This window comes from Lynx rufus, unplaced genomic scaffold (genome assembly GCF_022079265.1).
Source record: "Lynx rufus isolate CCGP_SWC_20201006 ecotype Redwood Valley unplaced genomic scaffold, mLynRuf1.p SCAF_23, whole genome shotgun sequence".
Lineage (NCBI taxonomy): Eukaryota > Metazoa > Chordata > Mammalia > Carnivora > Felidae > Lynx > Lynx rufus.
The window spans coordinates 8,644,370-8,716,458 of NW_025814838.1; the positions used below are offsets into that span (position 1 = coordinate 8,644,370).

At 40.1% G+C, this 72,089-nt stretch overlaps 1 protein-coding gene and 1 long non-coding RNA gene across 3 annotated transcripts; both read left to right on the forward strand.

Moving 5' to 3' along the window:
• The first annotated feature begins 10,124 nt into the window (after positions 1 to 10,124).
• LOC124518003 (uncharacterized) lies at positions 10,125 to 47,471 on the forward strand. The gene is made up of 8 exons (XR_006963608.1): positions 10,125 to 10,160; positions 12,915 to 13,029; positions 41,016 to 41,147; positions 44,753 to 44,774; positions 45,716 to 45,804; positions 46,041 to 46,118; positions 47,111 to 47,183; positions 47,348 to 47,471. It is a non-coding gene; the product is annotated as an uncharacterized LOC124518003 (long non-coding RNA).
• Positions 47,472 to 49,208: 1,737 nt separating this feature from the next.
• Positions 49,209 to 56,991, forward strand: LOC124518083 (transport and Golgi organization protein 1 homolog). 2 transcript variants are annotated; one of them, XM_047087896.1, is made up of 10 exons: positions 49,209 to 49,304; positions 49,973 to 50,033; positions 50,141 to 50,176; positions 50,260 to 50,327; positions 50,451 to 50,545; positions 51,548 to 51,630; positions 53,079 to 53,229; positions 54,895 to 54,979; positions 55,154 to 55,292; positions 56,837 to 56,991. In XM_047087896.1, exons 1-10 carry the CDS (start codon positions 49,216 to 49,218, stop codon positions 56,870 to 56,872), a joined length of 843 nt encoding a protein of 280 aa, XP_046943852.1. In that variant the 5' UTR covers positions 49,209 to 49,215; the 3' UTR covers positions 56,873 to 56,991. The 2 variants fall into 2 exon arrangements, with proteins under 2 accessions (XP_046943852.1, XP_046943851.1); XM_047087895.1 differs by lacking the exons at positions 53,079 to 53,229; positions 54,895 to 54,979; positions 55,154 to 55,292; positions 56,837 to 56,991 and having other exon boundaries at positions 51,548 to 52,757.
• Positions 56,992 to 72,089: the final 15,098 nt, after the last annotated feature.

A 72,089-nucleotide genomic window follows, 5' to 3' on the forward strand; every position in this document is an offset into this window, starting at 1 on the left:
AACATAAATAGTAGAACAAAGGGTGTAGGGTGTACCATCCCTTCATTGTTGCCAAGCCTTCTTTGCTGTTCAGAGAGACGTCTGGAGAAGTGAAAGCCCATTTGGTGCAAATGCAGTTTACTGTATCCCAGGAAGAGCTAATTATGGCAATACCATTGGCATTAAACTCTCCATTATGTCAAGGAAGACAGACGAGGGATCACCTAGGCAAGTGTGGTGGAGGTAACAAGAGTAGAGAAGGGCAGGGAGAGGGAGAGTATTGGGGGCCATGTTTATGATTTAGCATTTTACTGAAAGTGAGACCCCACTTCTCCCCTACACACACACACCACACATGCTTGCATCCACGCTTGTCTGTCTGCATGCCCTTTGCAAATTGCTTAGCATTTCCAAGTTTCATCACATTTGTGCAATGAGAGTAATGGAAGTACCTTCTTCACTGGCTGGCTGTGGGGTTAAAATGAGCACTCTAGCACAGTGCCTGGTGGGTGGCTTGGACTCAGTAAATGCTTCACATTAAGAATCAAACTTCAAAATTATTTATGGCAGAAGGCTTTAGCTGTTTGATATCCAAAAAAACAAACAAACAAAAAGACAAAAAACAAAAAACAAAACCCAAACTAGAAAAGCTGTTGGATTGGAGCTATCAATATTTTGGTGGCTTATTTTGCCTCTTTTATGCCGTGTCACTGTGCTCCAGGCTCTTGGGGCTGAACTGAGCCCCCATCAGTCTGAAGCATCCTAGCCTTCATTTCCATCATTTTGACCTTTCTTGGTCCTAGTTTAATGATGAATTGGAAAGATTCTCAAGACATGAGATACTTGGAACATTCTTGCTTCCTAAGAAGAATAGTGCAGATAATAGAGCAGATAGTTTTAATGCAAATCTCCTTCATCTTCTCCTCCAAATTGAAAAATGATTTTTCATGAATTGTTCTGATTTCCCATACCTCTGTAACCTATCTAGATGGTGTGGGTAGAGGCTATACATTGCAACAACAAATCAAAACTAAATCAAAAACTAACAATAAATCAAAAACTAAATATCATAAAACAGATTTGATCTGAATATACACTTTAGCATTACCCATGTTATGTGCCTAATCAGTGAAATAGGTCTTGCATATGCAAACATAATCATTACTAATAAAATACAAATCAAGATATCACAGAGTAGGATTTTTCAGTTAAACCGTAAAATTGTTTTGCCAGTAACATTTCTTCTTTCTATCTCTTTGGTCTGCTTTTGATTTTCTGAGATTTGTATGGATAGGCCTTTAAGGAGACCACGAATCTCCGAGGAGCCGCCATTTTGCATTGAACATAGCCATTTCCTGGCTTTGGATCCTGTGGGAAGTCCATATGATTCCAGGGTCAAATATGAGAATCACTGAGTTTTTTAGGTCAAGACATTATCTATGTAGAAATTAGTACATACACATGTTTAACAAAATATTTCCAGATGATATCTGTAAAAGTGAGAGATTCGAAATAGGTGATTTTTAAAGTCTTAGTGATTTCCAATGTGTTAAGGGAAACTTTAACAGTGGAAAGATGTTTAGGCAATTGGTGTGCACTCAGCACTGTGAAGTATTTTTATGCACTATCTTGTTTAATTCTCTTAACACCTCTTGGACGCAGGCATTTTGTTTTACATATAAAGTGACCAAGGCACTGAGAGGTAAGTGATTTACCAAAAGCTATTCATCTAGCGAGCAGCATCAGTTCTAGCCTGCATTTCTTGTCTCCAAAGGCAATGCAAGGAAATGCTATCATACATATTTGTTATATTTCTATCAATCTTTGTAAAGTAGAAGAGTCAATTTTCCCATCAAAGAGACTTTTATTCAGTGTTGGATCGGCACTTATCCAATTACAGCAAGGCAGTGTGACCTCTCTTACTGCTGTTCTATACATTAAACACACTTGCACAAGTTCTCATTATTAGAGTCACTTCCATGTTACCACATGCATTATTTCTCTTACCCAAAGATGGTATTATTGTTCCAGAAAGGCCTTCGACTCCTTCATAAGACTCAGCTCTGCATCAGCCAGGAAATTGGTTCCTTCCTTCTTTTCTTTTGGTGGCATCTGTTCCATTGTAGTCCTGAGACTCTGGTGCACAATTGGGAGGATCATAATCCCTTGGGAGGGGAGTTGACGTTTCTCTGGACGACCTGTGGTTAAAGGGACAGCAGCTTATAAGAGACACCTAGGAGGGGAGAGAGGAAATGCAGGAACAACTTCCCTTTATGATTCAGTGCTAAGCCCCAGCACATTAGTGGATTATTCTTGTCCATGGAGTTGATAATATCAAGATCCATTGTGCTTAGATGACCTATAATCAGAGCCTCATGGCATGATTTCCAAACAGTCTAGAACATTGGCATGCTTGGCTATTGTGATATTGCTGGATGTAGCTTGGCAAACCTGGAAAAGGACAGCTAAAGGAATCATATTGGAAGTCTCACCTCACTACTAGGTGACTGTCCTGACATTATCTCACTTGGAAATAATTTTGAGAGAATGTTACTGACTGGTTTGAATATAAACTTTGCCTGCTTGTACCTTTGTGGATGTCAGTTGCTGGCAACAAGGATTGGGTTTCATGAGGTCTGTGGCTAAAAGTTGCTTGTTGATGACAATGATCAAACAGTGACATTTTTCACCTTCAGAGTTCATTGTTACCCCACATGATATCCAGAAGAGAGTATCTCTCATGGGCTCAGACATCAACAGGGCTCCTTGGTCCTTTAATGAATGAAGGCCAAGGCCGAGCCCAGGGTGGTAGACTGAATAAAGGCACTCCATAGATATCCATGTCCTAATCCCCAGAAACTGTATGTTACCTAATACAGCAAAAGAGAATTTGCAGGTGTTAAGGATCTTGAGATGGGGTGATTATCCTAGCTTATCTGGGTGGGCCTGATGTAATATAAAAGGCTGATAGCACCTGGCACAGCACCTGGAAAATAGCACTGGTTCAACCAATAACAGTGCTCATTAGGAGGTGGCAATCTCCTCCCTTGCACATTCCATCCCCCTGGGTAGGGGTGTGTGTGTAGAGAGGTTTCCTAGAGGAGATGAAACTTGAGTTGGGTTTTGGAAGATGGCAAGACTATGAGTAGGTGGAAAAGAGAGCAGGCAGGCATCTCAGAAAGGGACCACAACATGGAGAAGGCCCAGCTATACCTGGATCTTCCATGGTTTGGCTGATCCATACATTCTTGATTCACCAAGCCAGAAAATTCTTTTCTCCCCTCAAGCAATATAGTTTGGGATTCAGTTACTTACAATCAAAAAAGTTATTGACTAGTATAGTTTTGGTTCCTTCCAGTTTGTGGGCTAGAAACGGAATTAGAAGCCAACCAATCTTCCTATTTCACTTCGGTGGCACCCCCAACTCCTGTGTGCCCCAGAATCTTCACTTCCTATAGATCCACTACAACATCACCAGGTAGCCATCCTAAATACCTCTTCTTTAAAAAACATTTCCTATCTCACACATCACCTTCCTTACCACCACTAGGGTATAATCAACTACTTCCTCTTTAAACTTGTCACATGACATGCAACAGTTTGGTGGCTAACTTCTTTAAATACCTCTTCCCCAGAATGTAATAGCCTCCAGGACAGGTGCCATGTCTTATTCATCCATGACACCTTTATTTTTACTGCATAGCCTGAAATATTGTAGTGTCCACTAATTATTTGCCCCCCCGCTTTGGCTTGTCTCTGTGTAGAGTTGATATGGTTCTTATCAGTCTCCTTGAATTTCTGAAGAGGATGTCAGTCCAACTCCCACCTCAATGGACTATCTTGACTTAGTGGCTAGTGGCTGTGTTATAGTTATGTGTCTGCTTCTAAACCTTCATATAATTTGCTATTATCAAACTGTGTATTGCTGAAATGCTATATTGCCTTGGGCACAGAAATGAACCAAAGAGAAATTCATTGCTGAATTTAATGTAGGAATGACAAATATGATGTTCACAGGAAGATGCAGGAGAAAACTTTCTCTCTGACCTGAATGAATATCAGGAAAAAGTGGGATTTTTTTCTAGGCACCTGGTCTGTATTTGTCATATGGACACTACATGTGCCCAATCATGCCTCTTTCCCTCTTTCATCTGGATGGAGGAAAGCTCTAGCCAAATTTCTGGCACACTTCTGGAAAATGGATAGGTCTTTGTTGCATACATTTTATAGACTCATCTCACTCTGGTTTTTGATCTGGCTTTTCTACCCTATTTTGTATTCATTATGTATTCATTTCCTACCCTATTTTGTATGCATTTCCTCAGTTCCTTTTTCTTTTTTTTTTAAGTTTTTTAAAAAAGTTTTATTTATTTTGAGAGAGATAGAGGCAGTGTAAGCAGGGTAGGGGCAGAGAGATGGAGAGAGAGAATCCCAAGCAGGCTCCACACTGTCAGTTCAGAGCCTGATGTGGGGCTTGAACTCATGAACGTTGAGACCATGACCTGAGCCGAAACCAAGAGCAAGACGCTTAACTGACTGAGCCACCCAGGTGCCCCAGTTCCTTTTTCTAAAGAAAAATATTTTATTCCATACCTCTATAACCACAATTATTTCCTGATTAGGCACTGCACAGCTTTTCAACTTTGGTATCATATTAGTGATAGCCACCATCATCCCCTTCCACAATGATTTTCACACAGTTCTTATAAAAAAAAAGAGATTGAATCCATTCTTTGTTCTATTTCCCTGAATATAATTTTAATAAGAATTTTTATTTTAGAATAGTTTCAGTTTACAGAAAATTTGCAAAGACAGTACAGAGAGTTCCAGGGAATGTTTTTTCCTTGGCTAGACTGGGGTCACTGCTGTTGGGGAAGAAGATCACAGCAGTGCCATATCAACGGTGCCTGCTATTAACTTGACCTGTCGCTGATGATGTTAACCTTGGTCACCTGGCTGAGGTAGTGATTTTTAGGTTTCTCCACATGGATGCTGTCATGATAGTCATATAGTTGAGGAGATAGGCTATATTAAGAAGTTGTTTGTTATGCAGACGATCCTAGATATCTGCCTCACTTATTACATGTTTTTTTACACACAAGTCTCAGGGCCAGGAGCTGGGGATGTGAGACAGTACTCAGTATTCTCTCTCAAGGATGTCATGAAAAACAATCACTAATTCCTGGACGACTCGCTCTTGAATTCCACTTCTCAGATATTTTCTCTCCTTACTGCTTTCATTCAAAATTTGGGGCACAGTCATCCAACCATGTTCACTTGGGATCCGTTTGTCTCTTTGAGCATCTCTGAGGTCTTTGCTTCATTTGGATTGTAAGAGCTGAATTCTCCTTCCTACAAGGGGCAATATGTACTCTATGCTTTTTTACTTGGTTACACAAGTGTCCTACGGGAGCTTTTTACCTAAGCAAGGAAGGCAAGGTAACAAGCCACCACTGTTAAATTGCCACCAGCCCTCTAATGGTTCCTTTGGAAGGGCCAAGATTTCATCCAGTGATGACAATCACCAGGGACCTTGTTATGCTGGAGACCTCAGGGAGTATATGGACATGCAACTTGCACCATTAGCTAAGCCTTTTGGGAACATACTTCATCGCTGGCAAGTGAGAGGTAGTACTTATAATCCAGCATAGGTTTTGAGGGGGAGATTGCAAATTATATCAGAATCGACAATCTACACTTAACCCCTTAGGTAAACTTATTGGATCAGAGGCTGAGAATGTTGAATCACTCCTCAGGGTTGGATAAGAATAAGAATCCAGAAGATAGGCATCTAAAACCCCCCAGAGATCTGTTTTGCTTGGAAACTGTCCACATAGTAATAACAACTATCCTTTACATGAATATAGTACTTTACAATTTCTTGAGATCTCATATGCTATTATTTCAGGTAATCCTCACAAAAAGCCTATGAAGTAGGCACTACTAGTACTATTTTATAAATGAGGAAACTGGAACTCTGAGAGGCTAAGTAGTTGCCTCAGCCTACGTATTATTTTAATGCTTGATTCTTTCTCTTTGTTATTGTCATCAATTTCCAGCATCATGAGTTGGGGCTCTTGCAACCTGTAATGATGACTAATGAATTTTTTTGACTAATAAATTTTTGAAATAAGATTGTAAACTGAAATATATAATTATATATATTAATGTATACACACACAACACACACACACACACACACACACACACACACACACACACACAGTGTTTCAGTCTAATGAAGTAATTTTTTTTTTATAGCTTGAATAGTCCCAGAGTGATTCATAGGAGCCCGTTCAGTCTGGCTTCTGTTGTTTTTTTTTGTTGTTGTTTGTTTGTTTTTTTTGATATGACCTGTTGACTGACCCCATCAGTCTTTGAAAGCTTGCTTGTTTTCTGGCACAATGAGATGTCCCAGGCTTCTTTTGTACATTTCTTGTCAAGGTTCTAAAATCAGCCATTTTTCTAAGGAGTCCTGGTTTCCTTCAATGAAAAATGATATTTTACAACCAGTTAATCAACATCCACTTGCTGTTGTGCTTTATTAATATAAGAATGACTGACTAATCAGATTTGGCCTTATAGTGTAGGGTTAGAACAGTGACTGGGCATTTTGGCCAATAGTGCACTATATCAGAAAGGATATAGCTCATAGCTATTAAAATAAAATAAATGAGGTGGTACTGTTACTGTCTTTGTCACCCTTGGATGAGATGGCACATACATTAAATGATAGTTGACCATGAGTTGCAGTATTTTCTATGCAAACATACCAGTTAGAGTAACAAATGTTGTTACCATTGACTCTATTGTTTTTTAAAAAGTGTATTTATTTTGAGAAGGAGAGACTGCATGCACGAGCAGGTGAGGGGCAGAGAGAGAGAGGGAGAGAGAGAATCCTAAGCGGTCTCTGTGCTGTCAGCACAGAGTCCGACATGGGGCTCAATCCCATGAACCCTGAGATCATGACCTGAGCCAAAACCAAGAGTCAAATGCTTAACCGATTAACTCACCCAGGCACCCCTACCATTGACTTTAAACTCTAGCTCTGGAGCTTTCTGGCCTGAGTGGATAATTGCCATAGGCAGAGTAATATCTTCAGGAGTTCCCAAGGGGATGAAAGGAAACTTAGATGCCAGATGTGATGATTAAAACATCGACTCCACTTCTTTCTCTAGGCCAGTGGGCAGGACACCAGGTGCAGCCAGAAAAAGAAAGAGCTATTGTTTCCTATGAAGGGAAATGAAAACGAGTATTTAAGAGTTTAAGCCAAATTAGTGACCTGCAATTCAGGGCCTCAGACAGTGTAGGTTAGATTAACATGCATATTGTTTCACACTTTACACTAAATGTTGAGGCATGAGGGAGGTTTTTGGTTTGCCGCATTTCTCATTGATTCAGATGGATGTTCAGATCATGAAAAATAAGAAGAGAATGTACCAGCACAAGTAAATACTTTTGGAGTTATGTCATTTTCCTCCCTTACTCCTTTGGAATATAACCCTTTGGAGGGGTTTCTGTCTGTTCTGTTCACTATTCTATCTCTAGCACTTTGGGTAATGCCTGGCACATGGTAGCTTTCCCAGTATTTGTTGAATGAATTAATGTAGATCTTCCATGGAAACATTAAAATGGTTAGGCTCTTTTTTGAGAGGCGTTCTTTTTGCCCTTGCTTGGCTCACATATGCATTTTCCTTCCAAGGAGGTGTTTGTGGTCTGAATGCAGTATTATTTGGTTTTCCATTATCAGCTGCCTTGTGAGATTGAACGGTCATACTGACAAAATACCTAGAGGAGTGTGTTCCACTAATGGACTTGGAGTTTTTAATTTTGAATGGACTTATTAGTAACATACACATATACACATATACACATACATATACACACATACAAATGTTTTCTGTGGGCATGTGTCTTACATAAATAGAACTAGTGATTTGTCATTCCTAGTAAAACTATTAATTTGTCATCCCTAGTAAAACTCAGAGAGGGTCCAATTTGTATCAGGATAAACTATGCTATGCTGTATATCAAATAATCACTCAGATCTTGGTGGTGCATGGCATAACAAAGGTTTGCTTTGTTTTTTTGTTTTTGTTTGTTTGGTTTTTGTTTTTATTTTTATTTTTTTGCTCTTGCTACTTGTCCATGATGGGTCTTCAGTGACCTGGCTGATGGAACAACAATTATTTGAAGGGTTGCCAGTAGATGTGGAAGAGTAAACAATTATATGTTCTAGCCTAGAAATGATGGACATCATTCCTACTCATTGGTCAGAACTTGCCTCTTGGCCAGAGTGCATATTCTCACATTACTTGGGGGATGAATAGCTGGGTAATGACTACCATAGTTGTCCTTTTTCAAGAATATGTTAGATTCATTCTATTTTTGGAAGTCTTTCATAACATAACCCAGTAGAACTTTTCCAGAGGAGCAATACTTAAAAAAGTAAAGAGTTACCATTTTGTAAACCTAGCAAACTAGATCTTACATACAGTAGAGTGGTGACAACCATAGACTTTTTGGAATCAGAGAGAATGAAGTTCCAATTTCAGCTCTGCTGCGTAGTGGCTGTGGGGTATTATGTAAAAACATTTAGTGTCTCTACGATTAGTATTCTAATTTCTAAAATGCTTAACAGGATGAAATTGTTGTGAATAAAAAATGAAATTATGTACAAAGGTGTCCAACACCTTTGGACCAATTCAATACCTGTTAGCTAGCTTGAAAGATGGAAAAGTCTTGATATTTTATGAATTGGTGCCTCTTGGGCTAAGTGTTCTTGGCAGGCAATGCTTTTATGTTCTCTGGAGGGCTGGCAATTAAGATTGCTCACATTTCTCTGTGGGAGAATGTTCTTGAAAGAGCAGTTCTTTTGAAATGATTCTTCAGCTCACTCCATTTAGAATTCATTAATTTTCTGCATCCACCCACAATCTTTCCACACATATTCTCCTTACTTCAGACTGTCTAGAAGTCTTAGTATTAGAGAGTCTGAACCTTAAATATCTATCAGAATCTCCAGGAAGATTTTCAAAGCACCTGTGTCTGAGTCCCACTTCAGACCAATTAAATCAGGCTCTCTGAGAGAGGGGACACAGTCATCTGTATTTTTAGAAAGTATTTCTTTTTTGTTTTAATTTTTTAATGGTTATTCATTTTTTGATAGAGACAGAGCGTGAGTGGGGGAGGGGCAGAGACAGAATCCAAAGCAAGCTCCAGGCTCTGACCTGTCAGCACAGAGCCCGACCTTGGGCTCAAACTCATGGACAGTGAGATCATACCCTGAGCCGAAGTCGGATGCTCAACCGACTGAGCCACCCAGGCGCCCCATTTAGAAAGTACTTCTTAGTGACTCTAATGAGCAGAGAGGACTGAGAACCACTGCTCTACATATCCTTGCTCTTGCCTACCTCTCTAGCCTTATCTATTCCCACTTTTTGCTCCCTTGCCCACCATGCTCCAGCCATCTTTTTTGTTCATTGAACATGCCAAAATTGTTCCTACTTCAGGGCCTTTGCATTCACTGTTCCCTTAGCCTGGAATACATCAACTCAGATTTTCAACTCAAATTTTCATATAACTGATTCTTGTTCACCAGGTATCAACTCAAATGTCACATTTTCAGAATGTCACATTATCACCCCTCATCCTGTATTATTTCCTTTTTTACAAATTTTTTTTAACATTTATTCATTTTTTGATAGAGAGAGACAGAACATGAGTGGGGGAGGGGCAGAGAGAGAGGGAGACACAGAATCTGAAAGAGCCTCCAGGTTCTGAACTGACAGCACAGAGCCCGACACAGGGCTCGAACTCACGGACCGTGAAATCATAACCTGAGAGGAAGTCGGATGCTTAACTGACTGAGCCACCCAGGCGCCCCTATTATTTCCTTTCTAACACTTGATGGTATTTGAGCTATTGCTGATTAATTTGCTTGTTTACTGCCTATATCCTAATTATTCTTTTTTAATTTTTTAACATTTTTTATTTTTGAGACAGAGAGAGACAGAGCACGAGCAGGAGAGAGAGAGAGAGAGAGAGAGAGAGAATGAGAATCTGAAGCAGGCTCCAAGCTTCGAGCAGTCAGCACAGAGCCCAACACGAGCCTCAAACCCACCAACTGCAAGATCATGACCTGAGCCAAAGTCAGATGCAAAACCAACTGAGCCACCCAGGTACCACTATCCTAATGAGTTTTTTAAAAAATATATATTTATTTATTTTGAGAGAGACAGAGAGTGTGAGTAGGGGAGGGGCAGAGAACCCGACACAGGGCTTGATCCCACCAACCGTGAGATCATGATCTGAGCTGATGTCGAGAGTCTTATGCTTAACTGACTGAGCCACCCAGGTGCCCTTGACTATCTCTTCATTATTATATGAGATCTACAAAGGTAGAGACTTTATCTGATTTATTCACTATAGTATGCCCAAGGCATAGAACAGTATGTGACACATAAGAGATACTTAAATAAACATTTGTTCAATAAATTATTTTTGTCTGTTCACTGATATCATTATATAACATCATTTTAACAATAAATTCTTATGATGTATTTACAAAACAATTATTTCCTTATAAGCAAGTCTTGCAGCTTCTATATGTCCCATGCTCCTTTACACAATTTATATTAACTATTTGTTACAGGGAGAAAAAAGAAACAATCTGGATACATATCCATTGTTATTACTATCTTATACTATGACCTTTGCCCTATTTAGTTTTCCATTGTACCTCCTTTTTTTCTCTTGCTGGTTACCATCATTCCAAAGATTTCTTGGGTTGGAAAGCATTGAAGTTGCTTTTCCCTAAACTCCTCTCTCTAGTGATCATGAAGAAGAAGAAAATGCATGGAACTTGAAGTCAAAGGTTTGAGTTCGAATTTTGACCCAGAAACTTATCAGGGGAAACCACGTAACCTCTCTGAGCCTGTTAATGAAGTCAGGACACTAATAGCTCCTATCACACACACACATACACACACACACACACACACACACACACACACAAAATTGTATAAAATAAAATGAGAAACTATAGGTAAAATTACCTTGTATTTTGTGAAGATTCAGTAAATACATTAAAAAGATGTACCATTCAAAATACCACTTAGAATTTTGCCATTTCTTTCTGTCCCTCCTGCTATTGTATAAGAATCAGGGAAGGGATCTCCTTCTCAGTCTCCCTACCTCCATCCTTCTCTCTTCTGGATCATAAATATACTCTAGCCAAGCCTCTTATTGAGGCAATCATGTTCATTGTATTTCTGCCCTCCTTGGGAACCTGGTGGCTCTTTTACTTGTCATCCCCAGACTCCTCTGTCTGTTTCTCAAATTCCCTTAAAGTGTCCTTCTTGCTTCCTCATGGTTCATGGTGTATGATCGCTGCAGTGACTTAGAAATGACTGAGGCTTTTGGTGACAGATCACCTGAATAAATGAATAGTTGGGATTTTGATGAAATAATGTCACTGCTTTTATACAGGTATTTCTATGAGAATCCCCCCTTAGTCAAGTATAAATACTCTGTGCCTTCTGCTTCGTCTCACTTAGACTCCATTTTCTCATTTCTAAAACGGGACTAATCACAGTGCATACAGGTGTTTGCAGAATGAGTGAGAAAACATGTGGGATGCCTTTTGTGAAAACATCCTTGCAGTCTCAGAGCTTGAAAGTTACCTCCTTCTATCCCTTTGTACATGCCACATTACCTAGGTGGTCATAATTACCTGTGTACAGAAGAGAACACCCAGCTGCCTTAGATGTTGCCTTCTGCTTCTAAGGGAGGAAATTGTGTTTCAAGTGAGAAGTAAGGGTGTCAACTCGTAGTCTGGTCATTTAGAAGTTATCTATCTAATCTTAGAAGTTGAGGTATAAGTTGTCCAAGGCCACACTACTGGTAAAAATTAGGATCATACTGGTAACGTCTTCATCAGTCTTCTGGTGCTAAATTCTGACCTCTTCCACTGTACCAGCCTACTCTTCTAAATAATTATATAAAAATGTGTGCATTTTATTTTCATGTTTTAGGAAGTTGTTCATGCTCTCATATTGTACAATTTTCTCTTGGACCAGTCAGTATTGAAGGATGGAGCTTTAGAAGTTTAGAAGTAGAAGGCACCATAGAGCTCCAGACACTTTACCCAACAAGAGAAAAGGAAATAATATCTACTTGCCTTGAGAGGTTGTGAAATCAAAGGAAAAAGTCACCTGCTCCCACACTGCAATTTCAGTTGAGAGTTACTGACTCTTGAAACAGACATTTCTGAGGCAGATCAGACATTGTCTGTATTGATATACATGATGAGGAAAGCATTGTATTATAAGATTAAGAAAAAAGCAGAATATAAGATTATAAAAGCCAGAGAAGAAAACCAGTGGGAACAAGTCCATTCATGAAAGTGTATTAAGAAATCCCAGCTATTACCATGATTGAATTGAGGCACTAAGAGAGACATGCATGGAGATATGGATTATACTTTGGCTTCTGGGAGCTTCCACCAGCCACCATCAGAAATACTAACTTGGGGAATCCAGTTTGAACATTGCCTAGCTTAATAGTTTTCAAAGTATGTTTTGGGGATCTTTAGAATCAGAGTCATTTTGGGGTACTTTAACTTGTTACCCTATTTGCGTTATTTCTCTCATTATTTACATATACAGACATACATACACACATATGAATATACCCATATATATGTATATACACATTTTTTTCTAAATCATTTGAAAGTTAGTTGCAGACATTACTCTCTTCACATTTAAATTCTTCAGCATTCATCCTTGAAACATAAGGACATTCTCCTGTGTAACAATAGTACTGTTTCACACCTAAAATAATTAACCATAATTCCGTAATACAATTTATACCCATTCCAAACTAAAATCTCCTCAATTGTCTCAAAATGTCTTTTTTTTTTTTTTTTAAAGATCTAGGATTCAAACAAGATCCATGTGATGCATTTTGTTGTTATGTTTTGTTGGTCTTTTCTAACCTGGACGAATCCTTCTGCTTTTGTTCCCATGCCATTGCCTTTGAATCCAGGTGAGTAATCTTGTTGAATATCTCACATACTGCATGTGTGTGATTGTTTCCTCATTGCTGTGGTCTGAATATTTGCATTCCCCATCCCAAATTTGTTTTGAAATCCTATCCCCCAAGGTGATGATATTAGGAGGTGGGGACTTTGGGAGGTTATTAGGGATCACCTAATAGTATTTATTTATTTATTTATTTATTTATTTATTTATTTATTTATTTATTTATTTTTGAGAGAGATAGAGAGACAGAGTGCAAGCAGGGGAGGGGCAGAGAGAGAGGGAGACACAGAATCCAAAGCAGGCTCCAGGCTCTGAGCTGTCAGCACAAAGTCTGAACGCACAAACTGTGGTCTCAAACCCACAAACTGTGAGATCATGATCTGAGCCGAACGTTGGACAGTTAACTGACTGAGCCACCCAGGCAGCCCAAAACTACAATGTTTTTTAACCAATTGCAATGATTATTCTTTTTGATGCCTAAATTTTATCAAGTTAGGTCAATGACAGCCCTTTGACATGCCCCCATCATTATTTGATTACTTCTTTACTTTCTGATATAACAAGAGGTCCCAGGCTTACCTGGTATTTTCTCTGCTCTACACTTGGAAACATCAATTTCTCACAGGATCTCCTTGAAAAGGGAATGGTATTTAGAAGTCATGATCTAGGCTCTATGTTGATTCGTTACTACTAGACACCATTGTTTTGAGGACCTTTTAAGCATACAGAACTGAGAAAAACAATTTCCAAATCAAAATTAACATTACAGTTTTTTTTTTTTAATGTTTAAGGAACATTTGTTTATCTTTTCCTGTAAACTGTCTATTCATGTATTTTGCCTAATTTCCTATCAAGTTTGATATTTTTCTTCTTTAAGAATTCTGGATATATCAGGGATATAAACTCTATATTTTTTATATAACTTGCCAATATTTTTACTCAGTACTTCATTTGTAATACCTGACCCCCATTAACCATCTTGGAGCTAACTTCTGAAGAAGGGCTCCTATTCACACAAGCAAAATATGGGCAGAAGAAAATGGAACTCATGTTTTTCAGCTGTCAGGCACTGTTCTGGTTGAACATTTTCTCATTTGCAGCTCATAAAATGTCTTTGAATATTATTTCTTACCTGAAATCTATATGGCTAACATGTTTTAAAATTCAGTATTTTTCAGTTTTTATTAAGGTGATAATGATATCTAGAGCCATGCTACTCCCCTTGCAGGATTGGAAGCTGCATCTTGAGATCATACTCATAAATATTTCTGCATTGGTGAATATTCCTATTAATTAGAACGAATAAAGACTATACATGGTTTCACTTCCTGATAGGTTGGGTTTTGTTGCCAAATGAGATATGAAAAGCGCTTTTGTTTTACAGAGCTTCTCAGATTTCGGAATGGTAGATAAGAGATGTTGGACCTCTATCACCCTTTCTTTATAGGGAGGGGATGGAGTTTTGGTGTTTGTTTGTTTGTTAACAAAACACATCCTCTGACTTTTATCCTTTTCTTCTTTTTCTCTTTGTTTTGTAAGGCAGGGAGGAGGGAGCAAACTTCAGAGCGTGAGGATTCAAGTGAATCCCATGAAAACTGTGGTGTCTCTCCACTTCTCTTCCCTCCCCCCGCCTGCAGCCGGGGTGAGACTGAGATGTGTAGCCCCTCTGATAGCCCAGTATTCTTTATAACCAACATTTAACCAATATTCGTTATACACTTGTTCAACATCTGTTTGGGGGAAAGGCTGTTTGCTGTATGGGGAGGTGAAAAAGAAGGGCATAGGTGACAGCATGCAGCCTCATCCCCAGAGTTCCAAGCAAATCAGCTGTGCCGCCAGACTTGCATGCCCCTCTTAGCCAGAATGGAAGCTCTGCAGTTGGTCTGAACTACTTTCCGTAGTTGGGTGTGTTGCAACTACTTGCTTTTTCTCATGTGTCTTTTATAGGATTCTTTTTTTTCCCTTTTTTTTAATGTTTGTTTATTTATTTATTTATTTTTGTTTATTTTTTTCAATATATGAAATTTATTGTCAAATTAGTTTCCAAACACACCCAGTGCTCAACCCAAAAGGTGCCCTCCTCAATACCCATCACCCATCCTCTCCTCCCTCCCACCCCCCATCAACCCTCAATTTGTTCTCAGTTTTTAAGAGTCTCTTATGCTTTGGCTCTCTCCCACTCTAACCTCTTTTTTTTTTTTTCCTTCCCCTCCCCCATGAGTTTCTGTTAAGTTTCTCAGGATAAGTTTCACATAAGAGTGAAAACATTAGGATTCTTACAAAGTATCCCAAATTACTTCCAGCCACACACTCTCAGTCTCTCAGAGAGGAATTATAATACTACATATTTCTTTGTCTTATTACATTTCTGGTTCCCTTTATAGATTAAGCCCCAGACAAATATGTTGTAGGCCCTAGTCTGTAATGAAATATTTCCCCATTTGGGGGTTGTCTCACTTCATTGTCTCTCCCTTATCTGGCTACATAAGGCCTCCTTCTGTCCTTGGGAGTGTTATGGTTTTTATATTCTGGATTTTCATGTCCTGTCTCCTTTTCCATCAAAACCAACCTATCCTGTCTCCTTGTGCCTCAGGGCACTACTGAAAATCTGCTAAGTGATTTCATCATGTAAAGAAATGACTGGATTAATGATCCATTTCTCCCCCAGTTTTGATCTTTGAGATAATAATACCTGTACTCAAAGTTCTCTAATGGCGAACAGGTATTTTAGGTCATAGCATGTAAGTGGAAGGACTGTATATTGAGGACTTTTAATTTCATAGTCAGCACATCACCCTATGTTATTACCTCTTGTACACATAGCTTTCATATGAATTACACTATGTGGAGTTTTAAAAAGTAGCTTCTGTTTGTAGCACATTTGATAGCTAATGGGATACTATCTTTACTTTGTAGCAAGCTCTTATAAATCAATCAGAAAAAGACAAACATTCATATATTAAAATGAGAGAGAGAGACCAATAAACATAAGAAAAATTTCAATCTTACTAATAATCAAAGAACAAATAAGACTAGCATGCAATATTTTTCACTTCTCACATTGGCAAAAACTTAAAATCTGATAATATCCTGTGTAACTTGCTCTTCTACTGTCTGAAAGAGTTTTTGTATATTTGGTGTTATTTCTCCCATAAATTTTTGATAGGATTTACCAGTTAAACCACTTGGGACTAGGGCTTTCCTTCTGGTAAGTTTGTTAATAAATATTTCAGTTATTACAATACATATTGGATTTTTCAGGCTTTTTGTTTTATTTTGTATGGTAAGTTATAAATTTTTTAAGGAATCTTTCCATTTAATCTATATTGTTGAATTTGTTGACATAAAACTGTTCATAGTATTTTCTTATTATCTTAAAAAAAATTTTTTTAACGTTTATTTATTTTTAAGACAATGCAAGAGACAGAGTGCAAGCAGCGGAGGGGCAGATAGAGGGAGACACAGAATCCAAAGTGGGCTCCAGGCTCTGAGCTATCAGCCCAGAGCCCGACGTGGGGCTCGAACTCACAAACCGTGGGATCATGACCTGAGCCGAAGTCAGACGCTTAACCAACAGAGCCACTCAGGCACCCCTCTTATTATCTTTTTAATATGTGTAAGTGATATCTGTAGTGATAACCCCTTTTTTTCTGATTTTGGCAAACAAAAATTTTATGGTAAAGGATGATCATCTGAGTGTTTGTAAAGTAAAAAAATTGAAAAACAAGGGTGCTGTTTGTGCTCAGTTGGTTAAGTGTCTGACTCTTGGTTTCAGCTCAAGTCATGATTTCATGGTTCATGAGTTTAAGCCTGGAGTTGGGCTCTGCACTGACACCATGGGGCCTGCTTGGGATTCTCTCTCTCTCTCCCTCTCTCTCTCTGCCCTTTCCCTGCTCACATGCTCTCTCTCTCAAAATAAATAAACTTTAAAAAAGAAAAACAAAACAAAAAAAGCCCTCTGAATGTCCAACAATAAGAGATTAGTAAAGTAAAAAACTTTACCATTTTGACAGAATGAACTACTATGTGGCCCTTAAAATCATACTAAACTATAGGGGTGGCTGGGTGGCTCAGTCAATTGAATGTCCAACTTTGGCTCAGGTCATGATCTCACAGTCTGTGAGTTTGGGCCCCACATTGAGTTCTGTGCTGACAGCTCAGAGCCTGGAGCCTACTTCGGATTCTGTGTCTCCCTCTCTCTCTCTGACCCTCCCCTGCTCAAACTCTCTTTCTCTCTCTTTCTCAAATAAGCATTTAAAAATTTATATTAAACTATAATGAAATACTATGGCATACATACCAGAATGACTACAATTTAAAAGGTTCACAACAACAAGTGTTGGTGAGGGTGTGGAGCAAATGGAACTTTTTTAAAAAAGCTTTTCTTTAAATTAGTTAACATTTAGTTTAATATCAGTTTCAGGTGTACAATTTAGTGTTTAGTGATTCAGCACTTTCATACAATACCAGGTATTCATCACAAGTGAAAAACGTGTATTCTGCTACTTTGTGATTGAATGTTGTGAATATATTTGTTAAGTCCATTTTGTCCAGTGTGTCATTCAAAGCCATTGTTTCCTTGTTGATCTTCTGCTTAGATATGTCCATTGCTATAAGTGGGGTGTTAAAGAGCCCTACTATTATTATAAATTAGTTTCTTTATGTTTGTGATTAATTGATTTACATATTTGGCTTCTTTCAAGTTGGGGGCCTAAATATTTATAATTGTTCGATCTTGTTGGACAGACCCCTTTGTTATGATATAGTGTGTTTCTTCATCTCTTATTACAGTCTTTGGCTTAAAATCTAGTTTGTCTGATAGAAATATGGCTACTCCAGCTTTCTTTTGATGTCTATTTGCATGATCAATGATTCTCCACCGCCTCACTTTCAATCTGAAGGTGTCTTTGGGTCTAAAATTAGTCTCTTGCAAGCAGCATATTGATGGGTTTTGTGTGTTTTTTAAAAATTTTTCTTAATGTTTATTTTTGAGAGAGACAGAGATAGAATACGAGTGGGTTAGAGGCAGAGAGAGAGGGAGACACAGAATCCAAAGCAGGCTCCAGGTTCTGAGCTGTCAGCACAGAGCCCGATGCGGGGCTCAAACTCATGAGCTGTGAGATCATGACCTAAGCCAAAGTCGAACACTCAACCAACTGAGCCACCCAGACGCCCCGATGGGTTTTGTGTTTAATACGTTCTGGTACCCTATGCCTTTTGATTAGAACATTTGGTCTATTTACATTCAGTAATTGTTGATAAATATGAATTTAGTGTCATTGTATTATCTATAAAGTTGCTGTTCCCTTGGATTATCTCTGTTCCTTTCTAGTCTTTGTTGCTTTTGGTCTCTCTTTCCTGCTCAAAGGGTTTCCTTTAATATTACTTGTAGAGCTGGTTTAGTGTTCACAAAATCCTTTAGTTTTTGCTTGTCTTGGAAACTCTGTATCTTTCTTTCTATTCTGAATGATGGCCTTGCTGGATATAGTATTCTTGGCTGCATATTTTTCTTATTTAGGGCATTGAATATACTATGCCACTCCTGTCTGGCCTGACAAGTTTCTGTGGACAGGTCTGTTGCTAACCTTACATGTGTCCCCTCATAGGTTAAGGACCTTTTGTCCCTCGCTGCTTTCAGGATTCTATTTTTTATCTTTGTATTTTGTAATTTTCACAATGATGTGTCTTGGTGTTGACCTGTTTTTGTTGATTTTGAGGGGAGTTCCCTGTGCCTCTTGGACTTGAATACCTGTTTCCATCCCCAGATTAGGGAAGTTCTGAGCTATAATTTGTTCAAAAAAACCTTCTGCCCATTTTTCCTACTTTACCTCTTCTGGGATCCCTATGAAACAGATATTATTGTGTTTTATGGAATCGCTGAGTTCTCTAAGTTTATATATGTGATCTCATATTTTTCCCTCCATCTTCTTTTCACCTTCATTCCTTTTCAGAATTGTATCTTTTTTATTATTATTATTCTCAAATTAGTTAACATACAGTGTAGTTTTGGCTTTAGGAGTGGAACCCAGTGATTCATCTCTGACATATGACAGTGCTCATCCCGAAAACTGCCTTCCTTAATGCCTGTCACCCATTTAACCTACCTCCAGCCCAGCCCCCCTTCAACCCTCAGTTTGTTCTCTGTATATAAGAGTTTCTTTTGGTTTGTCTCCCTCTCTTTTTTTATCTTATTTTTCCTTCCCTTCCCCTATGTTCATCTGTTAAGTTTCTCAAATTCCATGTATGAGTGAAATGATATGATACCTGTTTTTCTCTGTCTTATTTCACTTATCACAATAACCTCCAGTTCCATCCATGTTGTGGCAAATGGCAAGATTTCATTCTTTTTCATTGCTGAGTAGTATTCCACTGTATGTGTGTGTGTGTATATATATATATATATCACATCTTCTTTATCCATTAATCAGTTGATGGACATTTGGACTCTTTCCATAATTTGACTCTTGTTGATAGCACTGCTATAAACACTGGGGTGCATGTGCCCCTTTGAATCAGGATATTTGTATCCATTGGATAAATTCCTAGTAGTGCAATTGCTGGGTTGTTTAATTTTTTGAGGAATCTCTGTACTGTTTTCCAGAGTGACTGCAACAATTTGCATTCCCCCCAACAGTGCAATAGGGTTACCCTTTCTCCACACCGTCAATAACATCTGTTGTTGCCCGAGTTGTTAATTTTAGCTACCCTGACCAGTGTGAGGTGGTATGTGATTGTGGTTTTGGTTTTTATTTCCCTGATGATGAGTGGTGTTGAGCATTTTTTCATGTGTCTGTTAGCCATTGAGTGTCTTCTTTGGAAAAGTGTCTGTTCATGTCTTTTTCCCATTTCTTCACTGGATTGTTTGTTTTTTTGAATGTTGAGTTCGATAAGTTCCTTATAGATTTTGGATATTAACCCTTTATTTGATAATGTCATTTGCAAATATCTTCTCCCATTCCGTTGGTTGCCTTTTAGTTGTTCTGATTCTTTCCTTTGCTGTGCAGAACCTTTTTATCTTGATGAGGTCCCAGGAGTTTATTTTTGTTTTTGTTTCTCTTGCCTCTAGAAACATGTCAAGTAGGAAGATGCTGTGGCTGAGATCACAAAGGTTGTTGCCTGTTTTCTCCTCTAGGATTTTGATGGCTTCTTGTTTTACATCTAGGTCTTTCATCAATTTTGAGTTTATTTTTATTCATGGTGTAAGAAAGTGGTCTAGGTTCTGTATGTTGCTGTCCAGTTTTCCCACCCCATTTGCTAAAGAGACTGTCTTTTTTCCATTGGATATTCTTTCCTGCTTTGTCAAAGATTAGTTGGCCATATGTTTGTGGGTCCATGTCTGGGTTCTCTATTCTGTTCCACTGATCGATGTGTCTGTTCTTGTGCCAGTACCATATCGTCTTGATGATTACAGCTCTGTAATACAGCTTGAAGTCCAGCATTGTGATACCTCCAGCTTTGGTTTTCTTTTCAGGGTTTCTTTGGCTAGTTGGAGTCTTTTCTGGTTCCATATAAATTTTAGAATTGTTTGTTCTAGCTCTGTGAAGAATTCTGGTGTTATTTTGATAGGGATTGCATTGAATATGTAGATTGCTTTGGGTAGTATCAACATTTTAACAATATTTATTCTTCTAATCCATGAGCATGGAATATTTTTCCATTTTTTTGTGTTTTCAATTTCTTTCATAAGCTTTCTGTAGTTTTCAGTGCATAGATTTATCACCTCTTTGCTTAGGGTATTCCTAGGTATTTTATGGGTTTTGGTTCAATTGTAAATGGGATCGATTCCTTGATTTCTCTTTCTGCTTCATTATTGGTGTATATAAATGCAACTGATTTCCATACATTGATTTTATATCCTGCAACTTTCCTGAATCCATGGATTAGCTCTAGCAATTTTTTGGTGGAGTCTTTTGGGTTTTCCACATACACTATCATGTTGTCTGCAAAGAGTGAAAGTTTGACTTCCTCCTTGCTGATTTGGATGACTAATACTTCATTGTGTTATCTTATGGCTGAGGCCAGGACTTCCAACACTATATTGAATAACAGTGGTGAGAGTGGACAACCTTGTCGTGTTTTTGACTTATGAGGAAAGTTCTCACTCTTTCCCTACTGAGGATGACATTAGTAGTGGTTCTCTCATATATGGCTTTTATGATCTTGAGGGTTGATCCTTCTATCCCTACTTTTTTGAGGGTTTTTTATCAAGAAAGAATACTGCATTTTGTCAAATACATTTTCAACATCTATTGAGAGGATCAAGTGGTTCTTGTCCTTTTTTTTTTATTAATGTGATGTATCACATTGATTGATTTGTACATATTGAACCACCCTGTATCCCAGGAATAAATCCCACTTGATTGTGGTGAATAATTCTTTTAATGTATTGTTGGATCCGGTTTGCTAGTATCTTGTTGAGAATTTTTGTATCCATGTTCATTAGGGAATTTGGTCTGTAGTTCTTTTTAGTGAGGTCTTTGGTTTTAGAGTCAAGAAAATTCTGGACTTGTAGAATGAGTTTGGGTGTGTTCCTTCCATTTATATTTTTAGAACAGCTTCAAAAGAATAGATGTTAACTCCGCTTTAAATGTTTGGTAGCATTCCCCTGGAAAGCCATCCAGCCCTGAACTCTTGTTTGTTGGGGGATTTTTGATTACTGATTCAATTTCTGTATTGGTGATGGGTCTGTTCAAATTCCTGTTTCATTTTGGTAATTTATATATGTTTAGAAATTTGTCCATTTTTTCCAGATTGCCCAATTTGTTAGCATATGATTGCTCATAATGTTCTCTTATTATTGTTTGTATTTATGCAGTATTGGTTGTAATCTCTTCTCTTTCATTCATGATTTTATCTATTTGGTCCTTTTCTTTTTCTTTTTAATCAATCTGGCTAGGTATTTATCAGTTTTGTTATTCTTTCAAAGAACCAACTTCTGGTCTAATTGATCTGTTCTACTGCTTTTTTGTTTGTTTGTTTTTAATTTCAATATCATTTATTTCTGCTCTAATCTTTATTATTTCCCTTCTGATAATTTTAGGCCTTATTTGCTGTTCTTTTTCCAGTTCTGTTAGGTGTAAGGTTAGGTTGTGTATTTGAGACCTTTAGTCCTTCTTTAGGATGGGCTGGATTGCTATATACTTCCCTCTGAAGACCACCTTTGCTGCATCCCAGAGGTTTTGGGCTGTCATGTTTTCATTTTCTTGGCTTCTGTGTACTTTTAATTTCCTCTTTAATTTCTTGGTTAGCCCATTCATTCTTTAGTAGGATGTTCTTTAATCTCCAAGGATTCATGGTCTTTACAAATTTTTTCTTGTGGTTGATTTCGAGTTTCGTAGTGTTGTGGTCTGAAAATATGCCAGGTGTGATCTGAGTCTTTTTGTACTTGTTGAGAGCTGATTTGTGACCCGGTATGTCATCTATTCTGGAGGATGTTCCATGTGCACTCGAGAAGAATGTGTATTCGTCTGCTTTGGGATGAGAATTTCTGAATATATCTGTTAAGTCCATCTGGTCCAGTGTGTCATTCAAAGCCATTGTTTCCTTGTTGATTTTCTGCTTAAATGATCTGTCCATTGTTGTAAGTGGGGTACTGAAGTCCCCTACTCTTATGGTATTATTATCAATGAGTTTCTTTATGTTTGTGATTAACTGATTTATATATTTGGCTTCTCCACTTTGGGGGCATAAATATTTATAATTGTTAAATCTTCTTCTTGTTGGATAGACCCCTTAATTTTTATATGATGCCCTTCTTAATCTCTTGTTACAGTCTTTATTTTAAAATCTAGTTTGTCTGATATAAGTATGGTTACACCAGCTTTCTTTTGACAACCATTAGCATGATAGATGGTTCTACATCCCCTTACTTTCAATCTGCATGTGTCTTTAGGTCTAAAATGAGTCTCTTGTAAGCAGCATATAGATGGGTCTTATTTTCTTATCCATTCTGGTACCCTATGTCTTTTGATGGGAGCATTTAGTCCATTGACATCTAGAGTGAGTACTAAAAGATAAGATTTTAGCGCCATTGTGTCGCCTTTTGAATTGGTATTTCTGGTGATGTTCTCTGGTCCTTCCTAGTCTTTGTTGATTTTGGTCTTTTTTGATTTGTTTTGTCTTTCTCCACTCAAATAGTCCCCCTTAAAATTTCTTGCAGGGCTGGTTTAGTGGTCGCAAACACCTTTAGTTTTTGTTTGTCTTGGAAACTCTTTATCTCTCTTATTTTGAATGTCAGCCTTGCTGGATAAAGAATTCTTGGTTGCATATTTTTCTGATTCAGCCTGTTGAATATATTCTGCCACTCCTTCTGGTCTGCCAAGTTTCTGTGGATAGGTCTACAGTGAACCTGATCTTTCTTCCCTCATAGGTTAAGGACTTTTTCCTTTTCCCCCTGCTGCTTTCATAACTCTTTCCTTGTCTGTGTATTTTGTGAATTTGACTATGATATGCCTTGGTGATGGTCAGCTTTTGTTGAATCTATTGGGAGTTCCCTGTGCTTCTTGGATTTTGATGTCTGTGTCATTCCCCAGATTAGGAAAGTTTTCTGTTATAATTTGTGCACACAAAACTTCTGCCCTTTTTTCTCTCTCTTCATCTTCTTGGACACCTATGACTCAGCTATTATTCCTTTTTAACAAATCACCTAGTTTTCTAAGTCATGTATCATGATCATTTGCCTTTGTTTCCCTCTTTTTTCCTGCTTCATTATTTTCCATAATATTGTTTTCTAAATAGTGGATTCACTGCTCTGCTTCATTCATACTTGGTGTCTTGGCATCCATTTGAGATTGCATCTTGGTTATAGCACTTTTAATTTCATCCTGACTAGATTTTATTTTTTTATCTCCAAAGAAAAGGATTCTATGCTTTTTCAACTCAAGCTAATATTCTTACCATGGTTCATATTTCTAGTTCAGATATTTTGCTTATTTCTATGTTGATTAAGCTCCTGGCTGTCCTTTCTTCCTCTTCTTTCTTTTGGGGTGAATTCCTTCATTTTCTCATTTTGGAGGGAGAAAAAACTAATAAAGTAAAAAATTAAAATTAAAAAATCAAAAACAAAGCAAAAAATCAAATAAAGGAAGCTAGAGTCTAGGTGTGTTTTAGTCTCATTGTTGAAAGAAGCTTGATAGAATAGAGAAGAAAGGGAAAGAAGGAAAAAATGTAAGAAAAAAATAAAAAATTATAAAATAAAATGAAATAAAATGAAAAAGAACAAAAAATTTAAAAAATAAAAAATAAAGTAAAAACATAAAAATAAAAGTAAAATTTTCTCTTTCTGTATCCAGGATGAGGAAGAAAAGAAAGGGGGGGGAGGGAAGAAAAAAAATTTAAGGAAAAACAGAAACAAAGAAAACAAACAAATAAATGAGCCAGTGAACAGAATGAAAACTGAATGAAGCTACGTCCAGTTTCCCCTAGAACTGAAACTATGAAGCCTTCTATAGTCCATAAACTATGCAGGTGGAGTAACTTGTGCTGGTTTTCTAGCAGATATGTTTGGAGGGCACGGCTGAGTGGGGCTTGCTGTAATGGCTCCATTCTCTGCTGGGTGGTGCTGCTTAGCTTACTGGGGTGGATCACTGTGGTGCACATGCATGTGTGTGTATGTATGTGTGCAGGAGAGGTGGAAATGGCTTCATCCAGCTTCCTACTGTCTAGCACAGGAACACTGTGCTCTCACCAACCCATGATCAAGCACCCCTCCATTGTCTCAGCTCTCTGTTCTCTCCCCACCTCTACCCTGTCTATGTCCAAGCTTTCCACCTGCCAGGCAGCACCTCCATCCAGAGTTTTATCTGAGATAGGGTTGTGTTTCAAACCCCACACTTCAGAGACCCCTGTGGCTTGGACCCATGCTGACTGTCTGGAGGAGGGTCTTGCTGAGCAATGGCTGGGTGCCAGCTTGCTCCAGAAAATGTTCTTGTGATTGCACAGTGGCAGAAGTTCAGAGATTATGGCAAATCACAACACACAGCTGGCTCCAGATTTCACTGCACTCTGGCATTTTCCTCCCAATACCAGCAAATGTGGCTGCTCTCCTGGGTCTGCTGGGATCTTTGCCTGTGGGGATGCTGTATGGCCTCTATGAAATGCACTCCAAGCAGGAGAATCTCTTCACCCTGAGTAGCACATGAATCCCTCAGACTGGTCTGCTTGCTCATGGGGATTTGCCCTGCTTCCTCACCAGAGGACCACCAGACACTGTGCTCTGAATGTTCAGGCCCTGTGCTCCACTGTTTATAGAACCCTGGTGGTATTGAAACCCTCTCCTGTCTTCCCCTCAATGGTTTTGGGGGAACAGATTTGTTGTTCGGTCCCCTGAGAGTGTTTTCACTCTTTATCTTTCTCTCTAGCTACTTTCGGAGGAGTGCTTTTCTTGCACGATCCCATTAAGCTGCACTCTCCCCCTTTCCCTTTCTCTATCCTCTCTGCAGAAATAGCTCCCCACCCTCCATAGCTTTTCTTTCCCCCAGTTCACCTCTCCGTACCATGTACCTGCTGAGTTCTGTGGCTCAAGTTATGCAGATGGTTGCGTTAACTCTTAGATCTGTTTCCTAGATGTTCAAAATGATTTGGTGCTGATCTGGCTGCATTTCACGGATGAGATAAGCTCAGAGTCTCCAACTAGAGACCACATTTATAACGATCAAACTCAATATTTGGTTAACCTAAAGGTGAACGTGGTGGCATCATCCCATTGCTCTATTAAGTATTTCCCCCATTTACTGGTGAAGATGAGTGTTTGTTTTGTTTCTAATATGCTTACTGGTCCTTCATATTTTTATCAACTATTTTTTGGCTGTCTCCCAGAATTAACACTTAGGTATGAATTAGGAGATGTGACCTTCCACTCAGACCGAACACTAATAAGAACTAGATATTGCTGTCCAGCTTCCTTCTCTCTCCTCTTACACCACCCAAGTTACATTAACACTTCTCACACATCATCCCATCTTCCAAAATAGACGTTTTCTTGTTTAAGCATCTTGTTTTTAGTGCCCACTCACTGAATCAACTCCTTGAAATTTAAACACCCATCATAGCTCTTATCTGATACCAAGAACTTGGTCTTCAAGGGGGCATAGGTTGGACACAACAGGGTCCACATGCAGGTCCATAGCCTTAATGACTAGAATTCACTGGGCCTTAGATGTGTGAAATAGAAAATGTCCTTGACAGTCAGTTGAAGGGTTCCAGGCACAAAGGTGATTCCTGAAAATGCCAAATAAAAAGGCTTCAGTCATTCCTTTAAAGATGACATTTCCTCAAGCATCCTGGCAGGCACATGAGGTCTCTTTGAATACTAGCCTTCTAGGCTGTAACCTCTCCATTGGGCCAGCAACTGAATGGCAGCTTTGGTAGAAATGGTAGGGGCAAGACCCTGAGCCCACTGAGCATTGTTGCCATTATCTTTTCCCCTCAAACAGTCAATAATTTATATGGGTAGGTGTCGGGTTACTTGCCATTTGAAATATAGCCTGATTTTGAAACTGTGTGATGCAAGGGGGTTGTGGAAACTTCCTCTGTATTGTTCCCTCTTGCATGAAAATAGCTGCTGCTATGGATTCCTGGATTTGCCTTGGACACAAATTCCCTCCTCTTTTTTCTGGCTGTTGTGTAATGTTTCTTCCATCCAATTTAACACATATTTGGGGCCTATTATGTAACTGGTACATGCGGGATACATCTGTCTGCCCCAAGTTGTTCTATGATTGGGTCAAGCAGAAGCTTCCCTTGACTTCACAGGCTTGGAGAACTAGAATAATTCTGGGAGTAACTGATGGTGACAATGTCTCTCTTGTACTAATGCTTACGTACCCTATTACAGACCTATTGGTTTTGGAAAAAGATATGGTGTGCTGGTGTTGGCCTTGGTCACATCTTCCATCTTTGTCTTTTGCTTCTCACATTGAAATATCTTATTTCTATTTTTTAATGTTTATTTATTTTTGAGAGAGACAGGGACAGAATGTGAGTGGGTTAGAGGCAGAGAGAGAGGGAGACACAGAATCCAAAGCAGGCGCCAGACTCTGAGCTGTCAGCACAGAGCCCGACACAGGGCTCAAACCCACGAGCTGTGAGATCATGACCTGAGCCGAAGTTGGACACTCAACAGACTGAGCCACCCAGATGCCCCTCACATTGAAATATCATAAGCACAATTTAAAAAAAAAATCAGTGTTCAAAATTGATGGTTCCCATAACACAAGAAGCAGCGAGTGTTGGTGAGGATGTGGAGAACCTCTTGCCCTGTTGGTGGGAGTGCAAACTGCTACAGCCATTCTCGAAAACAGTATGGAGGTTTCTCAAAAAGTTGAAATAAGATCACCTGGGTGGCTCATTCAGTTAAACATTCAACTCTTGATTTCAGCTCAGGTCTTGATCTCATGTTTATGAGATCAAGCCCTGCATTGGGTTCCATGCTGACAGCACAGATCCTGCTTGAGATTCTCTCTCCCTCCCTCTCTCTCTGCCCCTCCCCCACTAACATGCATGCTCTCTCTCTCAAAATTAATAGTTTTAAAATGTTAAAAATAGAACTACTCTATTATTCAGCAATTGCAGTGCTAGGTATTTATCCAAAGAATACAAAAATACCAATTCAGAGGGATACATGCACCCCGATGTTTATAGCAGCATTGCCTACAGCAGCCAAGTTATGGAAAGATCCCAAATGTCCATTGAATGATGAATGGATAAAGAAGATGTGGTGTGTGTGTGTGTGTGTGTGTGTGTATATATATATATATATATATATATATATATATATATATATATTATGGAATATTACTCAGACATCAAAAAGAGTGCAATCTTGCCATTTGCAATGATGTGGATGGAACTAGAGTTTATTATGCTAAGTGAAATAAGTCAGTCAAATAAAGACAAATATCATATGATTTCACCATATGTGAATTTAAGAAACAAAACAGGTGAACATAGGGAAAGGGCAGGAGAAATAAAATAAGGTAAAAACAGCAAGGGAGGCAAACCCTGAGAGGACCTTAACTATACAGAACAAAATGAGGGTTGTTGGAGGGGAGGTGGTTGGGGGGATGGGCTTAATGGGTGATGGACATCACTTGTGATGACAACTGAATATTATAAGTAAGTGATGAATCACTAACTTTTACTCCTAAAACCAATACTACACTATATGTTAATTAAGTTGAATTTAAAGAAAATCTTGGAGGAAAAAAAGAAGCATTGACAAAGATGTGGAGAAATCAGAACCTTCAAACACTGCTGTTGGGGATGTAAAATGGTACAGCTACTTTGGAAAACATCCTGGAAATTTCTCAATAAGTTAAAAATGAAGTTGCCATATGGCACAGCAATTTCATTCCTAGACACATACCCAAGAGAATTGAAAACATATATTCCCATGAAAACTTGTATAGAAATGTTCATAGTAGCATTATTCATAACTCCTACAATGTGGAAACAATCCAAATGTTTATCAACCAATGACCAGATGCATCAAAGTGGTATAACCATACAGTGAGATATTGTCTAGCCATAAAAAGGCATGCAGTACTGTTACATGTGTGGATGAACTTCAAGAACATTGTGCTAAGTGAAAGAAGCCAAAGTCCCCATATTGTATGATTCCATTTATATGAAATCTTCAGAACAGGAAAATCCAAGAGACATAAGTAGATTTTTGGTTGCCAAGGAATGGAGGAGGGAGGAATTGAGGGAGGGCTTTCTTCTCAGGACAATAATAATATTTTAGAATTAGTGGTGATAGTTGTGTATTCTCAGGATAATAATAATATTTTAGAATTAGTGGTGATAGTGGTGATAGGTGATATTAAAAGACACCGAGTTGTCCACTTTAAAATGGTCAGAATGATGGATTTTAAGTGCTGTGAATTTCATCTTAAAAAATAAAAAATGGAAAGCTTCAAAAAATAAAAATAAAGATAAATAACCAAAAAGGAACATTCCAAACATAAAGAAAAACACTTCCCTGGTTTCCATATGATTAAAGTCATACAGTCTTGCAGATACTAAAACATAAGATAAAGTCTGTAACTTTCTGGAATGTCATGATGATTTATAACACTTTATGTGAAAAAAATATATGTAACCCTGCACTGACTGTTCCTCTCTCAGAGAAGTTTCTTCTTTGTGAAGATTGTGTATCCTGGGCAGCTATCTTGGGATCAAATAAAAGTCTTCTCCATTCTCCCTAAATTTTTTTTTGATATGAAATTTATTGTCAAATTGGTTTCCATACAACACCCAGTGCTCATCCCAACAGGTGCCCTCCTCAATGCCCATCACCCACTCTTCCCACCCTCCCACCCCCATCAACCCTCAGTTTATTCTCAGTCTCCCTAAAATGTTTTAAAAGTTTTGTTCACTTTGAATCAACATAGTCGTTTTATAATGTTGTTCAACTCTCCTATTTCTTTGTTTATCTTCTGTTTAGTTGTACTATCCATGATTGAAAGTGGGATATTGAAATCTCATACCGGGAAATATACTTTTGAATAAAAAAGTATATTTAGGGTAATGAGAGCTTAGTTTAATTTAGGGTAAGAAATTTTAGGGTAATGAGTATGCTTTTCTTGGTGACCCTTTCCCCAAGTATTATCCTAAAATATTTTTGAGGAGAAGCAATACAATGAAAACAAAGGTATACTCCCCCAGAATGGCTTCTTTGCAGTGGGAATGTGAATGTTGTGCTAGCTTCTTGCAGAATTCTTTCCTGATTCTTTAGCTGAAGGGAGTTTCTTTTCAGCTGAAGAGAGTTAGCTGAACTCCTTGGCAATTTATCTAGGACCTTCCTGATTCCGTTAAATTGTTCCTTCATTGATCTCACCTCCCATAGGGATGTTTCAGCCCCATCTGAGGGTAAGAACTTTGTCTCATTCATCTTTATAACACCAGCTTCTAGCTCAGTGATTTTCCTTCTCTAGACTTTTGGTAACATTGCAGAGTAAATGTTAAGAAGAAAAATATTGTTGTTATTTATATAGTAGTTTTAAAAACGTATTATTTCACATGTGGTTTAGAGTATGGACTGTGTAGCTGGGGTCAAGATAGCAGCATGGGAGGATCCTGAACTCACCTCCTCCCATGCACACAACAATTCAAGAGCTACATATGGTGCAATACCCTCTGAAAAGAACCTGAAAGATAGCTGAACAGTGTCTCTACAACAGAGGATAAAAGGGCCATATGGAAACAGGTAGGAGAGGCATAGACACAATCTCACAAGAAACCCCACCACAGGTGTGGTGACCCACAGTCAGGAGGATCTCATAATATAGAAGTTGTCCCTGAGGAGTCAGTGGTTTGTGACCTACATCAGGCACCCCAATTCTTGGGAACTACACCATCAAGATGAGCCTCCAAACAGCTGACTTTGGAAAAAATAGGACTTACTTCCTGAAGAACCATATAGCTATAAGGAAAAGAAAACCTGCTCTTACCAGGTTCACATATAGGCCCACACTCACCCAGGACTCAACCCCAAAGCAGCAATTTGAAAGGTGCCCAGCCAGCAAAGGAGACTCATTTGTTCATCTTAAAGCTTCTGCCAGAGAGGCAGAAACTTGTCGAGACTTACTGTAGGGATGGAGACACTGGCAGGCACTCTTTTTGCATTCTCCTTCTGCCTTGTGGGTGCCAGTGCTTCTAGACACCATGTTTGCAACCCTCACACACCCAGCCTACTAGCTCCGTGGGAGTGCCCTACGTAACACACCCCAGCTGCAGCTGGCCATACCAGCCACGTATGAGCACCCTGTCTCCATGGCCACAGCCATGGCCTGTTCTTCCACAGCCAGCCCCTTGGGCACCCAGCTTTGGTGGCCAGGGAGGATTGAATTCTTGGGCCCCATGGGTCTAAAACAATTGGAGAGATAGTGCTTGACAGGCTATCACCCCAAGGCACTGCACAAAGTCTTTGTGGAAAAGGCCTATTTTCTTGCCCTGGAGCTTCAGCATGAGGGGCATGCTTCAGGTTTGCCATTAGTCCAGAGGCTACAGAGGAGTTCCCAGAGAACACAAGCGGAAAGATGCCATATTAGCATCCTCCCTTTGTCTTGCCACAGTTCGGTGGTATCTCCCAGAAAGGAGCTTATATAAGGTATAAAGTCGCCATATTTGCTACTGTTGTTTAGGGGACACCCCCAGATCTCCTGTTATGGAAGTCAGCAGGGTTTACAATTGTGGACCCGCAAGACTGTATATATTCACATGCTTTAAAAGCTTCTGCCTGAGGATCTGGCTTACAATTAGCCTAAAACTAGATGATCTCTGAGATCTGTCCATTTGGAACAGTAACAGGTTTTGGCACACCCTCAACAACTAGGATCGGTCAAGAGCAAATCAGGCTACGTGGGCAATTATAGAGGTCCAAGAAATGAACAAAAGCCAGGGCAAAGATGCATGACAACTTTCATCTCCTACATAGCCACTCCTTCAAGACTGGGAGGGGTAGCTGTTTTACCTAATACGTAGAAATAAGCACAGAGAGTCAAGCAAATGAGGGGACAGAGGAATATGTTCCAAAGAAAAGAACAAGAGAACACCTCAGACTTTAATGAGATGGAGATAAGTAAACTACCTGATAAAGAGTTGAAAGTAATGGTCATAAACATGTTCACTGAACTTGGGAGAAGAATGAATGAACATAGTGGTCCATCTCCTTTCTAAGACATGGATCACTTTTCCCTTAGCGTAACTCAGTCCATTGGAACCTGGGAAAACTTTGAGAGTCTGAGTAGGCATGACAGTATGGTTTACTTCCTGTCTTTTCTTCTTTGTGCCTCCCACACCTGGCATTCTTAGGGACATCTGCTCTTTGAATACTTTTTAGGGTTTTCCTTAATTAGAGTCCCTGTTAGTAGGCAAATGCAATAGACTAAGCCATTTGTGACAACTTACAATGGCAAAAAAAATTTATGGGAAAACACCAGGGAAGGAGTCCTTTCTTTGACTTTCATGGGAGCTTCCCAATTCCCCCCCTCAAAAGAAAAAAAAAGAAAACAAAAGAAAAGAAAAGAAAAGAAAAGAAAAGAAAAAGAAGAGAAGAGAAAAAAAATGTATGCATGTATTCGTGGGAAGACAGCTGTCATGTACCATAGCAGACAAAAGGGACTGATATTAGGGGTTGGCTCCTTTCCAATATCCTTTTGTTCTCACTACCAGGAAGTGGCTCATGACTGAAGCATTTCCTGCTGGGGGTATTTATGTTGTGGAAGTGAGCCTCAAAGGCATGGGTGGGATGCCCACAAGGAGTAGCTCTATCCTAACAGTATCCAAAATCTGATCCCAAGCTCATTTAGTGTGACCCTCAAGGACTCTCCAATACTGGGTATAGAGGGTCCTTGGAGATGGTCCTTTATGGACCATCTTTTTATGGATGGAGAAGCTGAGACCTACCTAGATTGGGCAAGGTTTTCCTGCTCAGAGGCTTAGACTTCCTGGAGGTGATAAATGGCCTACAAGGTAGCTAAGCACTTTCTATGGATTATTTGCTTTTCATTTTCACAAAAACACTGTAAGTCTGAAACTATTACTGTGCCCATTGCACAAACAAGGAAACTGAAGCTCAGAGAGGGATTATATTACAAAGGTGGTAGCTGGTGGAGCTGAGAGTCAAACTTAGGCCTGTTTATAGGCCCCCAAACTATAGGAAGAATTTGGACATAGGACGGACATCATTTTACCATCTCTCCATTCAGTGAATGATTGAGAGTGGAATCCCATAGGAGCCTCTGACCCAGGAGTCTCTCTCCCATGTCTTACCCAATTGCATACAGGCCAGCCAGCTACAGTAAGTCTCTGGTGCTGGGGGCAGGAATACCATCAGTTGGTCCCCATGGCTGAGGGCCCATGTGTCAGAGAGGATGCTGGCCACCTTCTGGGAGAGATGAGTCATCCTTTCAAAGCTCCATTTGTCTTCTTCTCCATTGGTGTTGACCTCCCTGAGTGTGGGGTAAGGTCCCCTAAGTCCATTCTAGGCATGATGATATCCAAAATATTTGATATTAATCAGCATGAACATTGGATACAAGAGGCTCCTATTTGTTAGACACCACCCTTGAGTGGGTAGATCTTGAAGAAAGGCCAGGATGTCTGGGATATTGGGGTCAGTGAGTATGCCTCAACTGATAAGGAAATATTTTAATGTTTCAATGACTGGCATGACAGTACCAATGAGTTTCAACTAATGCCAGTCCTGATTCTCAGAAAGAATCTCCCAAGAGTGCTCAACATTTGAAGTGGACAGGGTCTTCTGAAAAGATGACTTACCCAATTTGCTCTAAGTCAGTCGTATTGGGGACATGACTGAGAAAGGCTTGGATGTCCTGTCCTGCTCAGGCTATCTGTTGAAAGCCACTTATAATTGCTTCAGTTTGGGGTGCAGAAGTTTTTGCCTCTTTCAGTCCTTGGAGGCACCAGTCACTCTACTCTCCACCCAACTGGATTGTTGCCTACAGGCAGAAAGAGCTCCCTTAGAAGAGCTGTATTCCCTTGCATAGATGCTGGCAGGCTGGCTGACCCTATCCTGAGATCTATCTGTGGCAAGTTGCTGGTGAAAGTGGCAAAATGTATCCAACACACACCAATATTCCAAATGTTTCTATTAATTTCTCCTTGAGTTTCAGGTTTTGATGGCATGCGATCTGCCATGAGAATGACTGTAGACAATAGCTTAGTGTTTTGTCACAACATGAAAAGAGTCACCAAACTTTCAGGCTTTAATATCTGTTCATCTCCACCTAATGCCTGCGCACCAAACATATCCACTTATTTTGGGTTCTAAACTATCAGCCACTCACTTCTGGTACCAAATTCTGTAAAAGTTTGGATATAGTTTGGGCTGCTCTAACAGGGGCTGTAAATAACTGTGGCTTCAACAAAATATGTATTTCTCTTTCATGTAACAGTCTAGGTATAAGTTCAACACTGGAATGATTACCCTATGGTGTCAAGTACCCAGGATCCAGTATTGTTGCTCTGTCGTTCCTTACCTACAAGGTCAAAAATGACTAAGCACATCCGCTCTGTTGGCAGCCAGCAGGGAAGGAAAATGGGGAGGGGAGAGCATACACTTTCTCTTAATGCCATTGCCCATAGCACACATCACTTCCATTTGCATTCTGTTGACCATAAGTTAAAATTTCATGGTAATTTATAGTCTTGTTCTACAAAATCGTGTAGCCAACTAAAAATCAGGAATTATCTCACTATGAGAAAGAAAGTGGGAATGGATGTTAGGTGGCAACAAACAGTATAGTTGATATCAAGTCAATAATCTTGACTCCACTCTTCACTTCCCACCCTCTCCTCAACATATGGTCATCTGAGTTCTGGCCTTCACCTCTCATTTGTATCATTCCCACCAAGGTCACCTTGTCATAGCTCAATGAAAGCTGTTCTTGACCTTCTCAATCCCGTTGTAGCATCTGATCCATTAGACCTCTCCCTGTCCCCCAAGCCCAATATCGAATCATCAAGACCTCTCAGGCCTGTGTCTGGAAACAATTGCTGAATCTTCCCACTATTTCCATTCTCATGCAACTAACATAGGCCACCATCATCTCATGCACAGCCTTAAAATTGGCCTGTTTGCTTTTACTACCTCCCACTTCCATTTCACGTCAATTCATTCTCCACCTCCGATCAGAGTGATCTTTTAAAAATGAAAGCTCAGCAATCAGTCAGTGACTGCTTAACATTCTTTAATGGCTTCTCAGTACTTTCAGGAAAAAGCACAAAGTTCTTAACTGGTTTGCAAGGTCCTGCAGAAACAGGCTTTGTTATTTCTCCAGCTTCATCTCTTAAAATAAGCCTGTATTCTCTCCTCACCTTTTTGTTCCAGGCATATTGAAACAACATTTACATACCTATGTCCTAGGTCCTCTTGTATCTCTGCTGGCTGTCACTATGCTTCAGGCATTATACGAAGTTATTTCCACACATTGGAATTTTATTTATTTATCTCTTTCTTTTGGTTTTTATTTATTTATTTTTGATGAATAAAAACCTTCTGTATTTAAGAAGACGTACAATGTGATGTGCTGATATATGCATACATTGTGCAATGATAACCACAATCAAAGTAGCTAACATATCCATCACCACCATACCTACTTTTCTTTTCTCTGGTATTGTTAGAACACTTGAGATCTGTTCTCTTAGTAAATTTCAAGTATACAATATGGTATTATTAACTACAGTCATGGTGCTATACACTAGGTCTCTAGAACTTGTGCATCTTTTTTTTTTTTTTAATTTTTTTTTTCAACGTTTATTTATTTTGGGGACAGAGAGAGACAGAGCATGAACGGGGGAGGGGCAGAGAGAGAGGGCGACACAGAATCGGAAGCAGGCTCCAGGCTCCGAGCCATCAGCCCAGAGCCCGACGCGGGGCTCGAACTCACGGACCGCGAGATCGTGACCTGGCTGAAGTCGGACGCTTAACCGACTGCGCCACCAAGGCGCCCCAGAACTTGTGCATCTTATAGTGGAAAGTTTGTACATTTTGATCAATATCTTCCCCTTTTGCCTATCCCCCAGCCTCTGAGACCCTTCAACTCTGTCTCTACAAGTTTAACTTTTTTTTCAAATGAAGTTTCACATGTGAGAGAGATCATACAATATCTGCCTTTTTGTGTCTGACTTATTTCACTCAGCATAGCATCCTCCAGGTTCACTCATGTTGTCACAAATGGTAGAATTTCTCCCTTTTTTATGGCTGGATAATATTCCACTAAACGTATAAGCAATTTTTCTTAAGTTGTTTCCATATCTTGGCGACTGAATAATATTGCAGTGAACATGGGAGTACAGATGTCTCATTGAGATAGTGATATATATCCAGAAGTGGGATTGGTGAATCATATGATATTTCTAGTTTTAATTTTTTTTTAAAACCTCCAAACTGTTTTCCATAATGGCTGTACCAATTTATATTCCCGCCAATAGTGCTCAAGGGTTCGATTTTCCTCCACATCCTTGCCCACATTTGTTATCTCTTGACTTTTGGAGAATAACCATCCTAATAAACAGGTGTGAAGTAATAGCTCATTGTGGTTTTGGTTTGCATTTCCCTGATAATTAGTGATGGTGAGCATCTTTTCATATAGCTGTTAGCCTTTTGTACTCTTCTTTGGAAAAATGTCTATTCGTGTCCTTGCCCACTTTTTAACCATGTTATATGGTTTCTTTGCTATTGAGTTTGTGAAAATTATAAAAGGAAACTTTATTTAAAATGGAAGTGTTGAATTACTATATTGTATACTGGAAACGAATGGAAAGAAAATAAAAACTTAGAGAAAAAATTAAAAAAAATGGAGTCAGGGGGCCAGAAGGGGGAAGCTCAGAGGCTCTACTATGTATCATTTATTGCAGACCCACCAGAAGGAGACATACCTTGTAAACTGATACTACTTCAGCTACTGCTTTACTACCCCAGCAAGAGGAAGAAAGGTCTTTCTTCTTCCCTGATGACAGCCCAGCCAATGAGAGACTGTCACAACTTAAGCAATGAAAAGCCACTCTACTTGGATCTCCTAGTTTACTCCAATGACTTTTAATATACCATAGCCCTCCTGACTTCTCCCTTTGTCTATAAAAGTGTTCCTGTCCTTTGTTCTCCAGACTTGCTATAGCTTATTTGTCCCGAGTGGCAGTTCTCTGCGATTGCTGAATAAGCCAATTTTTTTTTTTAACTGGTAACATAACTGGCAGTTTTATTTTTAAGATTAACTATTCATATGAGCTCCTTATATAGTTTGGATATTAACCCTTTCTTGGATATGGTCTGCAAATACATTCTTGCATTCTGTAGGTTGCTTTTTTATTTTGTTGGTGGTTTCCTTCCCTTTCCTTTCCTGTGCTTTTTAGTTTCATGTGGTCCCAATTGTTCATTTTTGCTTTTGTTGCTTATGCTTTTGGTGCCAAATTTCCTCTTTCATTTTTTCTAGAAGTGTGATGGTTTCAGTATTACATTTAAGTCTTTAAGCCATTTTAAGTAGATTTTTGTGTATAGTGTAAGGGAAGGGTTCACTTTCATTCTTTTGCACATGGATATACAGGTTTCCCAACAGTATCTATTGAAGAGATAGATTGTCTCATATCCACCCATCTCTGGGGGTCACCTCTGGGGAGGCCCCTCTGTGGCAGCTCATTTCTGAGGTTCATAGACACCCACACTCACAAGGAAATAAACAGACACCACAAGCACAGAATCACACCAGCCTCACCTGGGAACTCAGGTATGAGGCTTACGGACAGACCCACACACAGACCCACACTGCAGACATGGCCAATGACACGCTGAAGAAAACACACACACACACACCCACGCACCCACGCACCCACGCACACACGCACACACACAGATACAATCAGGAAGACCCAAAGGGGCAGCAAATTCACATGCGTAACTAGTATACACACATACAAAACCCAGATATACATAGACACTCCCATATGGACACACATGTCCCCGAAAACGTACATAATGGGCAGGGGCTTTTGAAAAATGCGGTCACGCGGGGTGTCCATTGTGATCTATCAGGGGCTCAGGCCTCTGATTGGTGGAGAGAGGGTATACAGCATCCGGATTGCTATGACAACGCTCAAACAGGTGAAGACCTGGACGGAGAGGGATCTTTCTCCGCTCCATCTTTTCCTGACAGTTTACTTAACCGGCTACTTGTGTCCTTCTCACCTAGTGATTTACTGATCTGTTGACCTACTAACCTTTCTAACGCTCTTCCCTCCCCTCTTGTACTTGATCATTCCTGGTACTGTCCCTGACTCCCTTCTACTCCTGACACACCCCCCTCCCCAATCCCACCCCTATTTAAATCCCACCCCAACCTCAGTTACCACTCCGCCCCCTTTCCCACCCCCTCCCTTCCCCTCCCACCCCCACCTCCTCTCCACCTCCATCTGCACCTCCTCTCTGGCGCCCCAGCTCCCCCTGAAAGGACTAGGACATAATGGTTCAGAAGCTGTTTTTCTGTATCCTCTTACTTGGGTATCCCGGTTACCCAAACACGAATGTGAGTACACATCCTACATCAGTGGTTTCTTCCTTATTTATTTATTTATTTATTTATCCAGACTGTGGTTAAAAAACAGCTTTTCCATAGAATCCTTGATGAGAACTCGGTTCTTTCTGAAAACCGAGGACCTCAGGGCCAAGGTTTCTCGACCAGCTTGTTCTGGCCACAACTGTCCACATCAAGCTGTGGATCCTGTCTGGGCCGCTTGGTACGAAAAGAGTAGCATGGACAGGACGGAAACCTGAGCTTCATAGTGTCAAGAAAGAAGGACTTGTGAAGATACTAAAAGCCACTGAGATCTTTGTCTTAAATAAGGGGCCTGTATGATGTTTGAATTATACCTCATTAAAACTGTTTCTAAAAATGTCAGAAACATTTAATAGGCGCTATTTAATAGTATTAACAGTATTTCATAGTATTAGACTGGCTCCTGGAAGTCCTGTCAAGATCCTGCTCCAAGCTTTGTAAGTTTACAGTCCATCTTATATGTAGTTTGTTTTCCTATCAGCGCATTGTTCATATTTGTGAAGTTTGGTAGCCCTGGGAACAGTGGTATCTGAAGCATTGGTGTTGGTACTAGAGAGTTAAAAAGTGAAATGTCCTTTGTGCTCTGTGCTTTCTGGTTTGTTCGCTTTTAGGATCTTGTGAATCAGCCCTCTCCCTCTGGTCTTGGGGGCTGCTGCCAAGAATTGTGTGTCCAAACAGGTTGATTAGAAGCTCAACATCAATGAAGTGGCCTCACCCTGCTTGGACATTTATAATAGGAAAATCACTATGAGTGATGTGATCAGGAAGTGAATGAATTCTTGTCCTTTCTCTAGCCAAATATGTGCAGAGGGTCGATTTACTCAAACCCAAAAAGGTCTCGAATGTCCTTACGATTGTCCAACTATAAAGAAATACCTGGTTCCCAGTGTGAATGTTTCATTCTATCATTAAAAAGAAAAACCTGTACTCCCAGGAGCCTGAGACAGAGAGACAGGGAACACCCATAGAGAGAAGTAGATTTCTTTAGATTAGCATGCACCAGATTCTTAGAGAGGGATCTACAAAGTCCCAAGTCAGGAACAACCTAAATTGAGGCAGAATCCTCCTACATGAATACCTCCAGTCAAAACAGAATCTATTCTATTTCTTTTGAGTCTATGAAGGAGGAAATTTCTTGGTTCTGTTTCTTGGAAATTCCCCCCTCTACCTAGAATGCATCTCACAGATCAGTTCAGCTCTCTCTCCCTCCCTCATCTCTGAATTCGTCCATAAACTAACTTGTCTTGCATTTCCCACCTCCACCTAGTCATGGCCATCGTCTGTGAGAACCTGGCGTTATAGACCCCATTGGATCTAATCTAGTTAAGATTAACTACTGATATCAGCTTCCATAAGGCTGCCAGAGGTATCAAGAGTGCCCAGGACTTAGAATGTTTACCATCGGTGTCAAGATGGCCTCTGTCTTTGGTGCATTTGATCCCCATGATCAATCATTGAGCGGACAGCTCCTGCTTTCTTTTAGACAGTGGCCACTCAAAGACAGTGTACATTTCCCACCAGCACACAATTTAGTGACCTCAGTTCTGAGAGCTGAAGATACAAATGGTACACATTTTGGAGGCTGCTTTCTAGAGAGATTTATTGGCACAAAATTAAAGTTTGGTATGTGAATTAGTATGAATTGCATTGTGAGTGTATTTTCTCCTAAAATACTGGTAAGTCTAGTTTTAGTAAAATGATATGTGTCCTGTTGTTTTGGTGACCATATTCAGGACTTTTGTATTCTTTTAGAAAGTAATTTTCATAGTAGCTATTGATTGATTTAGGTTCAACACTATGAAATAGGAACTTGACTTTATTGTATTGGCTATTTGGAGATGTGTGTTCAAATAACTTAAAATCTCATAGATTTCATCAAAATAGACAAGATCACCTGATTATGCAAATCTTTATTTACTTCAGAAATCTGACAACCTGAGCTGTGATTCAGATTCAAAGTAAACCTTGAAAGTAAAATCTCAGGAGGCATCTGGATAGCTCAGTCAGTTAAGCATCTAACTCTTGATTCTGGCTCGGGTCATGATCTCATAGTTTGTGAGTTTGAGCCCAGCATCAGTCTGTGTGCTAACACCGTGGAGACTGCTTTGGATTCTCTGCCTCCCTCTCTCTCTGTTCCTCCCCACTCTTTTTCTCTTTCAAAAATAAACATTAGAAAAAAGAAAACCTCCGTGTTTTTAGAAACTAAACAGTAATCTAGAATTTATTTTTGCTGGAATAATCCCATATTATTATAATAACAGCTTCCCATCTCTCTCAGTCATATCCATATCTGTAAACATCTGGCTCTATAACAATCTCATTTGAACCTCTAGCACATTTTCATTGTTACTTCCTCCCATCCTTCTATAAACTTTGGTGTATTTTTGGAAATGTTCCAAAGTATTTTATCCAGGTACTTCATGAATGTACAACAGAAGTCATTTACTTCTTGTCTACTAAAAGTTTGCATTTATTTTTTTTTATTTTGTTTTTTTTTTCAATTTTAAGTTAGGTGATAAATTCTTAAGTTCTGCTAACTATTTAAAAATTGTTCCAGTGTGTTTGTCAGCACCATGGAATTTCTAAGATGGCCTATTAGATTTTCCCAACAGCTGCCGTGTGGTATAACTTATGTATAATAACAAGACCTTTGTAAAGATTACAGTTTGTTGGTATGTGATATAGATAAGAAGCAATGAAGCCATCGCCATAGTAAGTAAACACAGTCATCACTCCCACAAGTTTGCCCCTGCTCCTTTGTAAGCCTTGTGTCCGCCCTGTCCTTCATGAGGAGGCATTTGAGAGATGTGCTTATAACCTCCTGGAGGCTGGTTGAAGGTTTATAAAGATGATTCTTTGTAACAGATATTATAAATGTCTTTGCTATTCCTCATTGTCTCAAATATTATTTCAGCTTGTCCATATTTTGGCTGGCCATTTCCCTTTTGGCTCTCGTGTATTTGGGATTCTGTGGAAGCTTACCATTATTACTGCCACCCTTGCAATTTGTGCATGTCTGGTTTACCTCTGGAGAGTTGTCCTTGCTGTGAGTATACTAAAGTACCTTATAGATAGCCTTGTAATCATAAGTAAGCAGAATTTTTTTTTTTTTGGTAAGCACAAATTTTTAACTAGACCTTTTGTATGCATTCAGTACTTCAAATTTCCCTTTAAGCACTGCGTTCATTGCAGCCACAAATTGTAATAATTCCAATGTTCATTATCATGTAGATGGAAATATTTTTAAAACTCTGTGAATTGTCTTCTTTAACCCACTTCTTTTACAATATCTCTATTCTATCTCTATTCTCTATCTTCTATTAGAATATCTCTAATATTTTTTTGTAGTTTTCCACCTGTCTTTCTGTTATTGATGTCTAGCTTGCATTTGTGTTCTGAGAACATATTGTCTATGATTTTGTTGACTTTAAGTTAAGATGTATTTTCTGACCCTGAATATGGTCCATGTCAGTGAATGTTCTATGTGAGTTTGAGAAGAATGTGTATTTGTCTATTGTTGAAGTGTTCTACAGATGGTAATGCCATCCAGGTGATTGATGATGCAGTTCAGTCCAACTGTGTTCTTAAATTTGAATGTCTGTGTGCTCAACCTGTCAATGACTGATAGAGGGTATTGAATCTTTCAGCCATAATAATGTGTATGTCTGTTTCTCCTAGCAGTTGTGTCACTTTTTGCCTCATGTATTTTGACACTCTGTTGTTAATGCATGCACATTAAGGATTATGTTTCCCTGGAGAATTAAGCCTTTATTATTGACCTCAGTATCTCCGATAATTTTCCTTACTTTGTAGAATGTTTTGAAAGATAATTTCAGTGGCCACAGAATTCTCGGTGATGGGTTCTTTTCTTTTAACACTATAAACATTTCATTCTTCTTGATTGCATGGCTTCTGAATTCTGAGTATTTTTTTTTCCTGGTTCCTCTTGGATACGGTGTTATTTCTCCCTTCTCCCTGTAACTCCAGCCCTCAACACTTCCCCTTACCTTCTTCCAAATTGTTTGTTTTCAGTTTTCTGTTGATTGAATAGTATATGTCTAGGGGTAGTTTTTTGTTGTAGTTGTTGTGGTGGGGGTTTTTTTGGGGGGGGGGGTGGGTATTTATCCTGTTTGGAATTCTTTTAGTTTCCTGGATCTGTGGTTTGCGACTATCATTAATTTTGGAAAATTCTCATGGTCATGTTCACTTCAAATGTGTCTTCTTTTCACTTCTTCGCCAGGTATTCCCATTCTATGTATGTTACACCTTTTGTAATTGTCCCACTGGTCTTGGATGTTCTGTGTTGTATTTTTAATTATTTTCTTTGTGTTTCTGTTTCAGATGTTTCTACTCGATATTTCCTTCTGCTTGTTGAGTCTTTCCTCAGCTGTGTTGTGTGTGTTAATATATCCACAAAGGCATTTCTTATTTCTGTTATGGTGTTTTTGATTTCTAGAACCAAAATCTCTTGGATCCTAGAGTTATCATCTCTGTGCTCACACTCACCACCTCTTCTTGCATACTGACCACTTTTCCCATTAGAGTTATTCTCCTATTAATCAGAGCAGTTTTAAATTCCCAGCCTGATTATCCCAACATCTCTGCCTTAGGAAATATGAGTCTAATGCTTGCATTCTGTGTTCAAAATATGTGGCTTTTCCTTTTAGGGTACCTTGTAAGTGTTTTTGAGAGCTGGGAGTCACATCCTTGTTTAAAGAAACTGAGGTGAATAGGCCTTGAGTGTGAAGTTTTGTCTTTACCTGGCTAGGTTTTAGGCTGAGTTTACTCCCCTGTGAGACAGGAAGGAGGAAGAGCACTGTAGTTGAGTATTTCCCTTCATCTGCATTGCTTGTGTTTAGGAAAACCCCCATTAGGTTTTGGAGAAATAGTTTCTCTTGAGGGCAGGCCTTCTAAGGAAGAACAGAATACCATGAGTTTATGTCTAAATGGCTGTTTTTCCTCTTTTCCTGCCAATTTAGAAATCTTTCCCCTCATAAAGAAAATATAAATATTATGTATTTGTAAGTTCATCTCTCTTTCCATTTCCCCTGCTTAGGAAAGGAAACATGTGATGTTAAAGGACTATCCATGGTTTTCTATTTGCCCTCCATAGATACACTTTCCTATAACAACATTGTTATGACTTGCTTTTTGATAACACATTGATATTCCAATATCCTGGCAAGATGTTGGGGCTAGCTTCAGCCCCATTTAAAACTTTTGAGTAGGGATATGCATTCTAGGAGTCAGGAAAATGTGTCTTTACCTTTTGTTAAAGTAGAGTCTGGCCTAGATTTTACTGAGCTATAATTCACCAGGGGATGACTCGGGTCTGGGTGTTATTGGATCCCCATGACCAGGTTCTTGAGTCTCAGTGTCTTAGGAATGAACACTGAACTCAAGGGAAACAAAGCAGGTACAGTTTATTAGAGATAGCTCGTATACAATGGAGCCAACAAGAAAGAGGCATATCGCTCCCTAAAGGGGTAGTGTGCCAGGCTTATAGAGGCACTTTTCCAAAGAGTGAGGGGCTGGGAGTGGGGAAGCATCCTTTAGTCCCACAGTCATTCTCTTGTGGTTGTTACTTTTCAGTGGACACAAGACCATCACAGGATGGTTTTCCATGGTTGACATTCTTTTAGGGCTCCTAGAAAACAGAAATACTTGTGCAGTCAGGCTTTAAATTATTACTTCTAATTTTGCCCAGACAACCATTACTCCCTAATACCTGTGATCTCTCTTTTGTTCACGTTTCCAGAAGGAGGTATGGAAGCTTTTAACCCTTGCGTCAGACCACTGCCTCTACACGAGTGAAGTTCCTTTTGTTTTTCTTATACCTTCTTATGGGGAACACTTTTTCCTTTTTTTTTTTTTTTTTTTTTTGAAATGTTAGCCATCTTTTCCTTTGTTGCCTGTGCTTCTTCTCTAGTCATGTTCCACTCTCTTTCTCATTTGATGACTTTTTTTTTTGGAAGACCCTCTGTTTTTAGTGATCTAGGAAAATCATAGCACCTGACATGTGGTAATTGTTTATTGATTCAGAGAGCAGCCAACTCTGTACGATTTCAGAAAGCTTTCTAGAGAATGAAAGAGGCATATCTTACTACAAAGGTTTTCCTTTTCTTTCCTCTTCCCTTCCTTCCTCCTTCACTTCCCTTCCCTTCCCTCCCCTCCATCTCTCTCCCCCCGCTCTCTGTGGGTCTCTTTCTTTATTTCTTTCTCCCTTTCTCTGTCTCTCTTTCTTTCTTTTGGACTTTCAAATGATCCTAGGTTCTGGATTTCAGTGTGGATATTGGGTTTGACTACAAGAGAAAAAAATCAGACAAATATTTTATTTATATATTTTTAAAAGTGTCTGCATTATGCAGTGACAAAATTGAATACGTTGATGTTTATGGAATAGAATGTAAATCTATCTTTTAGTGAAAATAAGCCATGAATCTTTATGCTTTTATCAGAAATGGTTTATAAAGAATCATGAACTAAATATGAAATTGTAATTTTTGCTTGTATTTAACATTATGAATTCATTATGCTGAACAAAATGATCATTGTAATTCATTGGTTTACATTTAATATTTTATCAGAAAGAATACGTTTTTACTAATAATATGTTTGACCTCAAACTTATTTTGTTTCTTCCTCTCTCAGATAGAGCCTCAAGTATATCAAGGTAAGATTTAAGGTTTTAGTATTCTTTGTAAGTTTTTTTCAGTACTGGTGTTTGATGTGGGTTTTAATTTTTTAACTAGGAATAAATATGGTGACTTCTGATGTCTAATTGACTCGTTAACTCTTGAAAATCTTTCTCTTCCCTGTTTGGAGGCTAAGTGACAATGTGGAGGGATTTGGCATCTCTTAAGAGACCAGGGGAGGAAAACATCATAGGAGGAAGGAGAACAGGATGAGTGTAATTCTGCATAGAAATGGTTAGGAAACAAGTGGTGATATGAGCCCGAGGTTTGGAGTGAGTACTTTGCCATGACATGACTCTTGGTGAAATGTGAAGATGAGAAAACCCTCTTTGAGTCTATCAAGTGGCCTAAGCTTAGAGAAGAAGCCAGATATTGCCAGGCAGGGCGTGTGTCACAAGAGAGGTTTAAACCATGGTTTTGAGTCTGAGGTGGAGGGAGCCATTCATGCCAGAGGAGAATGAGAAGTGAACGTGATGCAAATGGGGGTAATGTATTCTGCATGGGCCCTATAGACTGTGGTGATTCTGTGGCACTGTGTGTTGAGAGCCAGGGTGGCTGCCTGACACTTAGTAAGCCCTCAAAGGCTGGTGCTCATCACTGTGAAGGCAGCAGTGGTCACGGTGAGAAGAGCGAACTCAGGGCATGAGAGCTCTCACACTGGGCAAATAGAAGAGAAGTTTCCACTTTGTGCTTGTTAGAGGAGTCAGTGTTCTAGAGCTTACACGTATAGTGATCTCAGTGAAATAAGTTTCTTGGGTTTAAAATGCTACTAAAACTTGCTTTCTTCAGGCACAATAAGAAAGCAAAAAAGTTAGTTACACCCACGTGTCAGATAATGTGTCTCTGCTGCTAATACAGTGGGATTATTCCATGTCACCAGTTTGGTAACAACCTTAGAAATTGTTTTATCTCTTTTTAGTTAATTTACAGCAAATAACTGAAAAGATCAACACAGTGAAGAAAGAAAACAGAGAACTGGCTGAAGCAATATCCATTTGGGAACAGAAGGTAGCATTGCCCTTTCAAATATTTTTTTTGTGATTTATTTCAGTTATTTCACCTCTGGTAGTTCATCCTACTGACCTAGTTCATGTGTTGTAGAAACACTCCCAATTCAAGACAAGCTTCACAAATGTAAGGAACTACCTCTTTGTTTGTGAAAGGAATCACACATTAGAGATAGGTTTATCTACCATGATGCTATTTTTGAATTCTGATTCCTTTTTCATATGTTTTATATATAGATCAATGAATCAAAGATACGTCTTCAAGAAGCTGAGAGAAGAAGTAACATTCACTCCGCTGAAGCTCTTAAATTGAAAGTAAGAATCCCATGGGGTGCCCGGGTGGCTCAGTCAGTTGAGAATCTGACTTTGGCTCAGGTCATGATCTCACAGTTCGTGAGTTTGAGCCCTGTGTCGGGCTCTGTGCTGACAGCTCGGAGCCTTGAGCCTACTTCTCTCTCTCTCTCTCTGTGTCTCTCTCTCTCTGCCCCTTCCCTGCTCATGTTCTGTCTCTTTCTGTCTCTCAAAGATGAATAAACGTTAAAAAATAAAAATAAAAAAAAAGAAAGTAAGAATCCCTTCTTTGCCTGGATTGCATTCTAAAAACACAAGTAAAATAATGAATTATTAGTACTCATTCAACATGTTTTGTTGAAGGAGCACATCAAAAAAAGTTGAGCACTTTACTTAAAATTTAAATGACACCCTTCAAAGTGCACTTGCTACCTTGCAATCAGAGAGAGAGAGGAATGTCAAGAAATCGGAAGTAATGAGTTGGCTGCTGAGTTTTACTGTAACTTGGCTTTGGAGGCTTTTTGTTCATTGGGTGAGGTGAGCACAGCATATTTTTTGCTGTTTACCACAGTAGAGAGTGGGCCCCTGGGAGCCAAACCTCCATCCTCACAAGGACCTGGAATTTCACTTAGGACCACCCTGAGGAGTTTTGCTATTTCAAGGACTAGCAAGTGTCTTTTATTTTCATAGCTGGGTAATTACCACCTCATTCAGCCCTGCCCTCCCAACATATGGAGAAAGTGCCCCAAGACAGTTGAGAGATGAAGGGCAATAGCCAAATCGTATACTGCCCTCCTCCCTTAATGCTGAACAATGTTCAGTGTGAATATTCCCCTAAGAAAGCCATTTGTGAGCTCTTTGACTTGAACTATATTCCATGTTCTTTGCCTTCTCATTGTTATATTTGTGCTTTGGGATCTTTCTTTGTTGCCATGCATAGTCTGCTGTGTTAGGTACACTCACATTGTTATGCGGTTAGTATTTCTTGAATGTCTTTTTTCATACCTGTCTTAAAGTCACAAGATGCGAACGGTCGATTTGAGGATCCAGAACTGAGAGCCGTGATGTCCAATAACTGTGAACTGGAAGGTATGTTGTCTGTTGGGGAGAAATGCCCATATGGTGGCAATGAGTTTGTTTTGGGAAGGGAAGGAATAGCTTCCTGCCTTCGTGGTACTTGCCCTTTTCCTGTCACCCCAAAACCAAGTCTCATGTCATGTGCACACACAAAAATAAAATTCATTTCTTGACAGAAAGTAAAAAGGCCCTGGAGGATAAGTGTAATGCATTGAGGTCTGCGAAAGCAGCCAAGGAAGCCAAAGTCAGACAGTTGAAGGAGAAAGCAGGCATCCTTGAAGAATTCTATGAAGAAAGAAAAGTGGCTATAGAAAAGTAAGATGTTCGTGTGATAAGAGGCCCAAGTACTGTTGTATGAAGGCATGTGGTGGCCAGTATAGGTAAATGTGTTTCTTTTAGAATTGGATCCAGAGTATTTTTGCCAAATGCATTCAGTACAATTGTGCCTGCCCTTCCTACCTTGCTTTCTGTAACCTGCATTTTCCTTTCTGTCCTTAGTGCTTGCCACACGTTGTTGTGTCATGTACATAGGGTGGACGAGGGAAGGCATTAATCACATTGATACCTGGATTCCCTCTGGATCCATTTGCATTGTCCTATAGGTTTCAATCCCATCACATTGTCCTATCAGCCGGGAATTAGGTCATCTTTGTTCAGCACCAGACTTGGGTCAAAAATATCTATGGGAAAAATGGAATTATCTTGCTGTAGAAACAATGGACAGTGGTTTGGGATGCCATCAGTACTGGATCCCTTCATCCAGTCTGCAAGTGAGATTTGCATGAAGTGTGTCTCATGGGTTCATTACAAATTTGGTGCACCACTCACATGTTTCCTCTTTTGTCCAGTATTTTCTTTTGTTCTCTGGAGGAGATCAGGGACCTTAAAGTCCCTCATTCACATTGAAAAGTAAACTCTTCCTTCTCTTCCGTGAGACTCAGCTTTGTGTTAGTCCTTCCCACACGTGGGGTGGGGGCTTCTCTGTCTCACTTACATCTTGTTTTTGTTACTTTGTAAGCTCTGACCACCTCTCTGTCTTTACCCCCTTACAACAGAGCCACTACATTACAGCCACAGACCAGAAAGCATTTGCTGAAGGACTGCCTGAGAGGCCAGAAGGAAATGCATGTGCCTTTCTCTGTCTAGTGCTTTTGCTCAGTTTCTAAGAGTCTTTCAGTTTTGCATGTGATTCCTGAGTATATCCAGTGCCAAGTTGAAACCCTTTAAAGCAACACCATGAACTAAGTAGTCTGAGGGCAACACAGCAAACCAGACTTTTGAAGCATTGCCTTTTGCTGCCTTCACTATCAACAAACTCCGTCTTGTTAAAGACTGGATTGACTCCATGAAGTTGATAGTTTTCCATCTGAAATCTATTTCCTGGAGATAACAGCCTGACTGTGGGACAGTTCACATCATGTTATATTTCAGTAGATATTGCCACTCTAAGATTGGCCTTTTCCTCCACCAGGATCTTTGAAGGAAGAGGCAGGGGTTATACTCCTGTAACTCCTGTGTGGGAGTGATTTGCAATGCTGGTGAAACCATGTCCTGGAGGGCTATCTTTCATACTGAGTGTCTGTGTCCGGGTACAACTTTTGGACTGAGACTCAGTGCATTGCCCCATGGAGGTATAAGGCAATGATGATCCCCTGCTTCATCCTAATGGGTATAGCTGGTCAGGCATAGTTTTTCACGTTGAACCGAAATGAGCCTTCACCATCTCGAACAAAAGACCAACTCTAGGAAGGCACAAAGTGCAATGTTATTTGATGACTTTATGATGAAGGAGTAGAAGCAGAGACCTCGAAAGACCGCTCTGATTGCAGGTGACTTGGCAGCAGACAGAGGTTGATTTTTCTTTAACCTTAAATGGGGTCTTCATTTCTCTGATTGTGTTGTCAGTCTGTGCATCTATGGGAGGACAGTGTAGGGATATTTGAATCTAGGCCTTCAAGAGAGCTGGGAAGTTAAAAGGCAGAATTTCTGGACCTTGGCTCCTGGACTATGTATATATCTTTCTCATCCTAGAAAGCTGGATACGATGAACTGTGAACTAGCTGCAGTGAAGAATCAGATGGCAACTGCAGAAGAAAATCTGAAAATAGCTACAGAGGAAATACACAAGTACAAGTGAGTTCAGATACTAATTAGCAAAGGCTCATGAAACCCCTGTTCATTTCTTAGTTTGAACCTTGGTACAATGGGTGGACTCCATTAACGTAGTATACAAACACAAATTCAGAGGACATATCTATAGGGAATTAACAGATAGAAAAAGATACCTATTAGAAAGAATAAAGCAATTAAGTTACTAAACATTTCCACATCTCCAGTGCTGGCCTGACCATGTGGAAACTTCATCCATGCCAATATTCCTGAGGGGTGGTGTCAAATGTCATAATCTATAGGAAAGCAGTTTGTTATAGGATGAAATCATACCCATCAACATGGTAGTGCCATTTGATGGCCTTGGTCGTTGCAACCCTGGGAAACATGGTGAGTACAAAGTTAAAGGAGAATAGAGCTTTATGATGAAAGCACTTGTCATATGATGAAAGATTGAACATGGGAAGGAATTCAACAAACTCTGAACTCTGTAGGCAGGGAATAATGAGTAAGGAAAGGATGGAACAGTCACTTTGGTCCTACTGTACATTTATAATTATGTGAAAAGTGTTTCCTGTGTAAGGATAAGTTGTATTAGGAGACAGATATGAAGTTGATGGGAACATGGGCAGATGATTTAAAATCCTGCGCACTATTAGGCCTTATTTGACGAACGCAATTGTAACTCACAGGCAACAAATTGAACAAAGACGAGAACAGCTGCAACGGGCAGAGCTCACCTTCAGACACCAGGTAACTTGAGTTCTGCCTGACGTATTAAACCCTTAGCACCTCATGCTGGTGAGTGTAGTGGCCCTTGGAATCCCTAAACACGGGCTTTTCGTTGTTGGCTTTTTCAGATCGCAGTTTATGAGAAGACTGCTCAGCACAACTGGGTAAGTGTTTTCTTTTTTTCCTCCTCTGTCTCTTTGGTGCACAGTCTGGCATGACTGAAGGTGGATGTGTTTTTCTCCCCCAGATCAAGACTCAGATCTGGGAGAGGGCGATGGCGGAGGAGAGGAGGGAGGCGGCCCACTTGAAACACAGGTGGGTGATCTTGACATGTGTTTTTAATGGTGTGTCGAGGGATGACAGCTGTGCTGTTTAGTGTCTTGTAGAGGACGTGCTGTTGCAACTCTTATGGAAGTCCATTCTTTTTCTGTATCCAAGACTGGACATGATGGAAGGAAAGAGGCCGCTTGAGGGATACATGAGGCAGAAACCAATGCCTGGAAGACCACAGACCCAGAACCCTCCAAGGAGAGGTAAGGAGCGCATGGTGATGTGCAGCAACCTAATTTCTGCTGCGTAGCCTGTTCCTGGGGCCTGGAAAGAATCACAAGCACCAAGGACATCAGGTTGTCTGAAGGGGTGATAGGAGGGTGCCCCAGGCAGTGGGGCACTTGTCCCTGTGACTTGTGGAGCTTATGCCCCTCCCCTAACTGCGGACCCTCCCACCTCCTCCAGCATCCCCTAACTAAAGAGATGAGTCTGGAGAGGTGACATGCCATCATGTCACATGGCACATAGGCCTTATCCTTCTTCCTACCTTGACTCAATTTTATTTTAGTTTTGGGGGGGGGGAGAAGGTCATTTATTTACTATTTTTAATGTTCCTTTATTTTTGTCTTATTTTTTCTGAACCCTATTCTTACATTCCTAAGTTCAGGTTCCATATAGCTTAGTCCCCTGATGCTATCAGTGCAAGTCTGAAGCTTCAGTGCTAAATTCCCACAGTTTTACTTTTCTCATTAGTATAATATCAGTCAAGTATATTTCTATTCAGAAATAGTTACATAATACCTGCTCACATGTGGAAGGCAGCTTATAGAGAAGCTGGAAGATTGAACAATTCGCCTGGAGCCAGAAGAAACACACCCATGCTCTTCTGTGGAGGGTTTTTTGATGTTATCCCAATCAGTACTCTCATTTTTATTCTTGTCTGTAATGAGATGGTGAGTTATTAACCCTAATGTACATTGAGAAATGGCTATTTTGGTGACGCTTTCCAGATTTCTGTTTGAACTGACCTGTTGCAAGTTATTTGACGAATTATGAAGAACATGAACCAGGGCCCTATGGTTTCTTCATTAACAAGATAGGATGGATCTCCCCTTATCTTTGGGGTCACCTAAGGCTTGTGGGTTACTCTCTGCCTCTCCTCATGGTCTGAAGTGTGGGGAAAAGTTTAAGATGTCACAAAATGTGGTGTTTGTTTGAATTCTGCACAGCCTATTAAAACCGGAATAAACCTCCATCCCTTCTAGAGCCTTTAGCCGATCCAGAAACTGGTGTCGCTCCCGTAAGTCACAACGACAAACACTCTACCAAAAATGCAGAAAAGGACAAGGTAAACGCTGGGGCCATTTTCAGTTGTAAGTCTGTTGGGAAACCGTCTTTTGCAGTACAGCAGGCTCTATGGCCTTCTCCCTGTTTTGTGTGTTGTGTGATATGTCTGCCTGTTTCTGTTTTCCAAAGGCACAGCCTTAACCCAAGAGTCTACAGGCTCCTCTCTTTGCAGCCTATCATCGTTTTCTGGAACGGTAGTAGCCAAAGGAACTTAGAGGTTGAGGGACCTATGGCTTTTCTCATGTGTTCTGGAGATAACACTCCAGGAAGATACACTGCACTCCATACTAAAGTCTCTAGGCTCGTTGACTACTACTATACCGCCTCTCTGTGGGATCAGTGTTGTTATTTTCCTCTTTCTGGTCATGTGATTAACATGTTAAAGCTATTTGTTAATTGGAAATGCGGAAAGACTTCCCTCTATCTTTACATTGTGTGCCTTGTACAACTTAGAATGCACAAAGTCATTGTCATAACTCACCACCTTCACCACCTTCACGTCTTTGTTGGTAAATGAACTGTTGGGAATCCTTTAAAATGTATCTTAGGTAAAAACATTCTGAACATGAGGTCCTTCAGTTGTGTTCATATGAGCAGGTTCTGTTTGTCTCCAATCAGTGTTAGAGCTGATACCATCGCTTATGACACATCCATGGAAATTTATACCAAATCAAAACACCTTTGCATTAATTCTGTTACAGGAATTTCAACCTCTTTTTTTCCATAGGGTATATATTACTCTGTGTCTTGTACTGTGCTCAAAATCAGAATTCCTTATGAATTCAGGTAAACACATGTGGGCTTAGTAGTCATTGATAAGTAAAATGTTCCTCACAGCAAACACTTTCTCAGTTCCCCTGCAAGACTCCAGGCATCCCCAACTCCCCGGTGGTCTTGTGGCCTTTGACAGCAATTCCAGAGAGGGAAGACCCCTTTTGCGGGGAGGGAAGCAGAGGGGACAAAATAAGGAGCCGGCAGGAAGAACTTTTCCCCAGTAGTAGCTGTGATTTCGTGTGCAGAGAATCAGGTGTTTATTTGCACGCAATTTTTTTTGTGTTTGGAATATGCCAAAACCAGAGCTTCTATAGTCACTGTAGTGGAGGGATGCAGGGTGATCCTGGACATAGATGTCTGACTGTCTGGAATATGCTACTTCATTAGACTGGAATTACTTCTTTGATTCCTCTAAGATGGCATCATTTTGTTCTACATTCTAAGACATGGGCAGGGACAGGTGGTGACCGTAGTTTAACCTCCAGCATTTATTTGCCTAAGCTGTAGGCGGTACCCAGTGGGAGAGATGGGGTTTTCAGGTACTGATGCTACTCCCTTGGATCCTGGTGGCTGAGAAGTTGGCAGGTGCTGACATATCTTGTCTGGGTTTCAGCTGCTTTAGGTACTGGTTTTCTTGTCTGGCATATGCACATAGCTGTCACTTCTGTTCTGCAGGGCAGCGTGGATCCATGGGGACCTCCTCTGTTAACTGGAAGATTCTGCACACCCTACCCTAGAGGTCCCCCCATGGGCTATAGGGCATGTCCACCTCCTGAACCTTGGTGGCCCTGGGGACCACCCCGGACCTCTCTACCTACACCGCGTGGTAAGATGATCTGAGCAGTATGAGTTGACTTGCAAAGCACCTTCATCTAAGTTTTGTTGTTGTTGAGTCTTGGACAAGGTGCAGAGGTAGTACCACAGACCATTGCAATGCGAGGGAAAAGCGTTTGCCGCCATAACCACATTCCTTGAGTTTCTCTTGATCGACATATCATCTTTGTGTCATTTCCCACACCCTGTGTTGGTACAGGTGTCTCTTGTGGAGATGGAATGGGGCTGTATACACAAAAGCAGACATAGGGCTTCAGCAGATGTGTGCTGTACACAGTCCATGTGCTGGGCTATGGGAGGCATGAGGCTCAGCCTAAGGTATATCTGTCCAGGTGAGCCACCAGCCATCCGTAGTTGTTTGATGAGTTATGAAAACACCTGAACCAGGGCGTTTATGGGTCTTCATCAAGGTTTAAGGGGTGGTTCTCCCCTCTCTTGGCACTGTGTCTGTTTTGTGTGTTGTATGATATGTCTGCTTGTTTTTCTTATTTTCCAAATGCACAACCTTAACCCAAGTGTCTATGGGCTTCTCTATTTTCTGCCTGTCAACTCCTTATAGTAAGTTTGGAAGCCAAACGTATTTAGAGGTGAGGACCTTAGGACTTTTCCAGTGTGTTCCTGGAAATAACCCAAGGAGGATGACCCCACACTCCACCTGGAAGTCTCCTGGCATGCCTCATATTTCCTGGACCTCCTCAATGTGGAATCATTGCTCTTGCTGTTTCTTCCTTTCCTGTTTCTGTCTAGGGGATTAACGTGTTCACAAAATCTAAGGTTATCCTTATGGTTTGAAAATGCAAACTGCCTTCACTCCAACTTATATTTTTGTATGTGTCATTTAGAGTGGTCTTAGACAAACTAAATTTCATACCCATCACCCTTCAGCCTTTTTTTTTTTTTTTTTTTTTTTTGGCAAATGTGCTGTCCAGAATCCCTTCAGGTGTGCCCTGGGTATGAATACTCTGAACTATTTTTGTGACATATTTGTCCTAGAAAACATGCACTGGAACATGAGTGGTGGAGAAGAAAAAATCCATAATTACCTGCATTGTACTTCCCCACTGTGTCCTTTATTTGTGTTCCCATGAGCAGGTTCTCTTGTGTCCTGGGTCACTCTTACAGGTGAAACATGGACATTTACAGCAGAAACAAATGTGCTTTTGTGTTAATTCTGTTATTTAGAATTTCAGCTGATTTTTCTAAAGGACACAATTACCTTGCAAATTGTACTGTACTTAAACTGAGAAGTACTTCTGAATTAAAATAAATTAGCTAAGCTTAACTAACATGTATAGGTAGCATGTTTCTCTAAGAATATGCATCCAGATGTTTTTCAGGACCTCAGGATCCCCACCCCTCTATGTGTCTCTGTGCCCATAGATAGCACTTCTAGAGAGGAGAAGACCCCATTGTCGGGAGAGAAGTAGATTGGGCACTTGCGGGGGCTTAGAGGCAGAGCTTTGAGCCACGAGGGCTATGATTCCATGTGTGGAGCCTGGGATTGTCATTCCTTCTCATTCTGAAGTTCTTCACATACAAATAAGCAGCCTCTGTGGTGGAGGGGGATGAGAGGTGGCGGGTGATCCTGGACTTAGATGCCTTCCTATTGGGAATATGCTATTTTGTTAATTTGGCATTCACACCATATATCCACTAGGACAAGAGCCCTTGCTGTTCTACATTTGCAGACATGTGAGGACACTAGTTTATCCCCATAGCATCCATTACCCACTCCAAAAACTGTAAGTGGAACCCAAAGTACGGGTAGAGGCTCCCTGGCGCTGATGCTGCCCTCTTGGAACCTGGTGGGGGGAAAGCTGGCCGGAGATGAGCACTGCTTCTTTGGGTTTCCACTTTTTGCTGGTGTTGATGCTCTGTTCTGTCCTATGAACACAGCATTCGTTTCTGTTCTGCAGGCCATTATGTATGCAAGAGGGCCTGGTCCTTTCCCAGGATGGCCTTGCAGGCCCTACCACATGGACCACCCTTCATCACCAGCCAAGGGCTGTGGGCCACCTCCCTCTCCTCCACCAGCTCCTCCACCTACTCCATTTGGTAAGATGACCTGACTGGATGAGTGACTGGTAAAGCACATGCATCTTCTTCATGAAAGACTTGGTGGGAATGATGTAATGATGGTTCTGAGTCTTGGCAACCCACCTGCAAACCTGGCTGAGGACACTGTAACATATCTCAAGTTTCTCAGGACTTACATACAATGGGCTGTGTCATTTCCCTGTAATGAGGTGAGCTATAGGTTTCTCTTGTCAAAAAGATAGAGGATGTTTACACAAAGGCAGTGGTATCAGAGGTACTGGTGTGTTTTTTACAGACACAATGTTGTGGGTTCTGTGAAGGATGAGGTGCACCCCTAAATTTAGGTGCCTCAGGTGTCCTGTGTGAAATGGGGCACATGCATTATATGACACAGGTCTTGTAATCACCATAATGGAAGCACCAGTGAAGGAATGGGGGAAACCTGAATCACACAGGAATAGAAGGAAAGTTGTGGAAGGTAAGCAGAGTTTGAGGAGGTGTGGAGGAGAGGGTGTTGGGGACAGTAGGTTGCAGTTGGAAGCCATTCCTGGCAGGGCCCACAGCCTGGGCAGGGAGCTTGAGGACAGCATGAGATCTGCAAAGAAGTGCTTCATGGGTGCAAGCACAGTGTACAATGCAGTCATCATCTCCAAAATGTCAAAGTTACCGCAGTGCACATAGTTCATAATCTAAATACAGTTTGTTGTTTCCCTTGGGTTTCTGAAAGGTCTGGACACGTATGAAAGAATGTGCTGGAGATTTGGGAAATTAAACTTGGTCTTAGGAAATGCCTAAGTTTGTGTGTCTCAGTGAGACTAAAGGGGAAGACAGGTTGTAGATCAGTTGAGTGGCTTCTTTGGCCTTCAGCCTGAGTCAGACTCTTAGTGGGGATTCAGGGTTGACCAGAAGCCGCCCCTGCTGGACTCCTGTCACCACACACCCGCATCTGCTGTCATCACCCTGCCTGCCAGTTTGCATCTCCGAAACTTCCCTCACAATATCCTGAGGCTTTGCCTGTGTTCCTGCTGTCTCATCCCTAATACCAGCTCTCAGCGGGGCCATCTCAGAACCTCAGCTTTGTTATCTGAGAAACAGGGATAGTGTTGGGTTCTGAGATCAGTATGATGAAGAGGTGACAACCACATAAGGAATTTGTAAAATAAATGGGATGAGTGGGCACTCACCCTCCTCAGTGTGTAAATGAAGGTATCTCCACACAGAAGCTCATCAAGAGATGTTCATTCAATTCCATTAAACTAAGAGTATAATGCCTGAGGCTGAGAGATTGGCAATCCCTGTTTCAAAAGATACAGCAAAGACCCCTGTGTTTTCCCTATTAGAAGTCAGGTCCTACTTCACACAGGAGGAAAAGATGACTATGAGAAAGTGTACATTCAGGGATCTATATCTAAGACCTGAAGACAATCATCTTCCATTACTGGTAGACACACAGATGCAGCCACACAATTAAGTGTTCATCCAAGGTATATTTTCAAGGACAAAACGCATAGAGGAGAACAGAAGATCCCATTGCTATAACCCAAAATCTCTTTGCCTTTCAGGACAACTTGAACTTTGAAGAGGACCCTAAACTGTGACCAATAGGCTGTGGCAATGTGATATATTGAGAAAAGTTGTCTGATACGCGTATTTGAATGAATCCTTTCCCCCACCATTCCTGTCCCCTCTATTTTGTCTGTACTCGTTTCCTGTAATAAACCCATCACAGTTCTGCCTCTGTGTCAGTGTCTGCTTCCAGGAAGACCTACGGTCATTCTATTTCGATGCACACAGTGTGACTCCTGTATACACTGTCACAAACAGGTAGAATCTACAGTAATAGGGACAGAAGACAAGTCATTATTTGAATTGTATTGATTGCACATGTCTCCCTGGATCCTTCTGGGGTGGTGGACACAACCTTCATCTAGATCTGGTGATGGTTGTGTTCACTCCTCAGTAGATACTCACAAGCACACGGCACCTGCTAGTCACAGTGGTGTGTGGTGATCAGCAAGACAGCCATCAGTCCCCAGGGAGTGGCTGATTTCTGATTGCAAGAAATGGATGAGGGGTCAGCAGTGTCTCTGGTAGAACAATGAGGAAACCCTGCATTAATCCAGGTGTTGGGGACTTTTCCCACCTACAAGCTCTAATCCTCACAGTAGCACTAATCCAGGTGGGAGCTGAGGTAGACTAGTGGTAGTAGTTTTCGGGGTGAGAGTTATGATGTCCCATGTTTCTCCCAGTGCTTTCTTTTTTTCTTCTAATTTTGCAATGTTTGCTTGTTTTTTTGAACGAGAGAGAAATACAGAGCACAAGCAAGGGAGGGGCAGAGAGGGAGAGAGGGAGACATAGAATCCAAAGCAGGCTCCAGGCTCTGAGCTGTCAGCCCAGAACCCGACCAGAGGCTCAAACTCACGACTCACGAGATCAAATCTGAGCCGACGTCAGACGCCTAACTGACTGAGCCACCCAGGCTCCCCTCCTCCCACTGTTTCCTTAGTGAGGGATGGGCAGGGCAGAGGTCCATGACATGATACCCGTTCCTTCCTCACCACCATGGAGGAGTTGGTTGTAAGCATCTGGCTCTTTCCAGATCCTCAAACCCCATGCATTCTTCTCCAGAGCCCCTGACACCTGCAAGGCCCTCCTTTCTCCCAGGTTGTGGAGGTAACCAGCCCTCCAGCATCTTTGGGATCATGGCTGGGCCACCAAGGGGTCAAGGTCTGGCTGTCCACATGCTTCCCGGGAGTGTCTGGGAACAGCAATGCTGCAGTAAACGTCATCATGAGCAGCTTCTATAAAGAGGATTTTCATCCACTGTGATCAGGGCCTGGGCTTAAAACATGACAGGAGAGAGGGGGGGGCACAGATATGTGGTGCCCTGATCCCTGGACAGGGCTGCACGGAACAGAAGGCACAAGGCCTGGGGAGAGGCAGAGAAAGAGACAGGCAGGAAAAGAGGCAGTGAGTGATGGGGGAATTGGGCAAGTCCTAGAGAGCGAGAGAAAGAAACAGAGGGAGACAGGGGTAGGGAGAAGCAAAGACAGAAATGAAGCACAGAGGAAAGGACGGAGCTGGTCACAGTGTGCGGAGGGGGCTATAGGCCACGCAAAAGGGGCTCTGCGAAGATGCTCTTAGGGTTGGAGGCAGAAAGGGTAGGAAACCTGGGCATTACAGTTCCCTCAGTTCAAGGCTCCAACCTCACTGGGGCAAGCTCTGTAGAGGCCATTGCCCCTGGGAAGATGGGTCCCCCTCATTTTGCCTGGCGTGTTGGGGCCCAGTCTCAGGGACGGTCATGGAGAGAAATGGCTTGAGGGAGAGCATGCAGTTCATTAGCAGGTAAAGTCCAGAGTGTGCCCCATGGGGAGGTAACCATGATCTGTCTCCGCCACTTCCCCCAGTCCCTGCTCCCTTCCCCACTGCTCCAGCATGACCTTCCTTATGTTCCACAGCCAGGCGTCAGGCATTGTGCTGCCCCCAGAGCCTATCGCCTGGAACTTGCACAGATGGATTATTGATCTCAACCAAAAGTATTTGAGAATAAGGTCCATATTCTCCTTCTAGCACTAGTTATGTGCAACATGATAGGGGGTTGCTATTCTTACATGGACTGCTGGTCTCAGGATTCTGGATTGTAAGCGAGCAGTTTAAACCACCACAGCCTTCTCTCACATGAAAGGAGAAACCTGTTTCTTCACCCAGCCTTCCTCTGATTGTGAAGAGATGGCATTTACTATTTGAAGGCACAATTATCTACCTATGAGTCTCATGGAAATTATTTCATCTGTCTTCAGCCCTGAAGCACCTTTCATTGAAAATATTACCCATATACAGGCAGGAAATTTATAACAGATGCGTAACTCCCTCTAGGTATGCATTCTGACCTTGTCACATATGTGTCATCAAACATATTATTGACAACTTGAAAAATAAGCTCTCAACATCAAGATGGTGACATTAGAGAATGTGGTATAAATGGAATTTCATATGTTCTTATTAGAAATAATTTTTTTAATGAAGGAAAATTTTAAATATTGTCAATTTTTTTATTGAAATATAGTGGACACATCATGTTGTATTAGTTTCAGGTATACATCATAGTGATTCCGTGTCTATACGTTATGGTCTCCATATACCTACACAAGTGTAGCTATCATGTGAAAGCATGCAACACTTTATTATAGGATTGACTATATTCCGTAGGCTGTACCTTGTATCTCAATGACATATTCATTCCATAGCTGGAAGCCTGTATCTCTTTCTCAAAGGTGGCAATTTTTTATTTAACCCAAGTATTTTGGGGTAAACACAATTACCTGTAGTTCAGCATGTGTAAATTTGTAGTCTGTATTTCTTTGAATGTTGCTTAAAGCGTTACAAATTATATCATTACATTAATAATTTCGGTTTCGTTCTTCACTCACTAAACAGGAGAAGGAAAAGATTCGTTTTGGGTCCCAGGCCCTGTGACTAAGACCCATTCTAATCTGGAGAACAGGCTTAACTGGACCAGCTGCACCCTCAATACTTTCAGCTGAGCGGCCATGGCCTTGAGCACTGCAGGAATTCCCACGGAGGCCAGCAGAGGGCGCGCACGCACCGCGAACAGGGAGGGGCCCGTTCCTTGCGCGCTCAGCGAAGGCTGGAGAAGGCGCCCAATTAGGCTTTTCTGATCCTGGGCGGCTCAGAGCAGGAAAGGTTTCCGTTGCTTCTGAGGACCCAGTGCCTGTGACTGTGAACAAAGCCAGAGCTGGGTTTCCAGCAGGTTCCGCCGCCGGCCTCGGGGAGACCCTGGACGCTTCGCAGCAACTTGGCCTCTCCTCAGTGGTGGGGCTGAGTACCGAGGAGGGGCGCTGGGTAGCTTCCCCAGAGGCACCTGATGGTCAGTGAGCTGCTCAGCCACTTGCATTTTCTGGGCTGTTCCATGGTTTTTTCCTCGTTTTCCCTGCCGATATTTGAACAAGATGTTTTTCAGTCAAGGATCCGTGGATTCAGGGGGTCCTGCAATGCCACGTCAGAGATGCTGGGGTTGGTTTGTTCCAGATTCAGGCTTGTTTTGGGGGGAGAAATCGTGACACAAATTTGGAGGAATGGGAGCAGCATTCAGTTGGGTAGTGAAGACAGGAAATGTTGACTCTCAGGACCTTCTGGAAGAATGAGCTGAGACCCACTTTCCGAGTCCTGCTAGAACCAGAGGCCGAGGTAAAGGCACAAACTCCCCCCCCCCCCATATCATGCATGCTTCTTAGAAATTAATGGTTATTTTTCAAACATGGTGAATTAATGAAAATTAGAGAAAACCTGGTAGGTAGTGTAATAAACCTTACGTTAATTTTTAATTTAAGTTTTAGCTAGTAAGGATGTAGTGTAATATTAGTTTCAGGTGTACAATATAGAGCAACACTTCCACACATCTGAGTGCCCCTCACATGTGCCCTCCTTAATCCCCATCACCTGTTTCACCCATCCCCCACCCCACTTTGGAAACCCTCAGTTTGTGTCCTAGTTAAGAGTCTGTTTGTCACTGTCTCCTTTTTCCCCCCTTTGTTTCATTTCCAATGTTAGTGAAATCATGGTTGTCTTTCTCTGACAGGCTTATTTCACCAGCATAACATTCTCTAGCTCCATCCATCTTGTTGCAAATGACAAGGTCTCACTTTTTAACTGCTGAATAATATTCCATTCCATCTACTACATCTCAATTTATTCATCAGCTGATGGATACTTGAGCAGTTTCCATAGTGTGGCTGTTGTAGAAAATGCTGCTATAAACATCAGGGTGCGTGAGTCCCTTTGAAGTATTATTTTTGTATTCTTTGTGGAAATACCTCACAGTGAAATTCCTAGGTTGTTCTATTTTCAATTTTTTGAGGAATCTCCATAATGTTTTCCAGAGTGGCTACACAAGTTTGCATTCCTACCAACAGTGCAAGAGCGTTCCTCTTTCGCCACATCCTTGGCAACACCTGTTGTTTCATCATTCATTGATTTTAGTCATTCTGACAGATGTGAGGTGTTAGCTCATTGTACTTTTGCATTATATTTCCCTGATGATCAGTGTTGTTGAGCATATTTTCATGGCTGTCTGTATGTCTTCTTTGGGAAAATGTCTATTCATGTCTTCTACCCAATTTTATTTGGATTTCTCATTTTTGGGGTGTTGTATAACTTTATATATTTTCAATAGGAACCCTTTATCAGATGTTATTTGCAAATATCTTCCATTCTGCAGGTTGCATTTTAGTTTTGTTGATTGTTTCCTTTGCGATAGAAGCTTTTTATTTTTATGAAGTCCCATTATTTTTGCTTGTGTTTCCCTTAATTCAGGAGACATATCTACAAAGAATTTGATGCAGCCAATGTCAAATAAGTTACTGCCTGTGTTCTCCTCTGGGGTTTTTATGGTTTCATGTTTCACACATAGGTCTTCATCCATTTGGAATTTATTTTTGCGTATGTTGTAAGAAAGTTGTCCATTTTTGTTTGTTTGTATGTTGCTGTCTAGTTTTCCCAAAACCATGTGTTGAGGAGAATTTTATATTTATTTATTTATTTTTATTTTTTTATGAATATAATTTAGTGTCAGTTGGCTTACATACGACACCCAGTGCTCATCCCAACAAGTGCTCTCCTCAATGCCCATCTCTCATTTTCCCTCTCCCCCATCTCTCCACCCACCTTTAGTTTGTTCTCTGCATTAAAGAATCTTGTGGTTTGCCTCCCTCCCTCTCTGTTTGTAACTATTTTTCCCCCTACCTTTTCCCCATGGTCTTCTGTTCAGTTTCTCAAGATCCACATATGAGTGAAAACATATGATATCTGTCCTCTTCTGACTGACTTACTTCATTCAGCACATTACCTTCCAGTTCCATCCACATTGCTGCAAATGGCATGATTTCATTAGTTCTCATTGCCAAGTAGTATTCCATTGAATATATAAACCACATCTTCTTTATCCATTCATCAGTTGGTGGACATTTAGGCTCTTTTCATAATCTGGCTCTTGTTGAAAGTATAGCTATAAACATTGGGGTACACATGTCCCTATGGATCAGCACTCCTGTATCCCGTGGGTAAATTCCTAGTAGTGCTATTGCTGGGTAGGAATTGCTGGGTAGCTCTATTTTTAATTTTTTGAGGAAACTCCACACTGTTTTCCAGAGCAGCTGCACCAGTTTGCATTCCCACCAACAGCGTAAGAGGGTTCCCATTTCTCCACATCCTCACCAGCATCTGTAGTTTCCTGATTTGTTTATTTTAACCACCCTGACCATGGTGAGATGGTATCTCAGCGTGGCTTTGATTTGTATTTCCCTGATGATGAGTGGTGTTGAGCATCTTTTCACATGTCTGTTGGCCATCTGTATTTTTGAGAGAGAGACACAGAGCATATAGAGGAGGGTCAGAGAGAGAGGGAGAGAGAATCCCAAGCAGGCTGTGACTGAAGTGTGGTTCAAACTCATTAACCCTGATATTATGACCTGATCCAAATGCAAGAGTCAGACACTTAAATGACTGAGCCACCCATGCACCCCAAGACTATCTTTTTTTCCATTGGATATTCTTTCCTGCTTTGTTGAGGATTAGTTGACCATGTGGATGTGAATTCATTTCTGGGTTTCCATTCTATTGATCTATGTGTCTGTTTTTTTCTAGTACCATACCATTCTGATCACCATAGCTTTATAAAAGAACTTAAGTCTGGAATTGTGATGCCTCCATCTTTCCTTTTTTTCAAGTTTGTTTTGATTGTTTGGGGTCTTTTGTGGTTCCATACAAATTTTAGGATTACTTGTTCTAGTTCTGTGAAAATTGTTTTGTTAGTCTGATAGAGATTTCATTACATGTGTAGATTGTTTTGGGTAGTGTAGACATTTTAACAGTATTTGTTCTTCCCATCCATGAACATGGAATGTCTTTCCATTTCTCTGTGTTCTCTTCCATTTCTTTCATCAGTGTTTCATAGCCTTTAGAGTAAAGGTCTTTCACCTCTTTGGTTAGGCTTATTTCCAGTATCTTATGGTATTTGGTACTCCTGTCAATGGGATAGATTCCGTAATTTCTCTTTCTGTTGATTCATAATTGGTCTGTAGAAATGCAATAGATTTCTGTACATTGATTTTTGTATATTGTGACTTGTTGAATTCATATATCAATTCTAGCAATTTTTATAGGAGTCTTTCATGTTTTTTGTATGGAGCATAATGTCATCTACAAATAGTGAAAGTTCTACTCCTTCCTTGCTGATTTGGATGCATTTAATTTATTTCTGTTGTCTGATTGCTGTGGCCCGGACTTCCAGTACTATGTGAAATAACAGTGGTGAGAGGGGTCATCCCTGTCTTGTTGCTGACTTTAGAGGAAAAGCTTTCAATTTTTCCCCATTGAGGATGAGATTAGCTGTGGGTTTTTCATACATGGTCTGTATTATGTGCAGGTCTGTTGATTCCAATTTACTTTGCTGAAGGTTTTTATCATGAATGGATGTGGCATTTTGTCAAGTGCTTTTTCTGCATCTGTTGAAAGCATCATATTCTTATCCTTTCTTCTATTTCTGTGGTGCATCATGTTGATTGATCTGTGAATGTGGAACCACACTTGGAGCCCAGGAATATATCCCACTTGATTATGGTAAATGATTCTCTTAATGTATTATTGAATTTAATTTGAAGGTATTTTAGTGAGAATTTCTACATACATGCTCATCAGAGTATTGGCCTGCAGTTTTATTTTAAAAATGTTTTAAAACATATTTTTAAATGTTTATTTACTTATAAAGATAGAAAGTACATAAAAGTGAGAGAGGACAGAGAGATGGGGAGAGAGAGAGAATCCTGAGCAGGCTCCACACTGTAAGCGCAGACTCCAATGTGGGGGGCTTGAACCCATGCACTGCGAGATACTGACCTAATCCAAAATTAAGAGTAGGACACTCAACTGACCAAGCCACCCAGGCACCTCTGCAGTTTTTGTTTTCAGTGGAGTGTTTATCTGGTTTTGGTATCAGGGTAATGCTGGCTTCATAGAGTGAATTTGGAAGTTTTTCTTCCTTTTTATTTTTTGGAATAGTTTGAGAAGAATGGGTATTACCTCTTCCATCTGGTCCTGAACTCTTGTGTTGGGGGAGATATTCTTTGTATTACTGATTCAATTCCTTTCTGCTTTCAGATTTTCTATACCTTCCTGTTTCAGTTTTGGTAGTTTATGTGATTCTAGGAATTTATCTATTTCTCTGCGGGTGCCCAATATGTTTGCATATAGTTTTTCATAATGTTATCTTCTAACTGTATTTCTGTGGTGATTTTTATTTCTTCTCTCTTATTTGCAATTTTATTTATTTGAGTCATTTCTCTCTGTGATATGTCTGGCTAGGAGGTTTTCAGGTTTATTAATGTTTTCAAAGAACCAGCCCCTGGTTTCATTGATTTGATCTAGTGTTTTTTTTAGTTTCTGTATCATTTATTTCTGCTTTAATCTTTATTATTTCCTTCCTTCTGCTGGATTTAAGCTTGGATTGTTCTTTTACTCATTCCTTTAGTTGTAAGTTTGGATTGCTTGAGATTTTTCTTGATTTTTCAGGTAGGCTTGTATTGCTATATACTTCCCTTTGAGGGTTGCTTTTGCTGCAGTCCAAAGTTTTTTACTAGTGTATATTCATTTTCATTTGTTACAATGTATTTTTTCATTGATATCCTGGTTGACCTATTTGTCTAGTAGCATGTTGTTTAACCTCTCTTTATTTGTGGTCTTTCCTTTTGGGTTTTGTGTTTGTTTGTTTGTTTGTTTGTTTGTTTTTTGTGGTTGACTTCAAGTTTCCTAGCTTTGTGGTCAGAAAAGATGCTTGGTCTGATATCATCTTTGTGTACTTGTTGAGGCCTGATTTGTGACTTAGTATGTGATTGACTCTAGAAAATGTCCCATGTGCACTTGAAAAGAATGTGTATTCTGCTATTTTAGTATGGAGTGTTCTGAATATATGTATTAAGTCCATCTGGTTCAGTGTGTCATTCAAAGCCATTTTTCCCTGGTTGATTTTCTGTTTAGAGGCTCTGTCCATTGATGTGAGTAGGGTGTTAAAGTTCTCTACTATTGTTATAGTATTATAAATGAGTTCCTTTATGTTTGTTGTTAATTGTTTTATATATTTGGTGCTTGCCTGTTGGGTGCATAAAAATTTACAGTCATTCGATCTTACTGTTTGATTGTTCCCTCTATTATGAGATAGTGTCAATCTTCATCTCTTGTTACTGTTTTATTTATTTTTTTAATTTAAGTTTTAGTTGACATACAGTGCATTATCAGTTTCAGGAGAACTCAGTGATTCATCACTTACATACAACACCCAGTGCTCATCACAAGTGCTCTTCTTGATATCCATCCCCCATCCAGCCCATCCCCCACCCATCTCCCTCCATCAGCCCTGTTTGTTCTCTATCATTAAGGGTCTCTTGTGGTTTGTTTCCCACTCTTCTCTTTTCCCTCCCCTTCCCGTATTTTCAACTTTTTTGTTTCTTAAATTCCACATGAGTGAAATCATATATTTGTCTTAGTCTGATTGACATTATTTTGCTTAGCATAATACATTCCAGCTGCATTCACATCATTGCAAATGGCAAGGTTTCACTCTTTTTGATGGCTGAGTAATATTCCAGTGTGTGTGTGTGTGCGTGCACACATATACCAAAACTTCTTTATACCTTCATCAGTTGATGGATATTTGGGCTCTCTCCATAGTTTGGCTCTTGATAATGCTGCTATAAACATTGGGTGCATGCAATTTCACTATTAGGTATTTACACCAAGGGTTAAAAAAAAAAACACACTCTTGGTTTTAAAGTCTATTTTGTCTGATATAAGTATTGCTACTGGCTTTCTTTTGACATTATTGACATGATAAATGTTTCTTTATGCCTTCACTCTAAATCTGCAGGTGACTTTAGATCCAAAATAAGGCTTTGTAGGCAGCATCTAGATAGATTTTGGTTTTTTGTTTGTTTGTTTGTTTTGTCCATTCTTACACCCTGTCTGATGTCTTTTGATTGGAGCATTTAGTCCATTTACATTCAGAGTAATTATTGATAGATATGTACTTAGTGCCATGTTATTAATTGTTTTCCATTGTTTCTTGATGTTTTCTCTGATGCTTTCTTGTCTGTATCACTTTTGGTCTTTCCTTTCCACTCAGAGAATCCCATTTAAATATTCTTTTCTTATGAATGTTACTACATTTCTTTATCTATTTTTAATATTTCTTTTTCAAAACTTAAGCCCAAGTTAGTTAACTTATAGTGGAATACAGTTTGAAGAGTAGAATTTACTGATCCATCTATTACATAAAATACCCAGTACTCATCCCAAGTGCCCTCCCTAATGCCCATCACCCATTTAGCCCATCCTTCTATTCAGTAACCCTCCAGGAACCCTCAGTTTGTTCTCTGTATTTAAGAGTTTCTTATAGACTGAATCCATCTCTGTGTCTTATTTTTGCTTCCCTTCTGCTATGTTCATCAGTTTTATTTCTTAAATTCCACAGATGAGAGAACTCATATGATGTCTGTCTTTCTCTGACATATTTTGCTTAGCATAATACGGTCTATGTCCATCCACGTTGTTGGAAATAGCAAGATTTCATTCTTTTTGATTGCCGAGTAATATTCCATTGTATAAATATACCACATCTTCTTTATCCATTTATCAGTCACTGGTCATTTGGGCTCTTTGCATAATTTAGCTATTATTGATAATGCTACTATAAACAATGAAGTGCACGTGCCCCTTCAAGTCAGCATTTGTGTATCCTTTGGATAAATACTTAGTAATGCAATTGCTGGGTCATAGTGTAGTTCTATTTTTAGTTTTTTGACAAATCTCTATATTATTTTCCAGAGTGTTACACCAGTTTGCAATCCCACCAGCATTTCAAAAGGGTTCCCTTTCAAAACCTCTTGCACTGTTGGGGGGAATGCAAACTGGTGCCGCCACTCTGGAAAACAGTGTGGAGGTTCCTAAAAAAAATTAAATATAGAACTACCTTATGACCCAGCAATGCCACTGCTAGGAATTTACCCTAGGGATACAGGAGTGCTGATGCATAGGGGCACATGTACCCAATGTTTATAGCACACTTTCAACAATAGCCAAATTATGGAAAGAGCCTACATGTCCATCAACTGATGAATGAATAAAGAAGTTGTGGTTTATATATACAATAGAATACTACTTGGCAATGAGAAAGAATGAGATATGGCCTTTTGTAACAACGTGGATGGAACTTGAGAGTGTTATGCTAAGTGAAACAAGTCATACAGAGAAAGACAGATACCATATGTTTTTACTCTTATGTGGATCCTGAGAAACTTGACAGAAGACCATGGGGGAGGGAAAGGGGGAAAAATTTAGAGAGGGAGGGGGGCAAACCATAAGAGACTCTTAAAAACTGAGAATAAACTGAGGGTTGATGGGGGGTGGGAGGGAGGGGAAAGTGGGTGATGGGCACTGAGGAGGGCACCTGTTGGGATGAGCACTGGGTATTGTATGGAAACCAATTTGACAATAAATTTCATATTTAAAAAAAAGGTTCCCTTTCTCCACATCTTTGCCAACATCTGTCGTTTCCTGAGTTGTTAATGTTAACCATTCTGTCAGGTGTGAGGGGATATCTCATTGTGGTTTTGATTAGTATTTCACTGATGATGAGTGAGGTTGAGCATCTTTTCATATGTCAGCAATCTGGACGTCATCTTTTAAAAAATGTCTATTCATGTTTTTGTCCATTTCTTCATGGGATTATTTGGATTTTAGGTGCTGAGTTTGATAAGGTCTTTATAGATTTTGGATACTAACTCTTTATCCAATATGTCACTTGCAAGTATCTTCTCCCATTCCATCAGTTACCTCTTAGTTTTGCTGACTGTGTCCTCTGCTGTGCAGAAGCTTTGTATCTTGATGAGGTCCCAGTAGTTCATTTTTATTTTTGTTTCCCTTGCTTCTGGAGACATGTCAAGTAAGAAGTTGCTGTGGCCAGTATCAAAGAGGTTGTTGCCTCTATTCTCCTCTAGGATTTTGATGGTTTCTTGTCTTACATTAACATCTTTCATCTGTTTTGGGTTTATTTTTGTATATGGTGTAAGAACGTAGTCTCATAGTCCAATTTTCCTGGTACCATATGCTGAAGAGACTCTTTTTTCCATTGGATATTCTTTCCTGCTTTGTCAAAGATTAGTTGGCCATTTGTTTAAGGGCCCGTTTCTGGGTTCCCCTTCTGTTCCATTGATCTGTGTATCTGTTTTTGTGCCCGTATCATACTGTGCTGATGATTACAGCTTTGTAATACACCATAAAATCCAGAATTGTGGTGTCTCCAGCTTTGTTTTTCTTTTTCAACATTACTTTGTCTATTCAGGGTCTTTTCGATCTCTACAAATTTTAGGATTGTTTTTCTATTTCTGTGAAGAATTCTGGTGTTATTTTGATAGGGATTGCCTTGAATGTGTATATTGCTTTGGGTAGTATTGACATTTTAACAATATTTGCTCTTCTAATCCATGAGCGTGAAATGGTTTTCCATTTCTTTGTGTCTTCTTCAATTTCTTTCAGAGGCTTTCTGTTGTTTTCAGTGTATTGATCTTTTACCTCTTGGTTAGATATTTTATGGTTTTCAGTGCAATTGTAAATGAGATCAATTCCTTGATTTCTCTTTCTGCTGCTTCATTATTGGTGTATAGAAATGGAATCAACTTCTGTATATTGATTTTATATCTTGAGACGTTCCTGAATTCCTGTATCAGTCCTAGCAGTTTTTGGTGAAGTCTTTTGGATTTTCCACAGAGAGTATCATGTCTGCGAAGAGTGAAAGTTTGACTTTCTCCTTGCCAGTTTGGACACCTTGTATTTCTTTTTGTTGTCTGATTGCTGAGGCTAGGGCTTCCAACACTATGTTGAATAATAGTGGTGAGAGTGTACATCCATGTCGTGTTCCTGACCTTAGGGGGAAGCTCTCAATTTTTCCCCATTCAAGATGATATTAGCTGTGGGACTTTCATATATGGACATTATGATGTTGAGGCATGATCCTTCTATTCCTTCTTTCATGAGAGATTGTTCATCAAGAAAGTATGCTGTATTTTGTGAAATGCTTTTTCTGCATCTATTGAGAGGATCATGTGGTTCTTATCCTTTCTTTTATTAATGTGATGTATCATATCATTTGATTTGCTGATATTGAATCAGCCCTGCATCCCAGAAATAAATCCTACCTATTGCTGTGAATAATTCTTTTTATGTATTGTTTGATCCAGTTTGATAATTTTTATTGAGGATTTTTACATCCAGGTTCATCAGGAAAATTGGTCTGTAGTTCTCCTTTTTAGTGGGGTCTTTGTCCAGTTTGGGATTCAAGGCAATGCCGGCCTCCTAGAATGAGTTTGGAAGTGTTCCTTCCATTTCTCTGGCCATGACCTTATCTTGTTCTTTGATTTGGGATGCATTCTTCTGTCTTGACATTTTGTCTGAGTATCTGCCTTCTGTGTGTTACAGAAGCTCATTACATTACCTGCCTGTGAGATTAATGGCTTTATGAAGAGTGTCCAGGACCTGGCACTTTAGGGAGTGTCTCTGGTGTGTGTTGCATGCACTGTTTTGTGTTCTGGTTACACTATCCTTCAGGCCAGTTGTCTGCAGAGGCTGTCCTTGCTTGATATGGGCAATGTATGGTCCTTGGGCAGAATGTGGTGAGTTTTAACTCGGTGTGCTCTGATCTGCTTGTTAAATGAGACTTGAAACTACTGCCACTAGAACTGAAGCCCTGCAGAACTGTCTGGTCAAGAGAGGTGGTGTGGTCAGGGATTTCTGCTGGTTTTCTGGGGAAGAGGCCAGCTCCACTGGGACTGGGGCAAGCTTGACCTAGAAGGGCAGTCTCACCAGAGCACGGGTTGGGGCTTGGTGTAAACAGGTTAGGCAGCCAGTGTGGGAATTGCATTGTTTCCAGCAGGTGGCTCTGTGTTTATGCTGGGGGGCAGAGGAAGGAAATGGCACCACCCAGCTCCTTTGTCCCTAGAGAGGCATCTTTGTGAACCCTGCCGCTCAGGGATGTGCTCCAAGATGAGTGTATAATCTCCCCACTGTGTGCACCAGGCATTGTACAGATCACTGTTTCCATGCCATCTACCTGCAAGTTGTTTGCTGCCTTCTCTCCAGGAGTAGGGCAGTGCCCTCAGGACTGTATCTCAGCTGAGCCTACTAACCTTTAAAACTCCACATTCTTGGGTGCCTGGGTGGCTCGGTTAAGTGTCTGACTCTTGACACTGGCTCAGACCATGACCTCATAGTCATGGGATTCTCTCTCTCACTCTCTCCCTGCCCCTCCCTTGCATGTGCTCTCTTTCTGTCTCTCTCAAAATAAATAAACTTAATAAAATTAAAAATAAAAAAAAATTTAAAAATTAGTGGCATGGAATACCTTATTTAGGCAAGATTGCCTCCCTGAGGGGAATGACAGGGGTCTATCAGTAAAATTTCTAGCACTGACTAGGAAATTCTTTGTTGACTGGTTAAAGGTTACATTCCTGCAGGAATGAAACTAGGTTTGGTGACATGGGGCCTTAATGTAAGTAACTCCATGATGGGCCTGGGATTTTTCTTAACATTCCAAACCCAAATTTTTACACATCCAGTTTTTATTAAAAATATAGTCATAAGTAACATTTTAGCCATCTACTGCCAGCCTGATTTTCATATCCTGTGAAACTACAACCTTCTAATCGTAGGTGAAGATAAACTTTGTGGCTCTAAGATGTTTGTGGTTCTAAGTTACTTTGATCTAAGTTCCTAAGATCTTTGAGTCTAAGTTACTGCTGGCCATTTGAAGTCTTTCACCCAGGGACCCCCCAGCCAGGCTGCTGAGCCATCACCTAGGCACAGAAGCACCCTTTCCAAGTCACCTCTTCCTAAAACGTTGTCTTGCCCTCTTGTACTTCTGGGTCTTAGCCTTTGGCAGGTCACATGCTGTGATGGACATCTCCTCATGCAAACCTGTCAAAGTGGCCAAAATAAAGCTGTTTGCCTGTGACTGCCACTCCATGGTCCCATATTTTTCCTTCTGAAACCCCTTGAATTCACTATCATTCTTCTATCTTTGAATATCTTTTTGAATTGGAAATATTTGATTCTCTTGTATTCCTGCTAAAAAATATGCATGAAAATATTAAAGCAAGGATTCTTTATTTTATTATTATTATTATTATTATTATTATTATTAATGATTGAAGGATTCTTTAGAATAAGTGAGCCAGTCACAATGATTCATCTGACCATTTGTACATTTTTTTGAAAATGTTCAGGCATGAAGTGAAGTTCATCCTGTAAAATCTGAGTATGGTTTATTATCTAGGATAACCACCTTTATGGAAATCCATTCGATTACATGCTCATTCAAGATCAGGAAACCACTTAACCATATAATACAGTGGCATATACATATATTATTATCTTAATATATGTTAAATAAATGTTTCTATGAATTGTATATCATTGTGTATTATTCAGTTTTCCTTAATATGAGTGCTGTTATTTAAATAAAACAATAGTAAGAACAGTAAGAATAGGTAAATGTCAACCACTAGTAACTAATAGTAGGACTAATTATATAATATTGTGTGTTGAAAAAAATAAAACCATGATTACTAATAATCTTTTCATTCATAATGGGTTTCTAGTTACCAAAGATTTGGGAAGATAGTATTGACCTTCCACACACGTCAGACGGTTTTCTGGTTATTGATGTCCTATCATTGGTACAGCATCATAGTCAAT

What these genes read in the sequence shown, in the direction of transcription:
- LOC124518083 (XM_047087895.1), top strand. Translation starts at nt 49,216, where the DNA reads ATGAACTGTGAACTAGCTGCAGTGAAGAATCAGATGGCAACTGCAGAA. An exon ending in GAGGAAATACACAAGTACAA is followed by an intron (nt 49,305 to 49,972) that starts GTGAGTTCAGAT and finishes TGTAACTCACAG; the next exon opens with GCAACAAATTGAACAAAGAC. An exon ending in CCAGAACCCTCCAAGGAGAG is followed by an intron (nt 50,546 to 51,547) that starts GTAAGGAGCGCA and finishes CATCCCTTCTAG; the next exon opens with AGCCTTTAGCCGATCCAGAA.